Source organism: Suncus etruscus, chromosome 6 (assembly GCF_024139225.1).
Source record: "Suncus etruscus isolate mSunEtr1 chromosome 6, mSunEtr1.pri.cur, whole genome shotgun sequence".
NCBI classification, from domain to species: Eukaryota; Metazoa; Chordata; class Mammalia; order Eulipotyphla; family Soricidae; genus Suncus; species Suncus etruscus.
In genome coordinates, this window is record NC_064853.1 from 29580333 (window position 1) to 29652421 (window position 72089).

The 72089-nt window shown below is 37.0% G+C and overlaps 1 protein-coding gene and 1 non-coding gene across 2 annotated transcripts; both read right to left on the reverse strand.

Moving 5' to 3' along the window:
* Nucleotides 1–6416: 6416 nt before the first annotated feature.
* LOC126011670 (selection and upkeep of intraepithelial T-cells protein 1-like) lies at nt 6417–29040 on the reverse strand. The gene is made up of 5 exons (XM_049775484.1): nt 28965–29040; nt 26924–27271; nt 25689–25970; nt 19191–19277; nt 6417–6484 (listed from the first exon to the last, which is right to left on the reverse strand). Exons 1-5 carry the CDS (start codon nt 29038–29040, stop codon nt 6417–6419), a joined length of 861 nt encoding a protein of 286 aa, XP_049631441.1.
* Nucleotides 29041–63821: 34781 nt separating this feature from the next.
* Nucleotides 63822–63928, reverse strand: LOC126013050 (U6 spliceosomal RNA). Its single transcript, XR_007497386.1, has one exon. It is a non-coding gene; the product is annotated as a U6 spliceosomal RNA (small nuclear RNA).
* Nucleotides 63929–72089: the final 8161 nt, after the last annotated feature.

Here is a 72089-nt window from a genome sequence, read left to right on the forward strand (position 1 = left end):
CAAAGGTATCTTCTGGCAGTGCTAGAAGGAACGTATGTTGTGCCAGGGTCCCTTTCTCATCTTCTTCCTTCCCACTCTGATTTTTATTCTTCTCTGTCCTTCTCCTTCCTCGTTCAGTTATTCTATAAAGCACAAATCAGTGAGATCATCCTATGATTGTCTCTTCTTCTGGCTTACTTCACTCAATATATCTTCCAGCACCAAGCAAGTTGCAGCAAATTGAATAGTTTTATCATCATTCTTTAAAGTTACATAATATTCCATTGTTTATATATGCCATATTTTCATGATCCATTCATTTGTGTTTGAACACTTGGGTTGATTCCATATATTAGCTATTGTACTTAGTGCACATTTGAATGAATGTTTGTAGGCCCTGGAGGTAGATATCCAAAAGAGGAATTGCTAGATTATATGGCAGCTCAATTCTAAGTTTATTAAGTACTCTCCATATCATTTTTCACAAGGGTTGAAAAAATTCTGACCAGCAGCAGATAAAAGATCTTTTTTTTATCACATTCCTACTGGCACAGATTGTTCCTACTATTTTTTATTATGTGTCATTCTCACTAGTGTGAGATGACATTTCGTTGCTGTTGTAGGGTTCCAGAGTAGAAGGATGAGATCACCCAACTGGAATAAAGTTTAACTTCAATCCATCTGCCAACAAGATTCTCCAGCCTGGCTAGCCAGGGACCATCCCCAGAAGGAGATGAGCCCCACCCAAGGTCATGATGAGGATTATATAGGAAAGGGATATAGGGAGGTTCCAGCTTTCTGATGATCCTTAAAACGATTGGCTCTTGTCTAGGGGTATCTTCCTACTGCTCCCTTGTCCTTCCCTGATAGGCTACCAGATATAGCCAGGTAGACTGAGGCATGGTCTATGGAAATAGGCTTCTGAAGCCCAGCATGTAGCTCACACCATGTGGTCCTTACAAAATGGTGTTTCTCCCTGCTCAAAACCTAAGAAGCCTGCCATGTGGCTTTTACAAAATGGCGTCCCTCCTTATTCAGAATTCAGGTCCCAACACTGTCTTGAGTTAAATTTCCTTCATAAGTGATGCTGAGAACTTTTTCATGTGCTTACTAGCAATATGTTTGTCTTCCTCTGAGAAGTATCAATTTCCTCTCCTGTTTTGATAGTTTTTTAATGTTTTTAGATGATCTTTGTGAGTACTTTATAAATTCTCTATCTGATGTATTGAATGCAAACTTTTTTCTCATTCAGTAAGATGCTTTCTAGGTTGTCCAGCTTAAGAGCATAAAATTGTTCACAGAAACTTCTCATTAAAAATTAATTTACTTTATTTAAAAAGCATGTATCACATAGTTGACATTAGCTGATCATAATACATTTGTTTCCTAGTAAGTGGAAAGATATTATTAAGAAAGAAAAAAGAGGAAGAGATAAAGAGTATAGTAAAAAGCAAACTTATGAAAATAATTGTATCTCCAATGAAATAATTAAGTCATTGTCAGAAATTTTAGTAAGCTCTTGTTGCTAGTTAATCATTCATTTCTGAACATTAGGTGGCTTCAGATACACATTGGTGTATCTAAATTATTGTGTTCCCAAAAATACACTACAAAAATCCTTTCCTCACACCTATATTCATGTGCAATAGAGACGATTGTGTAGAGTATCTTCCACTATTATTGTTTCCTTCAGTGTGTTTCTATAGTTATGTTAGCCAAAGATTCATGAACTTTGTTGGTCCTCCATAAGTTCCATGGATGTTAATGATAGTAGTTCTTTGTCTAGTGTTCCCTTAACCTATAAACAGTAGCCATCACTGTCTCTAATTACCTTCTTTATATTGAATGCTACTTACAATTTCCAATTGTTTTTCATCTTTACTCTGAATCTGTATTATCTTGCAAATTTTCTGTAAGCATAAGAAACCTGAATTTTTTTCCCAACCCAGCACACTACTCTATATAATTTATAGAAGAATTTAGTCCATTGACATTGAGAGAGATTAATGACATTACTAAGTGGCCAATTTTGTGGGGGGGGGGATCTAGTTGATTTTACTAAGTGGCCAATTGTGTGTGTGTGTGTGTGTGTGTGTGTGTGTGTGTGTGTGTGTGTGTGATCCAGTTGATTTTGCAAGTCTGGTTTATAGGTGACCTTCCAGTAATTCTTGGAGGACTGGTTGAGTTGTTGCAAATGCTGCCCATTTTTGTTTGTTTGTTTCCCTCTCTCAAGACTAAATGATAGTTTTTCAGGGTAATGGAGTCTAAGTGGGAAGTGTTTTATTTAATACCTTGATATGCATTCCACTCTTAACTGACTTGCAAAATATCATATAGAAAGTCTGTTACTTTTATATTGTTTCCTTATGTTTGAGGGGTTTTTATTTTCCCTCTCTTGCTGCTTTAAATGGTTTGTCCTTATATTTTGATGTGTCTTGATTTTAATTAGTATGTGTCTGGTGTTGTTTTGTTTGAGACTGTTTTGTTTGCTACTCTTTGGGCTTCTTGATTCTGTAAAGGTGCCTCTCTCCAGATCAGGAAAGCTCTCGGTGATTATTTCTTCTTCTAGACGTTTTTTTTTTTCTTTTCCTTTTTCCTCTCCTGTTATTCCTATTACTATAAGATTATTCCACTTGCTATTATCTTCCACAAATCTTACATTCTCTTCCATTTCTTTTCTTTTTATCACTTCATTCTTGATGGCCAGAACTTTGGCTTCAATATCATTAATATAGCCCACCTCATATTAAATTTTGTTACTGTGTTTGCTATTACTTTAATTTTTAACTCCTTAAAGTTTTAACTCCTTTAATTCCATTTATATGGATTTATTGATATCCTGACTCCATTTATCTATCAGTTTGTTGAATTTTTCTTCAAAATGAGCATGCCTTATTTCTACTCCTATTTCATGGAGCATTGATTTAAGTTTCATAATCACTCCTTGAAAATGTTTTTCTGTCATTGATTTAAACTAAAGAATTCAAGTTAAGAAAATTTAAATTAAATTGATTTTTTTCTCATGACTTTTTTTCCTTTATTTAAACAACTTGATTACATATATGATTGTGATTAGGTTTCAGTCATGTAAAGAACACTCCCTTCACCAGAGCAGCATTCCCATCATCAATGTCCCAAATCTCCCTCCATCCCACCCTACCCCCACCTGTACTCCAGACAGGCTTTCCAGTTCCCTCATTCATTCACATGATTATGGTAGTTCTCTGTGTAGTTATTTCTATAACTGCACTCACTCTTTGTGGTGAGTTTCATGAAGTCAGCTGGAAGTTCCAGCCCTCCTCTCATTGTCTCTGAGGATTGTTGCAAAAATGACTTTTATTTTTCTTAAAACCCATAGATGAGTGAGACTATTCTGCGTCTCTCTCTCTCCCTCTCTGACTTATTTCACTCAGCATGATAAATGTCCTTAATACAACTACTTGGTTTTTTTGTAGATATTAATTAATAAAGTTCTGAGAAATTTTATTTCTTCACAGATTCCTTACAAGTTTAAGAAATAGAAGAAACGTCTAAGACTATTCTGGAATTCTGAACAAAAAGACAACACATATAACTATATGCTAAAACCTCAGAAGAAAAGGTTGTGGTCCCTCAACTTTATATGTAGATAATTTTTATGTAAAAAAATAACCAAAATATATTTTAACTTGCATGAATTTGTAGCTCTAATATTAATTCCAATAATTAAATATTATGCTTGTCAGTAATTAGTTTCAAAGAAAAAGTGATGCTAGGATCTATAATGTTTACAAGATGGTTGATTAAAGCATAATGTTAGAGAGACATTGAAAATACAGGTTGTGGGGTCATTGGTGGCAGGAACTGTGCACTGGTGAAAGGTGGTGTACATTTTATGACTTTGAGTCAACCATGAACAATTTTGTAACCACAGTGCTTAAATAAAGTAATTATATAAAAAATAAATAAAATGAAAATACAGGTTTGGAAATATCAAACCTATAAAATTTCTGCCCATAAAAGTAAAAAATATATTAACATTAGGCAAAATTAAATGTAAAATAAAAGGGTTAGAAAATTCAGCTCCTGAAGAATAATATTTTAAAATGTTCAAAATATTGATGCATATAGTACATATATACTAATAACAGTCTCTTGAATCAAAAAAGGAAACGTCTGAAGAAATACAAATAGGGACTGAAGATGGGCTGACTGGGTTAGATACTTGGCATTCCATAAGGTCCTCACAAACACTGCCAGGAGTGATAAAGTGCATAGTCAGGAGTAAACAATGAGCATTGCCAGATATGCTCCCCCCAAATAAAAATATAAATAAAATTTCTAATTGTATAAGATTTAGCATGCTTCATTGTGAAGGAGGTAGTCTGGGGGGTCCACCCCCATTGATGCTCTGCCTGATGCTCTGAGGGTCTAAGAGTTCAGTGCTGAGTGTTTAAGAGCAACCAGGGTAACACAAACAGATCTCTAGGACCATTAATTGCCAGGAATTGAACTCAGACACTCATTTCATTTATATTTGTATTATTTTTATTTTATTTTATTGTTATCTAATGCTTTAACTCACTACTCATAATTGGTTAAATTTAAAGCAATGAGACTTCATTTTATCACTATTAGAAGAGTTAATATTCAACAGTATGACATTTTGTGATTTTTTTGGGGGGAGATTTGTAGATTCATATGTCCCTAATTTAAAAATGAACTAGCGGGCCGGGCGGTGGCGCTAGAGGTAAGGTACCTGCCTTGCCTGCGCTAGCCTTCGATGGACCGCGGTTCGATCCCCCGGTTTCCCATATGGTCCCCCAAGCCAGGAACGACTTCTGAGCGCATAGCCAGAAGTAACCCCTGAGCATCACCGGGTGTGGCCCAAAACCAAAAAAAATAAATAAATAAAAATAAAAATGAACTGCAAATATAAGAAAAGAAACTCAATAATTAGTGAAGCTATTATACCATAATAAATAAATTTTTTAGCTTTTTATATAGACTAGGTGTTTATTGAGGTTCTGGAAAAAAGGGGAAAAGAGAATGATTTTCATGATGAAACTATAATGTAATAATGAAGTCATTTTCTTACATTTTCATGTTGACTTAGCCTACTCAGTTTGCTATAACAAAATTTCACTTATTGTGACTCATAAATAACAGATACTGGTTTCTCAGAGGTTGAAAGCTGGAAAGTTCAAAATCAAAACTCAACAAACTCGGTTACTTTTTTGGCTCATTTCGTGGTTCACAGATAGATGCCATTTTGCTGTGTACTCACATATGGAAGAAACAGAAAAGTTCTCTGGTGATTCTTTTAAAAAACACTGACATAATCATGTCTTCACCCTCATAACCTATCACTTTCTGAAAGTTCATTACTTTGAAGATGAATTTTGAGATGAATATGAACATTGTAAACTATAATAACAACAAATAATGTTGACTAACACAAATAATATCTTACAAAGTTTGATAACTGTGATGTGAATTTGAAAGAGTAGAAAACAATGAGATATGTAATGTACAAACATAAATATGCACACAATAATTTAAAAATACACACATCACATACAAAACTGCTATTAACTGTTATTGAGAGGAAATAAAAGGAGAAGATGTTAGATATTTGACTGTATTGACAAAATATTTGACACTATAATCAAAGAGAAATAAAGAAAATTATAACCTCTGCTTAATTTTGTTGTTTTACATTTTATACTGATAAAAGGAAACTTGCATAAAAATGAAAATAGAAGAAAATAGCTTCACATCATATATCTGAGAGTTAATATCCAAAATATGTAAAGAACTTATAAAATAAATCAATAAAATTCTGTTTGATTGAAAAAATGGGCAGATATCAATAGACATACATTTCAAATAAGACATTCAGGGGAGCTAAGATGTTTAGTGACTTTATTATTATTGAAATGCAATTCAAAACAATGAGATACTACCATTCACTTGTTAAGACGACTATCATCAAAAAGAAAAGAAACAACAGCATTTGTGAAGATGGAGAGAAAAGGGAGGGAAACTTGTAGATTTATTATGGGCATATAAAGTGGTTTAGTCTTGATGTAAAATAATGCGGAGTTAAAATATAGAAATGCCATATAAAAAAGATAAATATAAATATAAAAAGAAAGATAAATAAAATAAATAACTATGGAGTGATCATAACAGTATGGAGAAATGCAATGGTTTAAATGGGGTTGTCAAAATAAATAATTAAATAAATAAATGAGGGTGTCCCTCTTGGCCCCAGAATTTTGTGAGAAGGAAAGAAATTGAGTAGAGGAGGATAAAAACAAATATGAAATGCCACAAACTGCAGAGGCAACAGCTGGGTTCAGAGACCCCACATGCCAGAAGTTCTGTTCCTCTTGTACTGGTATGTTATGGGCACTGAGCTGGACAGCTAGCCAAAGACCCCCCGGACAGACCACTTAGTCCGGGGCACCAGATCCCCTCCACGCCAGAATGGCCTTCACGGCCAGACCTGGTAACCTGGGCCCTGGGGGAATGGGTGGGGAGGAAAACTCCACCCCTATGCATCCACAAACTGCAGAGGCGAGAGCTGGGCTCAGAGACTCCACATGCCAGGACAGCTAGCCAAAGGAAAAATCCCTTAATCATACCAGACCTCCTGCAGGAGTGTCTTTTCTTACTGATAACCATTTTCAAAAGCGCGTGGGCACAGACAAATACCCTTTTTAACATCATCCAAAAATATTCCAATTCTTGACTATTTATAGGAAAGCAAATGGAATGCCCTATGTATGGAGTAGCTCTCAAATAGATCTCTGAAATCAGTGTATAGGTCAATGTTACTTTCTAAACAGTGGTCCTCTCTGACTGCCAAGCCTTATCCATAAACAATTCATCTATACAATGTATATAGCCCCTCTTATATATTGCCCCTAACCCACCCAGAGATCCTTCTACTTCATCATCTCCCAACCCGGATTTGTTATCTTCCCCTTATTTAACCCTCTTTACCCTCAGTTCTTAACTCACTAGGAACCAAGACTGACCTCCTGCCCCAACAGACCAGCATCAGCTCCTTAATGAAAGAAATCCCTCGATCCCGCATCTTGTGTATCAGCAAGAATCCACAACCAATACACCTGCTGACTCAAGCTTTGTGGCCCCTCTCACCCCCATCAAATCGTGGACTGTTGCATGATAACGGAATCAGCTTCAGCAAAAACCCCAGCTCAATGACACTACAGGACTCCGAAATGCCGCAAATCATATCTCAAACTCTAGTCTAGACCAAGGTCTGTGATACGAAAAAGTGCCTTGGCTTTCACTCCCCATGAGAATATCTCAGAAGACCTAATTGGGAGGCCTATATTGCCTATGTAAGCTTAATACCTTTATAATAATGCATCTTAAGATATGTATTCCTAAACATACAGACAGCCTCTCCCATCACTTGTTTTCTTCAAATACCTTTTTTTTTCCTTTTTTTTAATTTACTTTTTTATTTCAGTTTTATCTATTTGTTCTATTTTTTATATATACATATTTTCTCTACCCTCACCAGTTTTGGTGCTGCTTGGTCCAATAACCAAGAAAACATCTTGCCTGGGATAAAAGCTCAGATCACACCACAGATACTGTGTGTGTAGCCTGTTGTCCTTACCCAGAATAGCACCAGCAATACAAAAGGACACCGTACTTTTTTGTATAGGCACAGTAAATTAGGGGAAACCATAGACACAGAAACAAGATCTTATCTTCTAAGGATAACTCACACTTTTTATACAAGGGTGCCTCCCATCCTGGACATGTGTCATGTGGATACAACTCAGTCTCCATGAGATTGGACAGTATTAGTTCATTCTCAAACCCCAGATCCCAGACGTAGAACTGAAACAACTCCCTGCAACAACACCAGAAACTAAGCTCCGTTGGAAGATTTACTTGTGCCAGTGTTAATATGACAACGAGGACAGCGAGGAAATGACAACTTGACATAAGACCAAGAGGTCCTATCACATCACCTAACAGTAAGTGGAAATCAGAAGATGTATCGTCCTTTGAACTATGAAAAATAAGAGCACTAACTACAAAAAACTGACTTTGACAACCATAACTGGGCAGAACTTACCTTGAGACCATTAAGGAAAACCCTACCCTAGGCTGTGGCCCAGGACTCTTACAAAAATCAAGATTTCTTAGTACAGAGGCCCAATTTTGACAACAGAGACTGAGCAGAACCTTTGGAACCATAATTTCCTAAACTTCGGCTTAGTGAACGAGCAAAAACATGAAGCACATGATACATGAACACATGAACACACAAACAATGATGGAACAGAACCTCTAGAACCGTAAAGACTCTATCCTAAGCCTTATCCTAGGACCTGCGCAAATACCAAGATTGCTAGCTACAGTGACCCGATTTTCTCATCCACAACAGAGAGGAAAGTTTCCTGACACCACAAAAAACACCCTGGGATATGGCAATGAGTATGTATGGAGCCAGTGGTTGTTCCCATGACAATATGCTTCAAGAGTGGAAAAACCCTGAATTTCTTAGGCCACGGGAATTTCCTTCCTTCCCCAATACTTAATGTGCCTAAAAAAAAAAAAAAAGTGGGGAAACACCAAACCCTGTCACTCCAGCATTCCTTTTTCTTGTTTTGTTTTGTTTTGTTTGTTTTTTTATATTATTTTCCTTCTCCTTTTTCTTCCACTTTCTTCTTTCTTTTTCACTGTTGTGGATATTATTTGGTGATTTTTTTTTTAGTAGTTGATATCAAATTTTTCTTCTCTTTTCCTTAACCTTTTTATCTTCAACAGAATTGCATAACTTGAATTATTCAGCCTCATAAATTGAGGGGGAAAATGATGATACTAGGACCAGTCATATGAACATGTAGTATAAATAAAAAATTACCATACTGGAACACCAAACCCAAAGTCATTGACAGAATAGATACCCAATCTACAACAAACTGTAAAGTAGAGACCAGTTACACTAGTATTCTGGGGGATAAAGGAGGGAGATATGGGAGACATGCTGGGAACAGGAGTGGAAGGAGGACAACATTGGTGGTGGGAATGCCCTTCATTCATTGTCACTATATACCGTAAATAATTCTGTGTAATGCACTTCAGTCACAATAATATATATATATATATATATATATATATATATATATATATATATATATAAAATGATGGGAGGCTGGAGACAAAGGGACTCAGGTGCATTGGTGAAGTTAAGAAAGGACAGATAGGGGCCAGAGCAGTGTCGCAAGTGGTTGGGTATTTGCCTTGAGTGTGCTGACCTAGGACAGATTGTGGTTCAATCCCCTGGCATCCTAGATGGTCCCCCAAGCCAGGAGCGATTTCTGACTGCATAGCCAGGATTAACTCCTGAGTGTCAATAGGTGTGGCCCAAAAACAAAAACAAAAGGACAGATATAAATATCCAAGCCACAGAGTCAACAACAATGAAATCATGAGACACAAACTTTTAACAACCAAAATTTAAAATGGGCTTTTTATGCTGGCAGGCTAGAGCATATGGTGGTAATATGGAATGGATTCTGAGAATATTAGTAGAAGGATGTTGACAACGGTAGTGGGATTAGTGCTGAAAATTATATGTCTAAAGCCCAAATATGAATAACTTTGTAAATCACAATAGCTTAAATAAAAAATTTTAAAAAGAAATACCATATAATGCAGTTCTTCCATTTCTGATTGCTTGTTTCTAGAATACTAGCAATGGGGCTGGAGCGATAGCACAACAGTAGGGCATTTACCTTGCATACAGCTGACCCAGGTAAGACCTAGGGTCGATCCCCAGCGTCCCATATAATCCCCTGAGCCAGGAGTGATTTCTGAGCACATAGCCAGGAGTAACCCCTGAGCGTCATTGGGTGTGGCCCAAAAAAACAAAACAAACAAAAAAGAATACAAACAATACTCAGTTGAAGTGATCTATGTATCCACGTATCTTTTATAGCACTATTCATGTAGCTTTGATTTTTATATGTCCATCAATAGACTATCTGATAAAGAAAGTGTGGTATTTCATTATATACACAATAAAATAGTCTAGTAATTTCTAATGTAATGAACTGAACCCTGGAACTGAAGTAATAGTACATCTTCCCTGCACATGGCTTTCCTGGGTTCAATCTTTGGCACCACATATAGGTCTCTGATTACTGTCAAGAGTGATTCCTGAGTATAGAATTCTGAGCATCATCATATGCTCTCCCAAAAATATGTACAGACCTAAAAGATATTGTCTTAAGTAAAAAATACAAGGACTATATAATATTGTTAATAGAAACAGTGTAAAAGAACAATAGCCACAAAAAGCAAAAACAAAATTATTCTTGGTCAATAACAAAATAATGATTACCAGAAAGAAAGAAATGGAATGGGTAAATTAGGGAATTGTGGGAATAGGTAATAGAAGCTAGACTTTCAGTGAGGAATATAATATAGTATATTGTGGTATGTATAGATGTTGATTTTTAATTAAATGTATTTGAAACTTCTGTAACATTATAAGAACACAAAACCTCTAACATCATAAGGAAACATTGTATTAATTAAAAATATCCCATCATCATGTAAATAAAACTCAATCATAAACAAATGTGTAGCTCTATCTCAAGGTGATTCAATACAAAACATTTATTAATTTGGGGCCAGACCAAGAGCAGAGCAGGTAGGGCATTTGCCTTGTACAGAACTGACTCAGATTCAATATCTGGCATACATTACATTTATTTTTATTTTTTGTTAATAACTCAAGAGTATTCTATTGTCTGTATATGCAATGTTTGTTTAATTCAACTGTTGATGAACTTTTGGGATTGTATATCATATTTTGCTCTTTTTATATACAATTCTCTGAACATTTGTGTACAAGTATTTGGAGGCTATATATATAGATATATAGATATATAGATATCTTTGATTCTATAGTTAAAAATGTAATGCCAAGTTGATATAAGGCTCCTGTGTTTGTTTATTTATTTAAGAAAAGACATATCATTTTTAAAAAGAGGTTATTTTGTTTGTTTTTTGTTTGTTTTTAAGTCGTACTTGGTGATGCTCAGGGGTTAATTCTGGCTCTGCATTCAGGGACCACCCCTGGTGGATTTCGAGGACTGAGAATCCCTGGTCAGCTGCCTGGAAGGTAAGCATCCTACCCAAGGTGCTGGCCCCATTAGTAACCTTAATTCTTTTATTTTTTAGCAATTTTTATTGTGACCAATGTGAATTACAAGTCTTTCACAGTTATATTTAAGGTACATAGTGACAGTGAATTAGGACCATTTCCACCACCAGTGGTATCCTCTCTCCACCCCTGTTCCCAGCATGCATCCTATACCTTCCCATTTTGCCCCCTAGACTGCTAGTGTAATAGGTCTCCTTTGTATAATAGCTTCTTATAGATTGGGTATCTTGATTCTGTTCTCATTGACTTTGGGTTTGGTATTTTTCTTGAATCTAAGCCCTCAAGTTCCCACCCTGAACACAGGGGAGACGGGTCTGAACCAGAAGGTGCTCTGCAAAACAAAAAACAATCACACACACTTAGTAGAAGAAAAGACTTCTAAAAATTCCCTACATTGAGGCCTAGACGATAGCACAGTGATAGGGCATTTGCCTTGTATGCGTCTGATCAGCGGTTCGATCCCCCAGCATCCCATATGGTCCCCCAAGCCAGGAATGATTTTTGAGCACATAGCCAGGAGTAATCCCTGAGCGTCACCGGGTATGCCCCCCAAAAAATATACTTCCCCACGTTACCCTAACTCCAATCTGCAGACCACCCTCCAAACTAGCCCCTCCATGAAGATCCAGGAATGAAAGCGACCTCTCCTCGTCCATCCTTGCCTTTTATCTATGGAAAAAGTCACACCTAGAAAGTGGGATCATCCGGTTTCACAAACTGTCAGAGATGCTGCATTCATAAAATAACATCCAATGAGCAACAATGTGGTGCTGATTGACATAGAGACAGGCAAATCTCGTAATCCCACAATTTAGATCTGATCATTCTTTATTTCCACTCAGTGTTTTTGCAACTGTTTTCTCCTGGTACAATCCACTTTTAGCCCCTCATTTTATGAGGCAGAACATGATGATTCAAGTTCTGTGGTTCTGTTGGGGGAAAAGAAAGGAAAAGGGAAAAGAAAAAAGAAAGCTGGGAGAAGAGCATCTAAAGCAATAAATATATATTTAAAAGAAGAAAGGAAATGAAAAAATCAAACCAAACAAGCAACAACAACAGAAAGAAAAAAGGGAGCGGGCTGGTGTGGCAAGGTTTTGTGTGTTTTGTTTTGTTTTGTTTTGTTTTGTTTTTCATAGGTACAGGGAGTATTGGGGAAATTAGAAAGGGAATTCCCTTGGCCTAAGAGATACAGAGTTTCTCCACCCTTGAAGTATACAGTCATGGGAACAACTACAGGCTCCGGACATGCTCATTATCTGACCTCAAGGTCTTTTTATGGTGCCAGGAAACGTTCTATTTAGTTGTGGTTGTTATAATCAGTCCTCTGTATTAGTAACCTTCATTCTTAAGAACTATAATAGTCAACACCTTTATTGTGCTTAAGCTTCATTTAACTTTAATTATAAAAGTAAATAATGCAGGGCCCAAGAGAGAATACAGAGGACATAATGATTCAGCCCTGGGCACCTGGTATGATCCCTAGAGCACCACCAGGTGAGATCCCTGAATGCAGAATCAGAAGTCCTAAGCAATCAGGGTTATAACTCCAAAACAAAAGTAATCAACTCATTTAATATTAATCACCAGCACAACTGTCGTGTTGGAATCTGGCTTCCTAATCTTGCTCTTTGGTAAATTTTCTAGGATAAACCATAGAAGTATTCATGCTTATATTGTTTAACAGTAACTTTATATCTATGCTCATATAGTGTAGCGTCCCGACCTGCGAGGGACACCATCCAATAAAGGTTATTTTCTCGGAGGGAGCATTCACACAGTACAAAGAACAGACACAGAGACAGACAAGAATGGGAGAAGGATTCCATTTATTGAAGTACAAGGCTCAGCTTAAATACCTTTTGTGGGCAGGATATGGCATAGATACATTGGACAGAAATACCTACATAACAGGGCCCATCATGTGTGGGTCGGAATGTACAGATAATGGGATCCATCTCGAACAGGCCGAAATGTACTGGCAAAGGGACCCAGTGTACTGGTAAAAGGACCCATCTCAGGCAGGCCGGAATGTACAGATTATTGATGGACTTCAGGTAAGTTAGACTCCGTTTCCCAGGGTTAAAATTCTATGTTCTCATTGTCTTTATTCAAGCCTTAAATGGTTACACTTAATTCTCAGGGCTCCCAGCTTTTCGCAAAGTTCTCTTCTTGTTATAAGGGCTTTTGGCAATATAGTTTGATATATATTCATATATATATACACTTAGATATTTTGAGAGTAACTTTAATGTCCAAAGTTACTTCTTTTTACAAATCATTTTTACATTGGTTTCCTTAGATATCTTTAGTATTTGTTAGTCTATATTCTTCAGATATAGGCTTTTACAATTGAAGTAGTTTAAGAAGATTTTAGTTTCCTTTTATGTAACTTGTTACTTTGGCTAGGTTTTCCTTGTGACTAGATATAGTTTCCCTAATTCTTTTTTTTTTTTTTTTTAGTTTCCATAGTTCTTAAAATTCACTTCATTGATTCATTATCCTGTCTGAGAGTAGTGATGAAATATAATTATGTAGTAGAATGGCATGCTTCAGAGGTGGAAGATAAAATTACAGAACTCAATAATGACCAAAGAGGAAATCAGACTCAAGAAAAGATCATTTTAATTAGCTTATCTTTTGGTCAGGAACATCGTTCAGTGGTCAAGCAATTTCCTCAAACTCCTGATGCTAATTTTTGTAACTGCTAAAAACACAACAACAACAACAACAACAAAATTCTCTATTTCTACACATCTTGTGCATAACAAACAAACTGCATCTAAGGTGAAGTTCTTTTCTCTAAGAAATAGTATCAATGCTTGCATAAAAATCTTAAATATTTCTATATCTGAACAAAGACACAGCAATAGACAGAAATTTCTCTAAGCTTTAAAATACATTTAACTTTTAATAGTTATTATATATATTATATCATTCTAAATATATACATACTAGTTTTTATCTTGTTATTTTATGTTCAAAAATCGAGTATAAATTAATATATAGACAGTAATTACTTCAGTCTCAAAGAAAAAGAAATACTAGATAATCACTCTTTAAAACCCTAGCATAGCATCCTTTGCAATTTACTCAAAATCTGGTTACAATTAAACAGAATAGTATAATGATAAAAATTCAGTAACATAACCAAGTTTTTCCAGATACCAGACATCCAAATAGTCACAGTCTTATATGATTTCCCAAAAGCCATAGAGACATATTGAATTCAATACTTTAGATTCTATAAAACATTTAAACTGTTTTTTAAAGTACTATATTAATGTGTTCCTAATTCTGGTTCAACCATGTAAATTTTATCAAGGAACTTTCAGTTCACCAATAACTTGGAAGAAAACAAGATGACTTAAAAACAAGTGATTTTTTCCAAAGATCACTTTCTTATTACAGTGAGGTATTCCCCAGTTTATTTTCTTTTCGTTTCAAAGTCCAAATGTTAGTTATCTTAAATTTTCTTTTTTATCCTATCTTAACATTTCAATTCAAACCCTTTTGAAAAATATTTCTTTGGGATGCTAGAACCACACCAAACCTTCTTCTCTGTTCAGGAATAGTTGTACTGTCTTCGCATATCCAAATACCTATATATTTCCTTGGACTGATTTTGCATTGATATATTCAACTGCATTATGTCTAAATGTGTTTCTTTCCTCCTATTCTTTACTAAGTTATTAGTATAGCCATCAAAAATAAATAGAGTCAGTAATAGCACTGTATGTCAACATGGTATATTCAAAATACATGACTATAGACTGGTGCATTATCACATAGGTAGGGTGTTTGCCTTACACGCACCGACTTGGGTTTGATTCCCAGCATCACATCTCTGAGCACAGAGCCAGGTGTGGCCCAACATCCAAAACAAACAAACAAACAAACAAAAACATAATGAACATTTAATGTTCATTTTCAGAACAACAATCATTTTAGATTCTGGTTTCCTAAATTTGCTCTTTGGTAAATTTTCTGAAATAGAAAATTATATATATATATATATTTCTGTTATATATTTCTGACAATGTATTCCAAAATAACACTATTTACTAAAATATAAGGTATGTCTATTATTTTTATATAGAGGATCTCTTAATAGCAAGTGTATTTTCTATATAATTAACACAGATATATGGTCATTATTTTCTAGATTTTTAAAATCTTTTTACTGAAACTTATTTTTTATCAAGTTTTTTATGTTTATATTAGAGTTCTTCAGAAAATTAATAGCATATAGATAAACATCTAGATTTATAGGTATAATGGATATGTGTATAATTGGATGCTTATATACTAAACCCATCCCCTTATATGTTTGTTCACATATCCACAGATGATATAAATTAGTTGGTTCATATAGTTATAGAGACTATTAAACCCCACAGTCTGTTATGTACAGGTTGATGATATAATTCCATCCAGAGCTGAAAGTCTAAAAACCAGAAAAGTGAAAAATATGCGAACAATTCAAAGTGAATGCTTGATTATCAAGATCCATAGTGTAAGACTCAGAAATCAAAGACCTAAGAAGCAGGAACTTTGATTTTTGAGGTCAGAAAGATATGAGAAGGGAGCTCAAGAGAAAGAACTAATTCAATCTTAGGACCTTTGCATTTTATCTGAGCCCTTAATTCAATCTTAAGACCTGTGTGTTTTATCTGAGCCCTTCATGAACTGAATAATGTCCTCCCACATTGGTGAGAATCATATACTTTACTTATTCTATTGTTCAAGAGTTAATCTCTTCTCTTGAACCTGAAATACTTTTTTTTTTACCATTTAGACATCCCTTAACCCAGACAAGTTGATACCTAAACCTAATCATCAGAACAGATGCTCCACAAACAAACGCTCTTACTTTGTAATTTCAGTATATTTAATCTCAGTTTGAAAATTCAAGAATTTAGTCCACATACATTTCTAATCACAGTAGAATTTTATTATCTTAGAAATGCTTTAAGTTTGTTTTACAATATGATTATAAGAAAAACGTTTTTAAATTGTTTCTTAGCTTATCCATTTTTACATATTATTTATTTTTCTAGCTTGATAGCCTCATTCTTATGCAATTATACTTGACTTTGTAATTTCTCATGTAGGACTGCAAAAAAAGTTACATATTAATGTATTTGAGAAAGTTTTGAATGCCTATTAATATTTTACTTTGCTCTCAAACATTGGAAATTATTTGACTATGCACAGTGATAAAGGCACTTGTTCCAACGCGCATTTTTCTTAGTTTTATGCCACTACCTCTTCATCAAGGTCCTCATGTTCTCTTTGATTCAAATAAAAAGTCTGATGGGTGTCATTATGTAAAAAACCTGTTAAAAAAATATGTGTGTTACTGAAGACATGATAAACTTAAGATGTGGGAGATATATATATATATATATATATATCAGAGATCAAGTTGTACTTACTGGTAATTCATAAAACAAGCAAGATTGAGATAAAAATACACATTTAATCAAATCAAAATGGATTAAAGACCTTGATATCGGACCTGAAACCATAAAGTACATAAAGGAAAATGTAGGCAGAACACTTCATGATATAATGCTAAAGGCATTTTCAAAAATGAAACATGGACCAAGTAATGATAAACATATAGGGCTACATTAAATTAAAAAGTTTCTTGGGAATTGGAGAGCTAGCACAGCAGTAAGGCATTTGCCTTGCATACGACCAACCCAGGACAAACTCAATTCAATTCCCGGAATCCCACATGGTTCCCCGAGCTTGCCAGGAGCGATTTCTGAGCACAGGGTCAGGAGTAACTCCTGAGCATGCATCAATCAATCAATAAACAAACAAATTGCTTTAAAAACAAAGAAGTTTCTGAACCTCAAAGGACATGAAGATCAGAATAAAAATACTTCCTAAGGAATGGGAGAAACTATTTGCACAATAAACATCTGATAAGAGACTAATATCTTAGATATATAAGACACCAGTAGAGCTTAACAAGAAAGAAAAAAATACATCTAAACTCCTCAAAAAAATGGGGAGAAAGAATGAAGAGAAATTTCCTCAGAAAGGAATACAGATGACTAAAAGATACATAAAATAATTCTCCACATCATTAATTATTGGGGAGATACAAATTAAAGCAATGCGATATCATCTCATATGACAGAGATTGGCATACAACACAAAGAACAAGAACCAGTGCTGGCATAGATGCAGAGTCAAAGGGATTCTCATTAACCACTGGTGGAAATGTAGGCTGGTTCAGCCTTTTGGTTAAACAACATGGACATTACTCAAAAACTAGAACTTGAGCTCCCATATGACCCAGCAATACCATTCTTGGGGATATATACCTTATAGGCCCAAAAAACACAATGCAGAAAAGGCATCTACATTCCTATGTTCATTATAACACTGTTCACAATATCCAAGTTCTGAAACAACCCAAGTGCCTGAGAACAGATTAGTGGATAAACAAAGAGTAGAACAACTACACAGTGGAAATAAAATCCTGAAATTTATTTACATGCATGAATCAATATGGAAAGAATTATGCTGAGCAAAATGAGTCAGAGAGCAAGGGATAGGCAAAGAATGATCTCATTCATTTATGAAAATATATAAAAAGATAACTTGCTAATAATACCCAAAGACAATATAAACAAGGACCAGGAGGAATAGTTCATGATAGGAAGCTTGCCACAAATAGTAGAGGTGTACAGCTAGGGCAGAAAAGGAACCACTATGACAATGATAGTTGGAAATAATCACTCTGGGTAAGAACTGGGTGCTGAATGTAGGTAAAGTGATATGCATGATACCCTTTCACTAATAATATTGCAAACCATAGTGTCTAAAAGAAAAAAGGAAGAGAGAAAAATAATGCCTGCCATGGAGGCATGCAGGCGGGATAGCAGTGTAGAGGGTGGGAGGGAAATTGGAGACATGGATGACAGGAAATGTGCATTGGTGAAGGGTAGGGTGTTGGACATTGTATGACTGAATGCAATCATGAACATCTGTAAATGTGTATCTCACAGTGATTTAATTAAAATAATTAAATACAAATGAAAATGTACATTTTAACTGAAAAAGGAAATTTCTAAAATTGTAAAATGATCAATTCTTTGAAATAAAGTTTTAGAGTTGAATTCTAAAAATGACCAACAGTATCAGCAATCATTTTTGTGTAATAGCAAATGGCTATGTTAGGGCTGAGGTCTTCCTCCTGTTTCACTGAAATCTCTAAGATAAATGATAAAATAGTATCCCTATTATTATAGTTACATATTCTTTTATTAGTGAGAGAATTTGGGAATTTTGTGATAGATACATAGCATGCTCAAAGGGGTAAATCCTAAAATTACTCTATTCTGAAAGCTACTTCAGGAGAAATTCAGAAGCTATAGAAAAAATTACATACTCAGGGTTTCCACCCTTAATGTTTAACTCACCTCTCAGAGAGTAAAGTAGAAAGAAAATGATCATGGTGAAAAATATCATCAGTATAGTCAGTACCCAACATATATCATTCATCCAAGAATTGTGCAACAGGTACAGGCTATCTGAGCCAGAGACTGAGAAGAAAGATTGTAGAGATGAGAAACATGAAATACTGTACATATTTAACATACATTAAGTATTTTTTAAATGAAACAGATCAGATCAATGCATAAACAGAGAAAACACATAATTAGTAGCACTGGTAGAGGAAAACTTGTTTAATATACACTAGATTGCTTTTTTCAAAGCCTATTTCGGCATCATAACTTTGAACTTTAAAACTAGATATGATGGTTTGGATATGTAATAGAGTACAAACTTTTGGTCTGAGCCATAAATGAAAACATTTTATATACAATTAATTTATTACTTACCAGAATTGGATTTGGGTCTCCTGATCACCTGAATTTAAGCCATCATTATCCAACCCATCTTTATCCAATGGCCCTTGGTAAAGAGGGAAATAACTAAAGAAAAAATCAGCTGAGAAACTCTATTTTCTAGTCCCATTTACCTTCATTTTTGAATTTCAAGTACGTAGGAAAGATGCCATTAAGCAGTAGGAAAGGTAGACTCTCAAAAATAATGTAGTACCATGAACCTGAAAAAGAGTTAAAGAGAAAGAGAATTAATCATCTATGTTTTTAGGAAGACATGAGCATAGCAAGAAGCAAACTAGATACTGGAATATCCTGTCTAACCGCCTGTTTAAATTTATTCAGCCTGTATCAGAGCTCAAACCTGAGGGCAAGAGTATGAAAGAAGTTGAAGTCAGGAATCAGAACTATGGCTCATGTGGGCTGAGGACAACACAGGGTTAAGAAAAACACTCTATCCCAACTTTTTCCCACTAAAGAGCATGTGCTGTATAGAAATAAATACTCTATAACCTGTGAGTGATTTAGAATCTAAAACTTACAGAACAAAGTCTAGTACTGGGAAACTGAATTAGCTGAAAGAACAAAAAAGTGCCTTGGAAGTCAAAAATGTCACGGAAACAAAAATCTTAAGCCAGAATGCAAGACTATCTCCTACAGCATCCCTGTTATTTACTGAAGATAAATAATTTCAAAACTGGATAATTCATCTTGTAAATCTATAATGTCCTGTATTAAACTATATAGAGATGATGCACAAACTTATTAATAACATTTCTGAAAAAAAGTCAAATTTATTCAATTCAAAGACAGCATGCTAGGAACTAGTAACAATGAATACAGAGTAGAGAAATCCAGAGAAATTCACAGAGTTTTTGTTTGTTTGCTTTATTTACCTTTTAGATCATAATTATCCATTAACAAGAAAACTCAAAATAAACTATTTTCTTCGAACTTACATTAGAAGTTACCTCTACAGGAGTAAAAATTTTTATCAACACTCCACACACGGGCCCGGAAAGATAGCACAGCGGCGTTTGCCTTGCAAGCAGCCGATCCATGACCAAACGTGGTTGGTTCGAATCCCATTGTCCCATATGCCTGCCAGGAGCTATTTCTGAGCAGACAGCCAGGAGTAACCCCTGAGCAACGCCGGGTGTGGCCCAAAAACCAAAAAAAAAAAAAAAAACCAAAAAAAAAAAAAAACAGAAAAAAAAAACACTCCACACACACAATTTATTGTCAATATCTTGAAGAGTATCTAGTGTCTAGGAAATATTCAACATATACTTGTTGGAAGTAAATAAACAAGCCAACTATACTAATGAGTCAATGCTTTCTACATAGTTCAAAGTGTATAAGCAAATTGCTGGCACCATATTACCTAAAGAAGGAAGTGATGGATATAACATTGTGTTTAGTATTTAAAATCCAGTTCTAATTCAGGATCCACATTTAGATATTGAGTTTAAACAATGTATCTAAACTATCTTTTCCTTAATTTTATTATCTAAAAATCTGACAATTAATAAAGCCTATCTCATAACAGTTTTGGATAAATTAATAATATGTTTTCTATAAAGGATTTATTCCATATTCTGGCACATGAGAAATACTTTCTGTGAACTGAGTAGAAGAGAGAGCTGGGAAAATTGAATTTTATCTTTTTTCCTATTTTGTGAATCATAGATTCCTATGATTATGATAGCTCTTAAAAGATATCTGGTTTTGAGAACTATTTGTAATTCTAGACTAATTATTTTTCCAAAGTCCACCCACTGCAGTTCATTGATTTCTCGATCTGGAATAAGCTAGAATACATGACGGTTTCTGTCAGGAAATGTGAAGCACTTGAATTATTACCTGCCATGTCTATTATTTATCTTGCAACTTTGGAATTACTAAATGTTTGCTTAAGAAAGTCTCTCACATGTATCTAATACCTTACCTGGTCTCTGTTATGAGATCCCTGAAATTCAGACTGTTTTCTACCTCTACGGGATATAAAGTGTTTTATCAGGCTAACTTCATAGACAGAACAAAACAGAAGTTGATAATAAAAGGACACCAAGAATCTGGTTATTGATCCCTATATTTATTCTTTTTTTTTTGTCTTTAAGGTTAAATAGTCTGAACAACAGTAAAGTATGTCTAAAGACTCATGGCTATGTCACAAAACAGTTATTTCTTATTCTAATCATCAAATATTTATTATTATCACCATTATTATTCATAATATACCACAAAATGACCCCCAGGGTTTTCTGAAAGTTTCAGTAGAGTTTATTGATAATACATAGACAACAGCAGCAATGTCATAGCTTTGGAGACCAACATAAGGAGAAAGGAAGAATGACAATTTAGCCTAAGGCAAAACTCAGAACTTGGAGACCTTTGGCAGATATAAAAGTGGGATGCATACAATATAAATTATACAGTTTGTATGCCCCTCCTCTGAGCATTAGATATAAGATTTAAAAAAAGAATGGTTTCATAGTTTTTTTACCTATCCAGGATGAACTGCGCATCAATTGGAAAATTAGAAGAGAGTGCACAATGATCAAATATATCAAGGGATATTGAATTTTATTTGACATCATAGACATATACTCTGATTTGAATAGGACATCTGAAAGAGAGAACAGAAAGACTTCTTAAGTATGGCAATAAATTCATGAGTGTTATTCCAAATGAAACGTTATTGCTAAGGAGACAGCACTCATTTATACTCTTAACTGGATAAGACCAGGCTCAGGTGGACCAGGATCACTTGTCCATGAACTAGAATATATACCAGGGTTGGGAAATTATAAGACCAAATATAAAATGGAATTAAATGGAATTAAAAAATTGCTAATAATTTTCATAGTATTTTTTTCCTTTTTGGGCCATACCTAGGGTGCTCAAGGCTTACTCCTTACTCTCTGCACTCCACAATTCCTCGTGGTTGTGCTCAAGGAATAATATGGAATGCCAGAGATTAAACCCCACAGTTGCTTGCATGCAAAACAAATAACCTGCCCCTTAAACTCTCACTCCAGTACATCATTTTCTTATATATTAGGGTTCAAATCTGTGAGATGGAACTACAAGCATCACAGTAGGTGTAGCATGCAGGGAAACTATTGGCTGTAGGACTGTATCAGAAATATCCCTGGTAAAGTTTTATGAATTTAAGAAAAATGTAGGTCTTCTAAAATTTCAGAAATAAATCTGATAAGTCCTTCTGACAGTGTTTTAATTTCCTAGATAGGACCAATCTGACAGGAAATAATCCTCCTAAGAGAGAATTCATTTTAAAAAATTAAAATCCTAAGTAAAGGGTTTTAAAAAGTAATGAGTTGATGATTGATGAAAAAGCAAAACACCCATAAAATCTTCTCCAAGTTTACAAAATAAAGTTCTGGTGAGGGCTCAGTGGTCATAGCACTTTTTGCAATTTCATCCCTGGCACTATCTGCATGCAACAAATATGATCATAGAAGCTCTACTGTCTGTGTTCTCCGGTGCTTAAACCTATATCCAGAAGCACTATCTCATGAGAGTTACAACTTGCAACAAAAACAAGTAGTACCCTGGAGAAAACAGCAGCTTAAAAAATATTGTGCGGGTCGGAGCGGTGGAGCAGAGCGGTAAGGAATCTACCTTGCGGACACTAGCCTAGGACGGTCCTTGGTTTGACCCTCCAGCGTCCCATATGGTTCCCCCAAGCCAGGAGCGATTTCTGAGAGCATAACCAGGAGTAATCCCTAAGCATCACCGGGTGTGACCCAAAAAACTAAAAAAAAATGTGCAAAAACAAACAAAAGCTCTAACAAAATAAAGACACCCTATTAATTAAAATTAAATTAATTAATCAATTTAATTAATTAAATTTAATTAAAATTCAACAGTAAAACAGCCTCATTTAAAAATAAGGGTAATTCTGGGCCCGGAGAGATAGCACAGTGGTTTTTGCCTTGCAAGCAGCCGATCCAGGACCAAAGGTGAATGAGTGAATGGATCCAGAAGTGCTATAGAGAAACATTGAAATATTTCCTATACTATAAAGAAAGGACAAAATCATGCAATTTGCCATTATATGGATGGAGCTAGAGAATATCATGAGAAGTAAAGTCAGTTAGAAGGAAAAGGATACAGAAAGATCTCTCTCACGTGTGAAATTTAAAAATACACAATAAAGGAGCAACAAGTGGCCAAGAGTATGAAAAATAAAGAGTTGATAATAAGGAGAGGTCATTGTGACCTTGGTAGAGGAGAGGGAGCACATCAGTGCTGGGGACAGTGTTGAGATAATATCTGCATGAAACTATCCTTAATATTTTTGTAAATTACAGAATCTCAATAATTTTATTTTTTAAAAGGATATGCAAACAACACAGTCAGGAGTCAGATGCCTTGGTGAACACAATAAAGAATTTGCACAGTGTAGCACAATTAAAGAGTGCAAAGACTGGTGAACACATGTGCAAGAACCACAACTAAAATGGTGATCATGTGGCTGAGTGTTATTGTATGAGCACCACCAAATGTGTGAACCCCCAGTTAGCATACAGTCTAATCAAATGTATCTTCTACTCCTCTTTCCTTTCCTCTCATTCCACCCTGGTATCTATGTAACAGCACCATTGCACCAGGTGGAGTATAAAGGATAATATTTTCAGTGTTTCCCAATAATCTTGCTAATCAAGGAGCTAGGAATATCACTTCCTGTTCACTAGATCTTTAGTATCCAACTTCTCTAAAGGTTTATTTCATCATATGAAACCATGGTTCACTCTGAAACCCATAACTTTAAAATAAGCCCTAACTGTGCATATTAAGTTGTTTCTAATAGTTATTTCTCTTATATTAATTGTTAATTTAAACTATCATTTCTAACTGATAAAAAACAATGATTCTGAAGGTTAAGTGACTGCAAAGATAGCAAAGCTAGAAATAATGCATCTAACACTTAAATGGCAATACTTGTGTAGCCTTCACATATTAAATAAGAGATTCTAATCATTTTAATATATTATTTTTAAAAAAGTGTTAGCATCATTCCACTCCTAGGGATATACCCTAGGAACACAATAATACAATACAATAATCCCTTTTTCACACCTATATTTATTGCAGCACTATTCACAATAGCCTGGCTCTGGAAACAACCAAGATGCCCTTCAACAGATGAATGGTTAAAGAAACTGTGGTACATATACACAATGTAATATTATGCAGCCATCAGGAGAGATGAGTCATGAAATTTTCCTATACATGGATATACATGGAATCTATCATGCTGAATGAAATAAGTCAGAGGGAGAGAGAGAGAGAGAGAGAGAGAGAGAGAGAGAGAGAGAGAGAGAGAGAGAGAGACAGAATAGTCTCACTCATCTATGGGTTTTAAGAAAAATAGAAATCATTTTTGCAACAATCCTCAGAGACAATGAGAGGAGGGCTGTGGCACTTCCAGCTCACTTCATGAAGCTCACCACAAAGAGTGGTGAGTGCAGTTAGAGAAATAACTACACTGAGAACTACCATAACCATGTGAATGAATGAGGGAACTAGAAAGCCTGTCTAGAGTACAAGTGGGGGTGGGGTGGGATGGAGGGAGATTTGGGACATTGGTGGTGGGAATGTTGCACTGATGAAGGGGGGTGTTCTTTACATGACTAAAACCTAATCACAATCATATGTGTAATCAAGATGCTTAAATAAAGATATTATAAAAAATTTTTTTAAAATGTTAGCATCTACTATTTCTCCAATTACCAGCAATTTAGTAAGACTGAAGCATTACATTTATACAGCCAGCTGTTCATACTTTATAAAGTTATTTAAGAATAGGAACTTGTAGGATATGGCCTCACACTGGTTTTTCATTATTTAGCTGATATCCTGCAATGGATCCCAGGACATAATCAGACACCTATACTTCACAGTTTGACTAACACAGATTCCTACAACAAAATTTCGTGGTGTGGGTTTTCGCCTGTCAATACCACAGGAATTGAAGGATTGCATGCAGTGACAATCACACACTAATCTGTCCCACTGAAAAATACTACTTTTTCACATTATATCTTTTTTTGGGGGGGAGGGCACACCGGTGATGTTCAGGGGTTACTCCTGGCTATGCACTCAACAATCACTCCTGGCTTAAAGGATCATATGGGATGGCAGGGGATCGAACCAAGATCCCTCTTGAGTCACTCTACCACTGCGCCATTGCTCCGGCCCCTTTTTCTCATTATATCTTAAATATAATATATTTACATGGCAGATGGCATGTTAAAACTGTTATGGCAATCCCAAGATAGTTTTATAAATATCTAAAAGGAATAAAGACCATGTTCTTAGAGATCACTTCTTAATTCTTCAGATAAGTAATAAATGATTTGCTTTGCATAAAATAAAAATATGATAATCAAACAATGAGACTACATTGCTCTTTTGTCTGAATCAAAGCCCCTTTCAGCACATTCTCCTCTTGCATTACATAGTCTCTGCAATTTTCTTTCCTAAGGGAACATAAGGGCATCCAATCATTGTAAAACTTTAAATTTTATTATTTCTATTAATTTTATCTTTGGTTTGTTTTATTTTGATGGCCACAATTCTTACATATTAGTAAGGATATAACTTACCTGATAAGAAAATACTTGCATTTTTCTCTTGGCCAGTAAGTGAGTTATAAAAGCAGCAAATTATATGACTCTGGGTGCTGTTTTTGAGTAAAATACTCATCTTTGAGTGAAATAATCCACTTTTATCCTCTGAGTAGATCTTCGATGGATGTGGAATTATCTGCCTCCTGCTGTCTCTCAACTGCATTGTAGGCTGTGGAAACCACCCTCCTGAGGCACACTCCAACAGAAATCCATTTGTATCTGAAACCTGGACACTAATTTGTATTTCTAAACCTACAGCTTGATAAAGAGAAACAATATTAATTATTGGTGCTGACATCAGAATTTAGAAATCAGTGTTCCCCTTTATTCTCTATTCTTTATTCTATTCTTTATATAATGGTCATAACTTTAATTGCAATGACCACTCTGAGAGCCAGGATAAAAGTACAATCCGATTCCAATCTAGAAAGAAAGTTAAGGCATAACCTTAGAGGAAAGCAAACAAAAATTTAGTATTAATACAAAGAACCAAAATTTAAAAGCATGATAATATTAAGTATTAAAATAGAGAAGGCATTTATATGTTTCAAAGTCAATATAAATTGGTCTATTTTATGGGTAATCACAAAATTAATGTAAAAATATTTATATGAAATTACTTAGCAACTTAGCTTCTACTTATTATTCTAATAAATTGCTCATAAGTAAATTGTATACTAATTCATAGGAACAGAAACCTTAATAGTACATTAATATTTCTTGATTATAAAATATATAAATCAATAGTCACTTTATGGGATGAAGAACTATCAATTGTTATTAAAAAGGAGAAACTGAAACTTCTTGAGAAACAGGATAATATTAAAAATACTATAGTTATATTACATTAAAATATGTACAATTACATTATTTGAAATGTAAAGACACACTAAACACTATTACTTTAATCAATGCCTGCACATAAACCAAAAGGGTTTAGTGATAACTCCTTGGAAAGGAGGAAAGTGAGTGGCACCTTGGAGGAACACAGGGAACTTTAAATATGATCTGATATAAATGTTGACAAACTGTTAACCCAGTGTATGGGTTTTAATATTATGCTATACATTTTTCTATAAATTATTTTCTCGGGCGTTATTTTTAAATGCCCTTGTCATAATTTCCTTAATACTGCCTTTTACAAAATAAGAGTTATAGATCCGGTAAAAAACGACCCCAAAAAACATATAGTTAAGATCATCTGTCCTTACCTGCCACCCTCAAATCTGTACTTGCCTCTTCATAGGTATCACCATCTTTAAAGAAACAGTAGTACTTTCCCCCATCAAAAACAGTGATATTGTGAATTTGGAGGATCATTTTGCCTGTTCCTAGGTCATCTTTCAGGAGCACTGTGCGATCCTTAGAGTTCTGAATGTTTTTTTCAGTAATTTCCTTCCCATCTTTATGCGTGTGAATCATTTGGGTGTAGTGATCCCGAAACCAGCCAACATCCATGTGGTTTGCATTTTGGGGTGGGGAAATCTGGCAGCTGAGCTCAGCCTGTCCTCCTACGGTGACCACTTGATGACTCCAAGAGCTACTCACAGTGAATTGCTCTGTCAAAGAAGCCCAAGAACAAAGAGTTAGCTTGAAGGCACTGAAAGAATATTACTCCCAGATCCCTCTTCTCTGGACACATTGATCTTGCTCTTTCTTTCTGACTTTAGAACTATTCTCTCAGATATCTGAACTCTGACAGAATCTTCTTCCCTCTGACACATTTACAGCTGGTTTCTTGTTATTTTTGCCCTTATAAAAATAAGAAGAATTTTAAAATTTATTTTTTTTAATTTGCAGTTATTGGGGGTGTTGGGCCATACCCAGGAATCTGAGGTATGATCAGGGTTTACTCCTGGCTCTGCATTTAAGGGTCACTGCTGGAAAGCTCTGGGAACCATATGAAATACCAGGGGATTAAACCTGGGTCTGCTGCTTGCAAAGCAACTCTCCTACCTGCTGTACTATTTCTCTGGCCCCAAACTTTTAGTGAAGTATTATGGTTTAAAATAGTATTATGAGGGAGGATGCTTTCAAAATTATGTTTTTTGTGTAGCCATTTTATGACTTACTATTCAACATTTCCTGATTATATCTAAACTTTTACTCATAGCACATTATACTGCAGGATATTTTTATTTCTTTCATGAAACAATATACAAATCATGCAATAAGATGTTTCTTTTTTATTCTTTCCTAATCTTTCTCAGTCCTCTTTATTTTTCTTCTTTAATTCTCTTCAATAAATAAAACATTTTATTAACATGATAGGCACTCTGTAAATATTAAATTAAGGATATTCCCATATTTGAGAGATTGGATATATGTCATTATTGTAAAAAGTAGCCTTTTTATCAAATATATCAGTAGCTGTTTTTGTTTTGTATTAAAGGTGACTTCAGAGGGGCTGTAGAGATAGTTTAATGCATTAGCCTGGTTCATGCTCTGTGTGCAGGAGACATAGATTCTATCACAAGCACCTATGACCTTTTAACTATCCCCCCAGGTGAAGGCCCAAATGCCTTTAAGCATCACCAAGGTCACTCTAGAGTTCCCAGTAGCAGAGTTCAAGTAGCCCCTTGAACTAGCCTGGCTTGCAGAATATTGCCCAGAATAGCTCCCAACCCCTGAGCACTTGGGAGGCTTCTTAACTCAAGGAGAATCTGAATTATCAGACTTAAGAAAAAAAAATGTATATAGCTCCAAAATCATAGCAACTTTTCTTAATTTGATGTCTTATAAAATTTGTAATCCATGCCATTTTGTAAATTTTGTAGTTTGTTCAGAGTTACTAGAAATAAATTATGATTTGAAAGTATTTGAGTTCCTTAGGGACATTTGACAGCAGTTAAACATGTATCTGTCTTTTCTCCTTGGATTATTCTTTATTTGATTTATCAATGCAATCCTATAGCACCAAGCCAGCACAAATAAGTAGAGTAATTGCATTTCTTTTGGGTGATGAAGTATCTCCCATGAAGTGCTCAGGGTACCATGTGATGCTGGGGAGAGAATTTGGACGTTTAATTATGTAAGACCTGTTCCCATAAACTGAACTGTCTCTAAGCCCCCTAACTAACATTTCTTACACACAAGTTGTGGCATTCACTTTTATCCTTAGAACTACAAGAAAAGGCTACTTAGTCTGAGTAAATGCAGTGAGTGAACTTTCCCATTTCTTTCTGTGTTTTCATTCTTGTTACCTTTTTTCATAAATGGGGTACACCATGAAAAAGAAAGAAAAGATTTTACCTGAATAGAGTCCTCTTATCTGTAAAATAGCAAGTGCCATAAAGTATTTATAAACAGGGGGAAATTCAGGCTCCATCATATCTGAAAAATAAATTGTAATTGTAATGTCAGATTAGAAGAATCACATGAATGTTATGAATGATAATAAAAAGTCAGAAAGAAAAATGATTTAACAGACGTGTTAAGTAAAATAAGTGTGAAAATCCCTGAATTAAATTATATCTAGACTTTTTATAAGACTACAGCAATTAAAAAAGGTTGTGGAGGGGCCAGAGGGTGGTGCAGCGGTAGGTCATTTGCCTTGCACTCGCTAACCTAGGATGGACTGCAGTTCGATCCCTGAAATCCTATATGGTCCCCCAAGCCAGGAGTGATTTCTGAGCTCATAGATGAGTAACCCCTGAGCATCACTGAGTGTGGCCCAAAAACAAAAAAAAGAAAAAGAAAAAGGTGTGGTATTGTGTATATATAGACAAATAAATAAATCAGCCAAAATGGAGATCTCTACAGTATATCAGAACACATATGCAAACTCAAAATGCAAATCAATTAAGAAAAAAAATTTTCTATGAGGAATGAATAAGGAGACAACTTTACAGAAAAAAAGTACAGACAAAGAAGTTTTATCTCACATCATACAAATGTATTTCATAAGTATCAATAGAGAGCTTAAGGTTTCTGCCTTGTACACAGCTGACTCCAGCTTCTTCCTGAAATCATATACAATTCTCTGAGTACCACCAGGGTAATCCTTGAACACAAAGACAGAACTAAGCTCTGAGCACCACCAAGTGTGTCCCAAACACACACACCCAAATTCCAAATGATTTTTAAAATAATGACCTTTATGAAGTTGGGGATTTAATTTCTTAAATTAATAAAACGATAATGGAATATATTAAATTTAATTTAAATAGGTTTTTCTTAAAACATTATCAAGAAAGGCAGGAGCAATAGCACACAGGTACAGTTTTTGCTTTGCACACTGCTGACCAGGGTTAGATCCCCAGCATCCCATATGCTCCCCTGAGCCTGCCAGGGTGATTTCTGAGCACAGAGCCAGGAGTAAATCCTAAGTACTGATGGGTGTGGTTTTAAAACAACAACAATGACAATAATAATTATCTTTATGTATCTATCTTCACCTTTAAAAATGTCTTAAAGAAGATAAAATTGTAAAGGCAAGCATTCAAGACTAATTCTTAAAATTATTAAAGATACAGGTTTCTTTCATATATTTCTGATATTCACTAACCCTCCTCCAAAAATAAATCTCCAAATTTATTTAGAGTCACTGATATTATGCTTTATATCTTATTAAATATATATATTAAAAAGTGGCTTGCTCTTCAAAACTATGTTATTTCTTTTTTTTTGTTTGTTTTGTTTTGTTTTGTTTTGTTTTTGGGCCACACCCTGTGACGCTCAGGGATTACTCCTGGCTATGCGCTCAGAAGTTGCTCCTGGCTTCTTGGGGAACCATATGGGACGCCGGGGGATCGAACCGCAGTCCATCCTAGGCTAGCGCAGGCAAGGCAGGCACCTTACCTCCAGCGCCACCACCCGCCCCACCTATGTTATTTCTTTTTTTTTTTTATTTAAACACCTTGATTACATACATGATTGTGTTTGGGTTTCAATCATGTAAAGAACGCCACCCATCACCAGTGCAACATTCCCATCACCAATGTCCCAAGTATCCCTTCTCCCCACCTGACCCCTGCCTGTACTCTAAACAGGCTCTCCATTTCCCTCATACATTCTCATTATTAGGAAAGTTCAAAATTAGTTATTTCTCTTATTAAACTCATCACTCTTTGTGCTTAGCTTCCTGTGGTGAGCTGGAACTTCCAGCTCTTTTCTCTTTTGTGTCTAAAAATTATAATTGCAAGAATGTCTTTCATTTTTCTTCAAACCCATAGATGAGTGAGACCATTCTGCGTTTTTCTCTCTCTCTCTGGCATATTTCACTCAGCATAATAGATTCCGTGTACATCCATGTATAGGAAAATTTCATGACTTCATCTCTCCTGACAGCTGCATAATATTCCATTGTGTATATGTACCACAGTTTCTTTAGCCATTCGTCTGTTGAAGGGCATCTTGGTTGTTTCCAGAGTCTTGCTATGGTAAATAGTGCTTCAATGAATATAGGTGTAAGGAAGGGGTTTTTGTACTGTATTTTTGTGTTCTTAGGGTATATTCCTAGGAGTGGTATAGCTGGATCATATTGGAGCTCGATTTCAAGTTTTTGGAGGAATCTCCATATCGCTTTCCATAAAGGTTGAACTAGACGGCATTCCCACCAGCAGTGGATAAGAGTTCCTTTCTCTCCACATCCCCGCCAACACTGTTTATTCTCATTCTTTGTGATGTGTGCCATTCTCTGGGGTGTGAGGTGGTATCTCATCGTTGTTTTGATTTGCATCTCCCTGATGATTAGTGATGTGGAGCACTTTTTCATGTGTCTTTTGGTCATTTGTATTTCTTCTTTGTGAAAGTGTCTGTTCATTTCTTCTCCCCATTTTTTGATGGGATTAGATGTTTTTTTCTTGTAAAGTTCTGTCAGTGCCTTGTATATTTTGGAGATTAGCCCCTTATCTGATGGGTATTGGGTGAATAGTTTCTCCCACTCAGTGGGTGGCTCTTGTATCCTGGGCACTATTTCCTTTGAGGTGCAGAAGCTTCTCAGCTTAATATATTCCCATCTGTTAATCTCTGCTTTCACTTGCTGGGAGAGTGCAGTTTCCTCCTTGAAGATGCCTGTAATGTCCTGGAGTGTCTTGCCTATGTGCTGTTCTATATATCTTATGGTTTGGGGGCTGATATCGAGGTCTTTAATCCATTTGGATTTTATCTTCGTACATGATGATAGCTGGGGGTCTAAGTTCAATTTTTTGCAAGCAGCTATCCAATTGTGCCAACACCACTTGTTGAAGAGGCTTTCCCTGCTCCATTTAGGGTTTCCTGCTCCTTTATCAAAAATTAGTTGATTGTATGTATGGGGAAAATTTTCTGAGGATTCAAGCCTATTCCACTGATCTGAGGGCCTGTCCTAATTCCAATATCATGCTGTTTTGATAACTATTGCTTTGTAGTACAGTTTAAAGTTGGGGAAAGTAATTCCTCCCATATTCTTTTTCCCAATGATTGCTTTAGCTATTCAAGGGTGTTTATTGATCCAAATGAATTTCAAAAGTGCCTGATCCACTTCTTTGAAGACTGTCATGGGTATCTTTAGAGGGATAGCATTAAATCTGTACAATGCGTTGGGGAGTATTGCCATTTTGATGATGTTAATCCTGCCAATCCACGAGCAGGGTATGCATTTCCATTTCCGCGTGTCCTCTTATTTCTTGCAGCAGAGTTTTATAGTTTTCTCTGTATAGGTCCTTCACATTTTTAGTCAAGTTGATTCCAAGATATTTGAGTTTGTATGGCACTATTGTGAATGGGGTTGTTTTCTTAATGTCCATTTCTTCCTTATTACTATTGGTGTATAGAAAGGCCATTGATTTTTGTGTGTTAATTTTGTAGCCTGCCACCTTGCTATATGAGTCTGTTGTTTCTAGAAGCTTTTTGGTAGAGTCTTTAGGGTTTTCTAAGTAGAGTATCATGTCATCTACAAACAGTGAGAGCTTGACTTCTTCCTTTCCTATCTGGATTCCCTTGATATCTTTTTCCTGCCTAATCGCTATAGCAAGTACTTCTAGTGCTATGTTGAATAGGAGTGGTGAGAGAGGACAGCCTTGTCTTGTACCAGAATTTAGAGGGAAGGCTTTTAGTTTTTCTCCGTTGAGGATAATATTTGCCGTTGGCTTGTGGTAGATGGCTTCAACTAGATTGAGAAAGGTTCCTTCCATTCCCATCTTGCTGAGAGTTTTGATCAAGAATGGGTGTTGGAACTTATCAAATGCTTTCTCTGCATCTATTGATATGATCATGTGGTTTTTATTTTTCTTGTTATTGATGTTGTATATGATGTTGATAGATTTATGGATGTTAAACCAGCCTTGCATTCCTGGGATGAAACCTACTTGATCGTAGTGGATGATCTTCTTAATGAGGCATTGAATCCTATTTGCCAGGATTTTTTGAAGATCTTTGCATCTGCATTCATCAGCGATATTGGTCTGTAATTATCTTTTTTTGTAGCATCTCTGTCTGGTTTAGGTATCAAGGTGATGTTGGCTTCATAAAAGCTATTTGGAAGTGTTTCCGTTTGTTCAATTTCATGAAAGAGTCTTGCCAGGATTGGTAGTAGTTCCTCTTGGAAAGTTTGAAAGAATTCATTAGTGAATCCATCTGGGCCTGGGCTTTTGTTTTTCGGCAGGCCTTTGATTACCGTTTTAATTTCATCAATGGTGATGGGGGTGTTTAGATATGCTACATCCTCTTCCTTCAACCGTGGAAGATTATAAGAGTCCAAGAATTTATCCATTTCTTCCAGGTTCTCATTTTTAGTGGCGTAGAGTTTCTCAAAGTAGTTTCTGATTACCCTTTGAATCTCTCTCATATCAGTAGTGATCTCTCCTTTTTCATTCCTGATACGAGTTATCAAGTTACTCTCTCTCTCTTTCTTTGTTAGGTTTGCCAGTGGTCTATCAATCTTGTCTATTTTTTCAAAGAACCAACTTCTGCTTTCATTGATCTTTCGGATTGTTTTTTGGGATTCCACTTCATTGATTTCTGCTCTCAGCTTTGTTATTTCCTTCTGTCTTCCTATTTTTGGGTCCTTTTGTTGAGCACTTTCTAGTTCTATTAGCTGTGTCATTAGGCTACTCAGGTAAGCTCCTTCTTCCTTCCTGATGTGTGCTTGCAAAGCTATAAATTTTCCTCTCAGTACTGCTTTTGCTGTGTCCCATAAGTTCTGATAGTTTGTGTCTTTATTGTCATTTGTTTCCAGGAACCTTTTGATTTCCTCCTTGATTTCATCTCGGACCCACTGGTTATTTAGTATGATGCTGTTTAACTTCCAGGTGTTAAGGTTTTTCTTCTGAGTCCCTTTGGAATTCACAAATAATTTCAGAGCCTTGGGGTCAGCGAAGGTAGTCTGAAAAATTTCTATCCTCTTGATATTATGGAGGTATGTTTATGTGCCAGCATGTAGTCTATCCTGGAGAATGTCCCATGTACATTGGAGAAGAATGTGTATCCAGGTTTCTGGGGGTGGAGTGTCCTATATATATCCACTAGGCCTCTTTCTTCCATTTCTCTCCTCAGGTCTAGTATATTCTTGTTGGGTTTCAGTCTGGTTGACCTATCCAGTGTTGACAAAGCCGTGTTAAGGTCCCTCACAATTATTGTGTTGTTATTGATATTATTTTTCAGATTTGTCAACAGTTGTATTAAATATTTTGCTGGCCCCTCATTCGGTGCATATATGTTTAGGAGAGTTATTTCTTCCTGCTCTACATACCCCTTGATTAATATAAAATGTCCATCTTTGTCCCTTACAACCTTCCTGAGTATAAAGTTTGCATTATCTGATATTAGTATGGCCACTCCAGCTTTTTTATGGGTGTTGTTTGCTTGGATAATTTTTCTCCAGCCTTTTATTTTGAGTCTATGTTTGTTCTGACTATTCAGGTGCGTTTCTTGTAGGCAGCAGAAGGTTGGATTGAGTTTTTTGATCCATTTAGCCACTCTGTGTCTCTTAACTGGTGCATTTAGTCCATTGACGTTGAGAGAAAGAATTGTCCTGGGATTTAATTCCATCTTTATATCGAAAGTTGGTGTGTCTTTTGGTTAGTCTTGTCTTAAATTAGGTCTTTCAGTTTTTCTCTTAAGACTGGTTTGGAGTCTGTAAAGTTTCTGAGCTGCTTTTTGTTTGTGAAACCATGTATTCTTCCGTCAAATCGGAAAGTGAGTTTTGCTGGGTATAGTATTCTGGATGAAGCATTCATTTCATTCAGTCTTGTCACAATATCCCACCACTGCTTTCTGGCATTGAGTGTTTCTGGTGACAGGTCTGCTGTAAATCTCAAGGATGCTTGCTTGAACGTAATTTCCCCTTTTGATCTTGCTGTTTTCAGAATTCTGTCTCTATCTGTGGGATTTGTCATTGTGACTAGGATGTGTCTTGGGGTGTTTTTTCTGGGGTCTCTTTTGGTTGGTACTCTTCGAGCATGCAGGATTTGATCACCTATATTCTTTAGCTCTGGAAGTTTCTCTTTAATGATGTTCTTGACCATTGATTCTTCCTGGGAATTTTCTTCCTGGGTCTCTGGGACTCCAATGATTCTTAAGTTGTTTCTGTTGATCTTATCATAGACTTCTATTTTCATCTGTTCCCATTCTTTGACTAATTTTTCCATTGTCTGCTCATTTGCTTTAAGTTTTTTTTTGTCCAATCTCTCCTGCTGTAATGGAATTGTTATGTATCTCATCTTCCACAGCACCAAGTCTAGTCTCAGCTTCTGATACCCTGTCCCAGAGCTTATCCATTTTGTCATTCACTTCATTTACTGACTTTCTCAGGCCTGTTAGTTGACATGTTATTTCAGTTTGGAGTTTTGTGATTTCTGTCTTCATATTTTCTTGGTTCTTATTAGTGTTCTGTTCAACTCTATCCATGGTTTCTTTGAGTTCTTTGAACATATTCCATATTGCTAGTGTAAAGTCCTTATCTGAGAGGTTGATTAGTTGGTTGGTCATTATCTGGTCATCAGAATTGTCCTCTTCATTCTCTATGTCTGATGCTGGCCTGCGTTGTTTCCCCATTGTCACACTTGTATTTTGGGTTTTTCTACGTGTTGTGGTGGTATTCATTGGCTATATGACGTAGGCAGCACACCTCTCTGGCTCCGCCCTTTCTGGATGGGCTGACTTGCCTCTAAGGGAGGGGAGTCCTCCGTGGGTGAAGCCTCACACTGGATCAAATCTTAGGCCCGAGCATTCAACTGAGAAGACAGTCCGAAGAGGAATGCTTGCTTCTGTGTTATAGCACAGTTCTTAGTGTGATTTTTTTCTTTTTTTTTTTTTTTTTTTTTTAGCCCCAAATAACTTTTTTTTATTATTATTATTATTTTTTTTTCTTTTTTTTTTTTTTTTTTTTAAATGCATAATTTTTTTTTATTTAAACACCTTGATTACATACATGATTGTGTTTGGGTTTCAGTCATAAAAGGAACACCACCCATCACCAGTGCAACATTCCCATCACCCAAGTCCCAAATCTCCCTCCTCCCCACCCAAACCCCGCCTGTACCCTAAACAGGCTCTACATTTCCCTCATACATTCTCAATATTAGGACAGTTCAAAATGTAGTTATTTCTCTAACTAAACTCATCACTCTTTGTGGTAAGCTTCCTGAGGTGAGCTGGAACTTCCAGCTCTTTTCTCTTTTGTGTCTGAAAATTATTATTACAAGGGTGTCTTTCATTTTTCTTAAAACCCATAGATGAGTGAGACCATTCTGCGTTTTTCTCTCTCTCTCTGACTTATTTCACTCAGCATAATAGATTCCATGTACATCCATGTATAGGAAAATTTCATGACTTCATCTCTCCTGACAGCTGCATAATATTCCATTGTGTATATGTACCACAGTTTCTTTAGCCATTCGTCTGTTGAAGGGCATCTTGGTTGTTTCCAGAGTCTTGCTATGGTAAATAGAGCTGCAATGAATATAGGTGTAAGGAAGGGGTTTTTGTATTGTATTTTTGTGTTCCTAGGGTATATTCCTAGGAGTGGTATAGCTGGATCGTATGGGAGCTCGATTTCCAGTTTTTGGAGGAATCTCCATATCGCTTTCCATAAAGGTTGAACTAGACAGCATTCCCACCAGCAGTGGATAAGAGTTCCTTTCTCTCCACATCCCCGCCAACACTGTTTATTCTCATTCTTTGTGATGTGTGCCATTCTCTGGGGTGTGAGGTGGTATCTCATCGTTGTTTTGATTTGCATCTCCCTGATGATTAGTGATGTGGAACATTTTTTCATGTGTCTTTTGGCCATGCGTATTTCTTCTTTGTCAAAGTGTCTGTTCATTTCTTCTCCCCATTTTTTGATGGGGTTAGATGTTTTTTTCTTGTAAATTTCTGTCAGTGCCTTGTATATTTTGGAGATTAGCCCCTTATCTGATGTGTTTTGGGTGAATAGTTTCTCCCACTCAGTGGGTGGCTCTTGTATCCTGGGCACTATTTCCTTTGAGGTGCAGAAGCTTCTCAGCTTAATATATTCCCATCTGTTAATCTCTGCTTTCACTTGCTTGGAGAGTGCAGTTTCCTCCTTGAAGATGCCTGTAATGTCCTGTAGTGTTTTGCCTATGTGCTGTTCTATATATCTTATGGTTTTGGGGCTGATATCGAGGTCTTTAATCCATTTGGATTTTACCTTTGTACATGATGTTAGCTGGGGGTCTAAGTTTAATTTTTTGCAAGTGGCTATCCAATTGTGCCAACACCACTTGTTGAAGAGGCTTTCCCTGCTCCATTTAGGATTTCCTGCTCCTTTATCAAAAATTAGATGGTTGTATGTCTGGGGAACATTTTCTGAGTATTCAAGCCTATTCCACTGATCTGAGGACCTATCCTTATTCCAATACCATGCTGTTTTGATAACTGTTGCTTTGTAGTACAGTTTAAAGTTGGGAAAAGTAATTCCTCCCATATTCTTTTTCCCAATGATTGCTTTAGCTATTCGAGGGTGTTTATTGTTCCAAATGAATTTCAAGAGTGTCTGATCCACTTCTTTGAAGAATGTCATGGGTATCTTTAGAGGGATGGCATTAAATCTGTATAATGCCTTGGGGAGTATTGACATTTTGATGATGTTAATCCTGCCAATCCATGAGCAGGGTATGTGTTTCCATTTCCATGTGTCCTCTCTTATTTCTTGGAGCAGAGTTTTATAGTTTTCTTTGTATAGGTCCTTCACATATTTAGTCAAGTTGATTCCAAGATATTTGAGTTTGTGTGGTACTATTGTGAATGGGGTTGTTTTCTTAATGTCCATTTCATCCTTATTACTATTGGTATATAGAAAGGCCATTGATTTTTGTGTGTTAATTTTGTAGCCTGCCACCTTGCTATATGAGTCTATTGTTTCTAGAAGCTTTTTGATAGAGTCTTTAGGGTTTTCTAAGTAGAGTATCATGTCATCTGCAAACAGTGAGAGCTTGACTTCTTCCTTTCCTATCTGGATTCCCTTGATATCCTTTTCTTGCCTAATCGCTATAGCAAGTACTTCCAGTGCTATGTTGAATAGGAGTGGTGAGAGAGGACAGCCTTGTCTTGTGCCAGAATTTAGAGGGAAGGCTTTCAGTTTTTCTCCATTGAGGATAATATTTGCCACTGGCTTGTGGTAGATGGCCTTCACTATATTGAGAAAGGTTCCCTCCATTCCCATCTTGCTGAGAGTTTTGATCAAGAATGGGTGTTGGACCTTATCAAATGCTTTCTCTGCATCTATTGATATGATCATGTGGTTTTTATTTTTCTTGTTATTGATGTTGTGTATTATGTTGATAGATTTACGGATGTTAAACCAGCCTTGCATTCCTGGGATGAAACCTACTTGATCGTAGTGGATGATCTTCTTAACGAGGCATTGAATCCTATTTGCCAGGATTTTGTTGAGGATCTTTGCATCTGCATTCATCAGTGATATTGGTCTGTAATTTTCTTTTTTGGTAGCGTCTCTGTCTGGTTTAGGTATCAAGGTGATGTTGGCTTCATAAAAGCTATTTGGAAGTGTTTCTGTTTGTTCAATTTCATGAAAGAGTCTTGCCAAGATTGGCAGTAGTTCCTCTTGGAAAGTTTGATAGAATTCATTAGTGAATCCATCTGGACCTGGGCTTTTGTTTTTCGGCAGACATTTGATTACTGTTTTAATTTCATCAATGGTGATGGGGGTGTTTAGATATGCTACATCCTCTTCCTTCAACCGTGGAAGATTATAAGAGTCCAAGAATTTATCCATTTCTTCCAGGTTCTCATTTTTAGTGGCGTAGAGTTTTTCAAAGTAGTTTCTGATTACCCTTTGAATCTCTGTCATATCAGTAGTGATCTCTCCTTTTTCATTCCTGATACGAGTTATCAAGTTTCTCTCTCTCTCTTTCTTTGTTAGGTTTGCCAGTGGTCTATCAATCTTGTTTATTTTTTCAAAGAACCAACTTCTGCTTTCGTTGATCTTTCGGATTGTTTTTTGAGTTTCCACTTCGTTGATTTCTGCTCTCAACTTTGTTATTTCCTTCTGTCTTCCTATTCTTGGGTCCTTTTGTTGAGCATTTTCTAGTTCTATTAGCTGTGTCATTAAGCTACTCAGGTAAGCTCCTTCTTCCTTCCTGATGTGTGCTTGCAAAGCTATAAATTTTCCTCTCAGTACTGCTTTTGCTGTGTCCCATAAGTTCTGAGAGTTTGTGTCTTTATTATCATTTGTTTCCAGGAACCTTTTTATTTCCTCCTTGATTTCATCTCGGACCCACTGGTTATTGAGCATGAGGCTGTTTAACTTCCAGGTGTTAAAGTGTTTCTTCTGAGTCCCTTTGGAGTTCACAAATAATTTCAGAGCCTTGTGGTCAGCGAAGGTAGTCTGCAAAATTTCTATCCTCTTGATCTTATGGAGGTATGTTTTATGTGCCAGCATGTAGTCTATCCTGGAGAATGTCCCATGTACATTGGAGAAGAATGTGTATCCGGGTTTCTGGGGATGGAGTGTCCTATATATATCCACTAGGCCTCTTTCTTCCATTTCTCTCCTCAGGTCTAGTATATTCTTGTTGGGTTTCAGTCTGGTTGACCTGTCCAGTGTTGACAAAGCCGTGTTAAGGTCCCCCACAATTATTGTGTTGTTGTTGATATTATTTTTCAGATTTGTCAACAGTTGTATTAAATATTTTGCTGGCCCCTCATTCGGTGCATATATGTTTAGGAGAGTGAATTCTTCCTGCTCTACGTACCCCTTGATTAATATAAAATGTCCGTCTTTGTCCCTTACAACCTTCCTGAGTATAAAGTTTGCATTATCTGATATTAGTATGGCCACTCCAGCTTTTTTATGGGTGTTGTTTGCTTGGATAACTTTTCTCCAGCCTTTTATTTTGAGTCTATGTTTGTTCTGACTATTCAGGTGCGTTTCTTGTAGGCAGCAGAAGGTTGGATTGAGTTTTTTGATCCATTTAGCCACTCTGTGTCTCTTAACTGGTGCATTTAGTCCATTGACGTTGAGAGAAAGAATTGTCCTGGGATTTAACGCCATCTTTATTTCAAAATTTGGTGTGTCTTTTGTGTAGTCTTGTCTTAGATTAGGTCTTTCAGTTTTTCTCTTAAGACTGGTTTTGTGTCTGTGAAGTTTCTGAGCTGTTTTTTGTCTGTGAAACCATGTATTCTTCCATCAAACCGGAAAGTGAGTTTTGCTGGGTATAGTATTCTGGGTGAAGCATTCATTTCATTCAGTCTTGTCACAATATCCCACCATTGCTTTCTGGCATTGAGCGTTTCTGGTGACAGGTCTGCTGTAAATCTCAGGGAAGCTTGCTTGAACATGATTTCCCCTTTTGATCTTGCTGTTTTCAGAATTCTGTCTCTATCTGTGGGATTTGTCATTGTGACTAGGATGTGTCTTGGGGTGGTTTTTCTGGGGTCTCTTTTGGTTGGTACTCTTCGGGCATGCAGGATTTGATCACATATATTCTTTAGCTCTGGAAGTTTCTCTTTAATGATGTTCTTGACCATTGATTCTTCCTGGAAATTTTCTTCCTGGGTCTCTGGGACTCCAATGATTCTTAAGTTGTTTCTGTTGATCTTATCATAGACTTCTATTTTCGTCTGTTCCCATTCTTTGACTAATTTTTCCATTGTCTGCTCATTTGCTTTGAGTTTTTTGTCCAATCTCTCCTGCTGTATGGAATTGTTATGTATCTCATCTTCCACAGCACCAAGTCTATTCTCAGCTTCTGATACCCTGTCCCAGAGCTTATCCATTTTGTCATTCACTTCGTTTACTGACTTTTTCAGTCCTGTTAGTTGACATGTTATTTCAGTTTGGAGTTTTGTCATTTCTGCCTTCATATTTTCTTGGTTCTTATTAGTGTTCTGTTCAACTCGATCCATGGTTTCTTGGAGTCTGTTGAGCACCTTCCATATTGCTAGTCTAAAGTCCTTATCGGAGAGGTTGATTAGTTGTTCAGTCATTATCTGGTCCTCAGAATTGTCATCTTCATTCTCTATGTCTGATGTTGGCCTGCGTTGTTTTCCCATTGTCACACTTGTATTGTGGGTTTTTCTACGTGTTGTGGTGGTATTCATTGTCTATATGATGTAGGCAGCACACTCCTCTGGCTCCTCCCTTTCTGGATGGGCTGACTTGCCTCTAAGGGAGGGGAGTCCTCCGTGGATGAAGCCTCACACTGGGTCAAATCTTAGGCCCGAGCATGCAACAGAGAAGACAGTCCAGAGAGAAATGTTTGCTTCTGTGATATAGCGCCGTTCTTAGTGTGATTTTTCCTTCTTGTTGCAATGGAGTTCTTTCCTTAGAAAGAGTGCACGGCCGCGTAGCGAAGCGGAGCGGCCGTGCTCCTCTGAGCCTCTTTTTGCCCCACTCGCAAGAGTTTCACGCAAAAGGACAGTAGACAGACATAGACAGGTCACACTCACAGTCTTTCACAGCTGAGCCCCACTGGGCCGGTGTACTTTCGCGGATTTTCCCCGCCTGGTGTCACACACAGGGAGCCAGCTTTTGCAAAGGATAGCCGGTTTTTATGCTCTGAAGTCCCTCCCTGAAAATGGCGTCTGGGCGAGCGAGGTTTCTGGAGGCTCTTTTTGCCCCACTCGCAAGAGTTTCACGCAAGAGGACAGTAGACAGACATAGACAGGTCACACTCACAGTCTTTCACAGCTGAGCCCCACTGGGCCGGTGTACTTTCGCGGATTTTCCCCGCCTGGTGTCACACACAGGGAGCCAGCTTTTGCAAAGGATAGCCGGTTTTTATGCTCTCTAGTGTGATTTTTTCTTCTTGTTGCGATGGTGTTCTTTTCTTAGAAAGAGCGCACGGCCGCGTAGTGAAGCGGAGCGGCCGTGCTCTGCTGGAGCCTCTTTTGCCCCACTCCCACGAGTTTCACGCAAGAGGAAAGTAGACAAAAATTTACAGGTACCACTCACAGTTGGGCTCCACTGGGCGGGCGTAGATTCGTGGCTTTTCCCCGCCTGATGTCCCAAACAGGGGAGCTGGCTTCTGCAAAAGCCTGCCGGTTTTCACGTTCTGGAGACCCTATGTTATTTCTTAACACATATCTCACTTGCCTGGCTCTATGTCTCTTAGCTTGCTTGCTTTTTCAACTTCATTTTCTTTCTTGTACGATACTTCCCCTGTCTGCTCCCCCTACTTCTATCTTTTCTAAGTGAGCTTCAATAGAAGTTATCTTGCTTCATAAATATATATATATATATACACATACATGTAAGAATCAACCCAAGGCCAAATGATAGCTCAATGGGTAGAACACATGCCATGTACATGCAAAGTCATGAGTTTGATACCCAGCGCCTTTGAGTATACCCCTAGTGGGCCACACAGCCACACCAGAGCGGCACACCACTAGGTCAAAATCAGTGAGGTTGATCTCAGGCTTTGGAACATTGCCTATGCTATAAAAATATATATGAAAAACTCTTTAAGTGTTTATTTAAATTCTTAGAGAGCTATTAAAGTTATATATTCATAATGTTGGCTTCTACTCAATATTATGGAATATGAATCAGGCTACCTTAAACAGAGACAATATTCTTTATTATTAATGAGGTGGGCATCGAGTGTAATGGGTGGTGCATATATGCTGACATGACACATAATACAATAACTTATATGTGATAGCTTCTTTTTTATGAAAGTTGAAAATTTTAATATTTGAAGTAAGGACCAACAGTGCATGCATATTCTTTCTCTTGAGAGCTAATTTGGGATTTCTAGGTGGTAAGCACAGCTACTCATATAGCTTCACATATAAAGTCTCTACTCAGTGATGGCTGTCCTCTTCAAGAGCCTGGGGGGAGATGATCATGGAGCTGTGAGGGAGGAGGTACACCTACCTAGATAGCCAAATCTGTCAATTTAATGCAGGTAATTAGATGAACATTCTGGTAGAATGTGGGGTATTGGAACATTGAAAACATGAAATTCTGTCAGTAATAGTATTGTAAATCATAGTATCTAAATAAAAATTGGAAAAATAAGAACAGGAATATGGAATATGAGGATAATTTGGTGGCAACATCTGTCAAATTAAACTTAAGCAAATTGAGATAATGTGAAAATTCTTTAATTTTTTTAATATTCTCATTAGAATATTTATTTATTCAATATTTATTTTAGAGAAATTCTTTAATTTTTTAAAGTCTGTTTTATGTTACATGGTCAGCTATACAAGTGTTAGTGGATAAAAAACTATTTTATTTTATTTTTGTTTCTTTTGGGGCCATATCAAGGAGTACATAGGAATCTTTCTTGATGTATTCAGGGAATTGTATAGTGATAGGGATCAAAACCAAGTTAACCAAAGGATGCACACCAAATTTAACACTTAAACACTCCAGTTACCTTCATATTAATGTATAGAATCATTGACATTCTAATGCAATTATAGGAAAAAATTAGATACATAGAATAACTTTAAAAACATGTGAATGATATTTATCAATAAATAAGACATAAACAATAGACCAAAAGTTTCTTGATTTATTCTACAAAATATTTTCACATGTAATAAAAAACATAGTAAAATAAAAGCCCACAAAACACAAAGTGCATTGATTCAATAAATGTAAATGCAATTAGGATAGATTCAAGCAGTGGTCCTCAAACTATGGCCCGCAGGCCACATATTGTATTTGTATCTGTTTTGTTTCTTCATTGCAAAATAAGATATATGCAGTGTGCATAAGAATTCGTTCATAAGTTTTGTTTTTACTATAGTCAGACCCTCCAATGGTCTGAGGGACAGTGAACTGGCCCCCTGTTTAAAAAGTTTGAGGGCCCCTGGATTAGAGAGTCAAGAAAACTAAATGTGGCATTTATATAAATATGATCTTTATTTGTCTCTAAGTAAAATCTATTCTCATCTAATTTTCCTCTTACCCTGAGGCTTTCAGAAATATCTTCTTGGATTCTATCATCTGGAGTCCTTTTCTTCCTCACTTATAGAAGACATCTTTGGAAGATTGTAGGGAAAAACAAAAGTATTCCTTTTTTTCATCGCCTTCCTACTCCAGGCTACACTTTCATCTATAGGTTCATTCCCTTTCAACTGCAACTTTTGTTTTTAATTCATTATCTATGTGTGACTCTAAATCTCCCAGACTCTGACAACATTCTTGTACTCTTCATTATTAATGTTAATGAGTGATAGCTTTCCACAGTAGACAAATATTATGGATCTTGATGACTCACATGATTCCCTTCACTCTTGAATAAACATTGTATTGATATGATTATCTGCCACAGACCTAACTAAAACATGCAAAATTGCATAGCAAAGAAATATTAGTTCCTGAAGAAAACAGTGTTGTTCAATGTAAAAAGAAAATAATTATATGTACAAAACAAAATAGGTCTTTGTACATTAGAGGTAGAAACAATTCCTACTATGGTTGCAAAATACAAATTATATTATACAAATCATTTTGACAACTTTATATACCTATCTTATATTTAGGGAATTACAGACTGAGTTAGTAGTTAGTATAAAATTGTAGAAAGTATTTTGAAAGCTAAACACTAAGAAATCATCATCTGCAAAACAGAGTAAATTCCTATAAATCAGGTAGGAAAAATCCAGGGTGAATGAATAGACTGTTAATTTGTTAAAATCTCTTCGGAATCCATCAAAGGGTAGAACTGAATGTTTATACCTCTATGAAGTTCATAAAATTTCTATTAGTCTGAAAAGTGAACATATAACAAAAAGGAAATATAATTTTTATCCCTAAGTGAGCAAAATATTGTGTGATACTGAATGTTATGAAAACTGAGATATTGAGAAATCTATACATCTTCTGTAACTAGTAGTAAAATAAACCATAAACCCCAGAAGACAATCTCCTAATATTCCAGTAATTTAAGAATTTATGTATTATAGTATATTAATAACCTACATCATATATGGACACATATGTTAAGGTTTTTTTTCTTTCAAAAAAATTCCAAATAGTCAGAAAAAAAATATTCTCATGGCTAACTTGTGAAAAAAGGCTTCAGGCAATTTAGGTAATAATTATTTAAACATAAAAAAATATAAGGTAATTGACAACTCTGGATGAAAGAGAAAGAGAACCATCTAATTGCACATTATTAATCATCGGGGAGATGAAAATCAAAATCACATGAGAATGTATGAGGGAAATGGAGAGCCTGTTTAGAGTACAGGCGGGGGTCGGGTGGGGAGGAGGGAGACTTGGGACATTGGTGATGGGAATGTTGCACTGGTGATGGGTGGTGTTCTTTACATGACTGAAACCCAAACACAGTCATGTATGTAATCAAGGTGTTTAAATAAAAGAAAAAAAGAAAAGAAAATCAAAATAACAATCAGGTATCATCTCACACTACAAAGACTGGCATACATCACAAAGAACAAGAACAACCAGTGTTGACACGGATAGGTGGAGAAAAGGACTCTTATTCACTATTGGTGGGAATATAAACTGTTTAGCTATTTTGGAAAGCAACATAGATATTCCTCAAAAAAAAAAACGCCCTAAATTGAGCTTCCATATGTTTTATCAATACCACTCCTAAGAATATTCCCTAGGAGGCCCCAAAAAGCCCTTGGTATTTCCTTATGTGAACACTATGAACAGTATTGTGAATAGTGTTCATTATAGCACTATCCACAATAGCCAGAATCTGGGGAAAAAAAAAAAAAAAAACAAGTGCCAAGAACAGATGAGTGTATAAACAGTAGTACATCTAGATCACAATGGAATGCTCCTTAGCTGTTAGGGAAAATAACCTCAAGAAATTTGTTTATACATGAATGGAGATGGAGCATATTATGCTGAGCTAAATGAGGAGGGTGAGGGCATTGATACCCTAACCCTAACCCTAAATTTTTTGGGAAAAAAAAAGAGCTTTTATTTAAAAACGTGAAACTCACTGGCTCTTTGTAATTGCCCACAGTTCCACATCAAACTATTAAGAAATGGGTGGTGGACTATGTGCACAACTGTCTCAGTCCTAACAAGGGTGATGTATAGATATAGAATAAATTCACTCATTTGTGAAATATTTAAAAAAAAGTATGGTAATAATATACAGAGACAACAGAGACATGAGTCAGGAGGACCAGTCCATGGTAGAAATCTTGCCAAAAATAGCAGGGGAATGGAGTTAGGAGAACAGACCATTATGATGGTGGGAAATGATCATTGTGGTTAAGAACTGGTTGCTGAAAAAAGATAAAATGATAGGCATGATACCCCTTCAGTTGCAATATTGAAAACCACTGTGTCTAAAGGTAAAAAAAAGAGAGATAAGAAGATAAAGAGAGAGAAATATCTTCCCCAGGAGAAGGCAGGGAGGAGAGTGGGAGGAAAACAGGACATTGGTAATGGAAAATGTATACTGATGAAGTTTGTTGTATATTATATGATTGAAACTCAATCATGAACAACTTTGTAACTGTGGAAATAAAACCAACTGTATTATGAACAACCTTGTAACCAGGGCATTTAAATAATGTAATTTAAAAAAATTAATTTAATAAATTTAAAATGTTTAAATAAATACATACCATGTAAAATAAATTAATTTTACTGATAAAATTTAACTGGTAAAAAGGAGTCATAGATATCAAACATCCAGGGACAAGCAATAATATTCATTATTGATTTCTTAGTAGACTCAAAGTAACCCAGAATAAAATAGCTAGGTAGTTAAAAGCATGTAAGAGAGAATATTAGCAATCTTATCTATTGTATATGATGTTAAAGTATGAATAAAATCAAGGAAAGATGCAGAAATATTCAAGAAAATAAAACAGAGATATTTTGATATAATTTTAATCTATGAATTAATTAATTGATTAATCTATAATTAAATGAATTAATTGATATATTAATTATAAATTATAATCTATATTTTTTCTTCTCAGAATGGAATAAAAAACAAGAGTTCCTGTTTTTGTAATATGTGTCAGACTCTGAGGTGTGAGATGATATTTCATTGTTATTTTGATTTGCAAATACCTGATGATTAGTAATATGGAATATTTGTTTATGTACCTTTTAGTCATCTACATTAAACTAAGAAACTTCCACACCTCAAAAAAATGGTGACTAGAATACAAAGACTATCTACAAAATGGGAGAAACTATTCACTCAATATCTGTCTGATAAAAGGTTAATATGCAAGATATGAGCAATTTTTATCAACTTTTGATAGATTAAAACAGTGAAAAAAAACAGAGAGCTACTTGTGAAAAATAGACATTTTGACCAAACTTAACTTGACAAACAAAACTTAACCAAATTATGAACAATTTTATCAAAATAAGATTTACCATAGGCATTAAATGGACATGTTCCAAAATGGTAACAAACACACTAAAATAAAAAAAAAAAAAGAATGACCTGCAGTTTTTAGAGCAAATTAAAATATTTTACATATAAAATTTAGAGCCCTCATAACTTAAACATGTGAAACATTTAAGAATAAAATAATTAAATTAGGGGCTAGAGGTAAGGTGCCTGCCTTGCCAGCGCTAGCCTAGGACGAACTGCGGTTCGATCCCCCGGTGTCCCATATGATCCCCCAAACCAGGAGCGACTTCTGAGCGCATAGCCAGGAGTAACCCCTGAGCGTCACCAGGTGTGGCCCAAAAACCAAAAAAAAAAAAAAGTAAAAGTAAAATAATTAAATTAAACACAGTGATAATCTTGATAGGGCCAGAGTGATATTAGAGTGGGTAGGATGCTTGCCTTGTATAAGACCAACCTGGGTTTGATGCCCAACTCTCTATCTGGTACCCTAAGCCCAGTCAGGAGTGATTCTAGAGTATAAATTCATGAATAAGCCCTGAACACTGTTGGATTTGTTTAAAAAAATACCCACTCCTTAAAAATAATTTATTAGGTCATCATTACTTGTACTAAAATTAAATAAAAGTTTTTATCAACAAGTAATGGGAACCAGACTTTTTAAAATATGAGAAAGGAGTAAAATATGAAAAAATAGCTAGAATAAGTTTTATGGTATTGAATTGTGGTTAGAATTATTAGTAAATTCCTTGTAAGATATAGAAATTGACATCATGTTCCACTATGAATAATACAATGAAAATAACATTACACAATTTCCAGCCTCAAATAATTAGCCTGAAAAATTAGAAGAAAGATTACACAAACAATACCTATATGTGCTCTACAGTCTTATGATTATCATAAATTGAGAGAGATCATTTAAGTGAGGGAAAAGAGAAATTTTTCCAGATTTAAGAAAACTAGAGAGACCAGAAAACTAGGTCTGTGTAATCCTGGATTGGATTCTTTTGAAGAACATTACTGGGACAAGCAGTGGAATTTTATGGAGACTCTAGCCATATTTTATTGTTATTTTGTCTTATTCTTGGAACCTCAATAATAGCTTGAAATTGTTTCAAAGGTTAAGTATTTTTTCAAGTTATTTTTTTATTGCGGAACATAGTTTAGAAGAATTTTCACATTATTTTACTTGCAGTGCTACATTCACCATCACAGACAGAGTCATAAACCCTCTACCACTGTCCAAGGTTCATTGTCTCCCACCTACCACCCATCCAGTTCACTATTCTGCCCATAACTTAGGTTTGTTTCCTGGGAGTTTTCTATACTTTTTCTTTGCTTCTTTACACTCCATATATGAGAGAGATTTTTTTTTTTTTTGGTTTTTGGGCCACACCTGGCAGTGCTCAGGGGTTACTCCTGGCTGTCTGCTCAAAAATAGCTCCTGGCAGGCACGGGGGACCATATGGGACACCGGGATTCCAACCAACCACCTTAGGTCTTGGATCGGCTGCTTGCAAGGCAAACACCACTGTGCTGTCTCTCCGGGCCCAAGAGAGATAATTTAATACTTTTCTTTTCCTTGTGATTCACTTATTTTGCTTGATACATCCAGTTCTATTCAAGATGCTTTAAACTGCAAATTTTCATTTTTATGTATCTGAATTTTATTCCATCCACTTTATTGTTGAGTTGTTTCAGATCTTGGTTATTATAAAAATTATTGTGATGAACATAGATGTGCATTTATATTTCAAATTAATGTTAGCGTTCTTTGGGTAGATACTCAGGAGAATAATTATTAAGTCAAATGAAAATTATATTCTTAATACGTCATACTTCTATTTTAGAGGTATTTACATCATTTTTCCATAAAGTTTGAATTAGACAATAATCTCACCTACAATGAATAAGATTTATTTTTTCAATTAAATCTTAGAACACTATATATATACATACATATATACATATATATACATATAAAGGTCAGTTTTGTGATGTGAGGCAATATTTTATTACCAGGGAAATGCAAACCATAGTTTATAAATTAAGAGATTGCTACTTCTCATGGAGGTAAAGCTTTTGCCTTGCATACAGAAGGTCGGTGGTTCGAATCCCGGCATCTCATATGGTCCCCCAAGCCTGCCAGGAGCGATTTCTGAGCAGAGAACCAGAAGTAACCCCTGAGCGCTGCCACGTGTGACCCAAAAAACAAAACAAAAAAAAAAAAAAAGAGAGAGAGAGAGAGAGAGAGATTGCTATTTCTATCCTAAAACTGAGAAAGTTTATTGGCTATAGAAAACAGTTTTTTAGGGCCCGGAGAGATAGCACAGCGGTGTTTGCCTTGCAAGCAGCCGATCCAGGACCAAAGGTGGTTGGTTCGAATCCCGGTGTCCCATATGGTCCCCCGTGCCTGCCAGGAGCTAGTTCTGAGCAGAGAACCAGGAGTAACCCCTGAGCACCGCCGGGTGTGGCCCAAAAAAACAAAAAAAAAAAAAAAAAAAAAAAAAAGAAAACAGTTTTTTAAAGTCCATGAGAGAGTGATAAACACAAAGAAGCCTAATTAACTAAATTCCAGAAAATAAAGAAAACTTCCCAAGTAAGAAGATACCTACAGCTATGTTTACTTTTAATAGAATTTTCAGAGGATGAGAAATATACCACAGATAGGATTAAGGTAAAATAAGCTAATTTTTTTTATTTTATTTATTTATTTATTTTGGTTTTTGGGTCACACGGCATCGCTCAGGGATTACTACTGGCTCTGCACTCAGAAATCGCTCCTGGCAGGCTCGGGGGACCATATGGGATACCAGGATTCGAACCACTGTCCTTCTGCATGCAACACAAATGCCTTAAACTCCATGCTATCTCTCCGGCCCCAAATAAGCTAAATTTTTTTCTGACGCCCCGCCCCCCAAATAAGCTAAATTTTTTAACAGTCATATGTGGACTGGACTAATAAAAAAAAGGAGATAGTCTACATACAGCACCATTCTTTCCCATGGGAATTCAATCACTACATTGTTGTTTTTTGTTTGTTTGTTTGTTTGTTTGTTTGTTTGCTTTTTGGGTCACACCCAATGGCACTCAGGGGTTACTCCTGGCTATGCACTCAGAAATCGCTCCTGACCTGGGGGACCATATGGAAGCTGGGGGGGGAGGTCGAACTGGGGTCAGTCCTAGGTTACTGCTTGCAAGGCAAACATCCTACCACTTGAGCCAAGCTCCAGTCCCTACATTACTGAATATTAAGTAAATGTCAGAGAAGTGAGATAAACTATTCTTCAAGATAACTTAATAGATTGACCAGCCCATGATATGAAGTTTACCACAAAGAATGGTAAGTGCAGTTGTATAAATAACTACACTAACAACTATCACAATAATGATAGAGAGAAAAATACAATGCCTGTCAGGAAGACAGGCAGTGGATGGGAGAGGAAAAATAAATGGAGGACATTGGTGGAGGAAAAGTTTCACTGGTGAAGGGGGTTGAGCATTTTATGGCTGAAATCCAATTACAAACATGTTTGTAACCATGATGCCTAAAGTAATTATTTTAAAAAATTGTAATAAATTGAATTGTATTATAGGTTTTCTAAAGCTGTAGACAGGGAATGAAAGCAGAGAAAGTTCTATGAAACAAAACAGTTAAATTATTATGAAAGAAAAATGAATTTTCCAGTGAACCAAAAATTTGGCAATAGGACTGTAAGCAAATATTCCTCAAAGGTCAGGAATATGACAACTTTGAAAAACATATGCAACTTGTTATGTTCAGTTTTCAAGTTCTATTTAAGGAAAAGACCTCATCCCATGCAGAAAGCACTTGAAGAAACTCATACAAATTAATCCAGCTGTAACTGAATCTTCTCAGACACAGCTCACAGGCAAGTAAGATTAATTTATAGTCCTCAAGAGCAACCTGAATAAAGGAGATTAGCATTTTATAAATAGAATTAGTATTCAATACTTAGATCTAACACTTTATGTGCAATATAAAAAGTTTATAAAACCCAAAGAAGCAGTACAAATTGACACATTATTAAGAGAGAAAGAGTCTATAAAGCAAATTCAGAAATGCCTAAAATATTTAATTTGTAACTCAAGAAATTGAAATTTTGATAAACACAATAAAAACTTTGATTAGAAAATTAAAACTAAGGGGCCGGAGAGATAGCATGGAGGTAAGGCATTTACCTTTCATGCAGAAGGTCATCAGTTCGAATCCCGGCGTCCCATATGGTCCCCTGTGCATGCCAGGAGCAATTTCTGAGCACGGAGCCAGGAAAAACCCCTGAGCACTGCCGGGTGTGACCCAAAAACCACAAAAAAAAAAAAAAAAAGAAAAAAAAATTAAAACTAAGACTGAACAGAAAAAAATGTCTTCAGAACTCCAGAGGAAAAGAAACAGGGAACTGAGAGATCAACAGAAGTTCTTCAAACTTGAAAGAAAAGAAAAATTTTAAAAATATTAAGAATTTGGGGGGCCGGTGAGGTGGCGCTAGAGGTAAGGTGTCTGCCTTGCAAGCCAAGGAAGGACCACGGTTCAATCCCCCAGCGTCCCATATGGTCCCCCCAAGCCAGGGGCAATTTCTGAGTGCTTAGCCAGAAGTAACCCCTGAGCATCAAACGGGTGTGGCCCGAAAAAGAAAAAAAAATTGTGGGCTGGAAAGATAGCATGGAAGTAAGGCGTTTGCCTTGCATGCAGAAGGACGGTGGTTCAAATCCCAACATTCATATGGTCCCCCGAGCCTGCGGGGGGCAATTTCTGAGCATAGAGCCAAAGACCAAAAAAATTAAAATTAAAATGTTACAAATTTGGCATTTGTGACATTACATATAAAAAATAAAATAACATGGGGCCGGTGAGATGGCGCTACAGGTAAGGTGTCTGCCTTGCAAGCGCTAGCCAAGGAAAGACTGTGGTTTGATCCCCCAGCATCCCATATGATCCCCTCAAGCCAGGGGCGATTTCTGAGTGATTAGCCAGGAGTAACCCCTGAGCATCAAATGGATGTGCCCCCCCCCAAATAAAATGAAATAATTAAAAGTTTTAAATTTTCTTTTTTGGTTTTTGGGTCACACCCGGCAGTGCTCAGGGGTTACTCCTGGTTCCATGCTCAGAAATCGCTCCTGGCAGGCTCGGGGGACCATATGGGATGCCGGGATTTGACACCGTCCTCCGGATGCAAGGCAAACGCCTTACCTCCATGCTAGTTCTCCAGACCAGAACCATTCAAATATTAATAAAAAAGACTAATTTTTAAAGTGTATATATGCAAAACATTCAGCAGAATTTATATATAGTGGTACTTACTTTTCTGTTACTATTGAAGATTACAGCAAGAGTGTCTGATCTTATTACTTATGTTAAGCAATGCATATTTTATGTTCAAGATAAGAAAAAAGTATATAAATACAATTTATTTAATAAAGAAAGAAGCAACACTGATTCTATTCAAAATTACATGAGTGAAAGCATAGAAAAAGAGAGAACATTTAAAAACTGATATATAAGTTGATACATGATTTAATAAGTTACAGGAACTAATCTCAATAAGCAAAATGGATTTTTTCCATATTATTTAACTGCAATAAAAATTCATTTCAAATTAACATTTAAAATTTAGTTAAGTATACTTCAAATATTAAATGTAAAGGCAGGGGGCATCTATAAGAAATTAAGCACTTTCCTTGCATATAACCAGCCCCTATTCTATATCCAGCACTAATATGCTTTCCCAAGCACCACCAGAAGTGGACCTTGAATACAGAACCAGGAGTAATTTTGAGCACTGCCAGGTGTGACTCAAACATCAAATTTTTAAAAATTAACATAAAAATAAGTATAATTAAATAGGAAGAATTTTAAGAACAAAACTATCAAAGCACCACAGAGAAAAATTTTAAATCCCTGGGTATAGAAAGATGTCACATTCATAGATTTGAAAGACTAAGTTTTATTTACAAATCCATGCTTTCTAATTTTATAGACTAAATTTTATATCAAAATTCAAGAAAAAATTTTAAGAAATTCACATAGTATATATAAAATCATATAAAAAATTTAGAATAAAGAATAGCCAATGGATCTGGAGTGATAGCATAGTGAGTAAGGCATTTGCCTTGCATGCAGTCAACCCAACCTAGGACAAACCTGGGTTCAATCCCTGGCATCTGATATGGTTCCCCCACCCCCTCAGCCTGCCAATAGTAATTTCTGAGTGCAGAGCCATGAGTAACCCCTGAGCACCATCAGGTATGGTCATTCCCAAAAATAGCCAAGCAGGTTTTTTATGTTTTGTTTTGTTTATTTGGATTTTTTTTGTTTGGGGGTCACACCCAGCATTGCTCAGGAGTTACTCCTGGCTCTGTACTCAGAAATCTCTCCTGACAGGTTCAGGGGAGCATGTGGGATGCAGGGAATCGAACTGGGGTCTGTAGTTCTGTACTAGGTTGGCTGCATATAAGGCAAATACCCTACCACTGTGCTATCGTTCTGGCCCAGCCAAGCATTTTTTTTAAGAACAAAGTTGAAGACCTAACACTATTCAAGCTCAAGATGTACTATAAAACTATAATAACTAAAACAGTGCTAGATTACCAGAAGAATAGATGCTTAAACTTATTAACTAAATTTTTATCAATATTCAAAATTGTCATGCCATTCTATATTTCTAGAGAACTGACAGAAGACCCACTAAGATGCCCTATTCTTAGTGCGAATTGCTGTTTAGAATACTCCCAAGGAATTTCACCAGAAGGCCCACTAGGGAGCTTCCCCACTGCATGGATAACAGGACAATTCCTAGAAACAGTTTTGAAATTTCTGTTATCGTACTGACATTATGCTTCCTTCACATCTAATTGGCCGATAATTGATCCTCCCTTCTTCTCTGTGTATTACAGGCAAATCTAACTTTGATTAAATTTCTCTTTACCTTGAAAATTTTAGCACCAAATTAAAGACACTTAGAAATAATTTTTTCCTCTCTGTCACCTCAGAATTTACATGAAAAGGTTTGGCCAGGATGTAGATTTACACTGTTGAACTTTTACCAGAAAAGGAATTAAATCTTTTTTAGTTATAGTTTGTCTCCTTCATTTAGACCTTTAAGCAATGAAACTTCTCCCCTTAGAAACAGGAACTTGATAGAGAAATCGAACTTCTCAGTAGTCCCCTATTTTACATCTGAGGCTCGCATGCCAGGAACTGCTTTGAGACGTTTAAATTAACCTTCTCCTTAAGACCTTTACTTACTATTAGGTTATTCAAGTCTGTGTACCCCCCCTAGCCAGATGCATTGTTTTATTGTTAATCTGTGTTTTGCAATTGTGAGCATCCTTTTGATACCTGTGACTGGCAAGAAATACCTTAAATACCCCTTGTCCCTCACATTAAATACTTAGAATGCTATGTTTCTCCCACATAGATTTATGTGGCCTCTCATTTCTTCACATTTCACCATTCGTGAAGTGGGTGAATTTCATTCACTCTCCTCGAGGGAACTCAAAGAAGTTCTCTAAATACAACTGGACCCAAAATCTAGCCCACAGCACAAAATTTAGAAAATTTGAAGTTTACTAAAACTTCTTTCTTAGATGCTTAGGTCTATTTGTGTCTCTACAACAGCATTGTACAATATCACAATGTTTTAGTGTCTTTTATATTTAACTCTGAAAACAGATTCTCTAAATGAGCTGTTTTTCAAGAATCATCATGTAAATATGAATGAATTTAGATAAAGGGCACACTATCTTCTACAAACAACTGTTTTTATTTTAAGTGCTGATTTCTGGCTTTTTCCTTGCTCTAAAACGAAATACCTGATAATTACACCAGGTGACCATAAAGTTCTACTGGGTCATTAACACCAGCTGTTAGTTTGTAATACAGTACTCATTTTGAAAAGAGCCAAATTGGACAAATTTGTGACAATTCATCTGAACACAACTCTCACAATTAACACAAAGTATGGGCTTATTTGTGAATGATTTTTCACTGCCAACCAAGTCTGCCTACCATAGAAGATTGCAATAATTAGGTGAACACGGTATTGCATCATGTAGCTGTCAGTCTTTTTGTATGCATGGGGAAAACACTGGTGCTTATGTAATGGATCCATATACAAAATAGCCTTGATTGTGGGATGTAGGTTATACTCGTGCTCTTAGATGGAATTCCCCGTTTCTGTCTACTGAAACCACTGATATCCCAACATCAATGGTATAGATTAAATACTATGCTCAATCATTACAATTATTTGCCTGAATGAACAATAGCATTCTTCACTGATAGATTATATTGGACCTTGACTATCACAGATAATGGTAATTTGTTCTCATCAAACTGGATACCATCTTTGTGTTTATCTTATTGTCCTCAAGGTGTTCAAAATAATTTCTCATGAAAAGACTAATTTTACCATAAAAGTTAAGAATAAAACGTCACTTTTAAGTTAATTGCTCTTACCATATACTCTCCTACACAGGAGTTTATTTAATATCATTGTATATACCTATTGAAGAATTCATTACAATGCTAGTTAGAAAGTACCATCTACAACACTGTAACCCTACATTTATTAGAGTGCAGTTCTTTCTTTGAATCAATGACTCACAGATGGTGCACTAAAAATAAATAGACTCAATAATAGAGAGAAATGAAGTCCAGGAAAATCATTCTAGGGTAGGAAGATCACCACAAGTAGTGGAGGAGTGCAGTTAGGGTACAGAAGGGACTACTAAGATGACAGTTAGAAATGATTACTCTGGACAAGAGCTGGGTCTTAGGGAATAGAGTTATGTGCATAGCACCCCTTAATTAATAATAGTGCAAACCCCAGTGGAAGGGGAAGGGGGGTAAAAATGGCTGCCTAGAGTCAGGTAGAAGGGAGGGTGGGAGGAAAACTAGGGACACTGATGGTTTGAAATTTGCATGGATGAAGGGCGGTGTATATTGTAAGAGAAAAAGTTGTCCCATAGGCAGGCAGGGAGGGTGGGTGAGAAGAAAACAGGGCACATTTCTGGTACTGTGCACTGTAATGTGCACTGTACTGCAAATCAAGTGTCTAAAAAGGGGGGAGGAAGAGAGAGAAGAAGGCAAAAAGAGAGAAAAAACATGCCCCAGAGACAGAAAGGGGAGAGGACATTGGGGAGGGTGAGAGAGAAACTGGGAACATTGGTGGTGGGTAATGTACACTGGGGAAGATAGTTGTATACTGTATGACTGTAACTCAATCATTAACAACTTCATCTGTAGAAAAAGAAAACAGCTGTATTCTGAACAACCTTGTAACCATGGTGTTTAAATAAAACAAAAAAAATATGCAGACGCCATTTTCAGGGAGGGACTACAGAGCATGAAAACCGGCTAAGCTTTGCAAAAGACGGCTCCCTGTGTGTGACACCAGGCGGGGAAAATCCGTGAAAGTACACCGGCCCAGTGGGGCCCAACTGTGAAAAACTTTGAGTGTGACCTGTCTATGTCTGTCTACTGTCCTCTTGCGTGAAACTCTTGCGAGTGGGGCAAAAAGAGGCTCCAGAAACCTCGCTCGCCCAGACGCCATTTTCAGGGAGGGACTACAGAGCATGAAAACCAGCTAAGCCTTGCAAAAGCGGGCACCCTGTGTGTGACACCAGGCGGGGAAAATCCGCGAAAGTACACCAGCCCAGTGGGGCCCAACTGTGAAAAACTGTGAGTGTGACCTGTCTATGTCTGTCTACTGTCCTCTTGCGTGAAACTCTTGCGAGTGGGGCAAAAAGAGGCTCCAGCAGAGCACGGCCGCTCCGCATCGCTACGCGGCCGTGCACTTTTTCTAAGGAAAGAACACCATTGCAACAAGAAGGAAAAATTACACTAAGAACGGTGCTATATCACAGAAGCAAACATTTCTCTCTGGACTGTCTTCTCTGTTGCATGCTCGGGCCTAAGATTTGATCCAGTGTGAGGCTTCATCCACGGAGAACTCCACTCCCTTAGAGGCAAGTCAGCCCATCCAGAAAGGGAGGAGCCAGAGGAGTGTGCTGCCTGCATCATATAGACAATGAATACCACCACAACACGTAGAAAAACCCACAATACAAGTGTGACAATGAGGAAACAACGCAGGCCAGCATCAGACATAGAGAATGAAGATGACAATTCTGAGGACCAGATAATGGCCAACCAACTAATCAACCTCTCAGATAAGGACTTTAGACTAGCAATATGGAAGATGCTCAACGGACTCCAAGAAACCATGGATCGAGTTGAACAGAACACTAATAAGAACCAAGAAAATATGAAGACAGAAATCACAAAACTCCAAACTGAAATAACATGTCAACTAACAGGACTGAAAAAGTCAATAAACGAAGTGAATGACAAAATGGATAAGCTCTGGGACAGGGTATCAGAAGCTGAGAATAGACTTGGTGCTGTGGAAGATGAGATACATAACAATTCCATACAGCAGGAGAGATTGGACAAAAAACTTAAAGCAAATGAGCAGACAATGGAAAAATTAGTCAAAGAATGGGAACAGATGAAAATAGAAGTCTATGATAAGATCAACAGAAACAACTTAAGAATCATTGGAGTCCCAGAGACCCAGGAAGAAAATTTCCAGGAAGAATCAATGGTCAAGAACATCATTAAAGAGAAACTTCCAGAGCTAAAGAATATATGTGATCAAATCCTGCATGCTCGAAGAGTACCAACCAAAAGTGACCCCAGAAAAACCACCCCAAGACACATCCTAGTCACAATGACAAATTCCACAGATAGAGACAGAATTCTGAAAACAGCAAGATGAAAAGGGGAAATCACGTTCAAGCAAGCTTCCCTGAGATTTACAGCAGACCTGTCACCAGAAACACTCAATGCCAGAAAGCAGTGGTGGGATATTGTGACAAGACTGAATGAAATGAATGCTTCACCCAGAATACTATACCCAGCAAAACTCACTTTCCGGTTTGATGGAAGAATACATGGTTTCACAGACAAAAAACAGCTCAGAAACTTCACAGACACAAAACCAGTCTTAAGAGAAAAACTGAAAGACCTAATCTAAGACAAGACTACCCAAAAGACACACCAAATTTTGAAATAAAGATGGCGTTAAATCCCAGGACAATTCTTTCTCTCAACGTCAATGGACTAAATGCACCAGTTAAGAGACACAGAGTGGCTAAATGGATCAAAAAACTCAATCCAACCTTCTGCTGCCTACAAGAAACGCACCTGAATAGTCAGAACAAACATAGACTCAAAATAAAAGGCTGGAGAAAAATTATCCAAGCAAACAACACCCATAAAAAAGCTGGAGTGGCCATACTAATATCAGATAATGCAAACTTTATACTCAGGAAGGTTGTAAGGGACAAAGATGGACATTTTATATTAATCAAGTGGTACGTACAGCAGGAAGAATTCACTCTCCTAAACATATATGCACCGAATGAGAGGCCAGCAAAATATTTAATACAACTGTTGACAAATCTGAAAAATAATATCAACAACACAATAATTGTGGGGGACCTTAACACTGCTTTGTAAACACTGGATAGGTCATCCAGACTGAAACCCAACAAGAATATACTAGACCTGAGGAGAGAAATGGAAGAAAGAGGCCTAGTGGATATATATAGGACACTCCATCCCCAGAAACCTGGATACACATTCTTCTCCAATGTACATGGGACATTCTCCAGGATAGACTACATGCTGACACATAAAACATACCTCCATTAGATCAAGAGGATAGAAATTTTTCAGACTACCTTCGCTGACCACAAGGCTCTGAAATTATTTGTGAACTCCAAAGGGACTCAGAAGAAACACTTTAACACCTGGAAGTTAAACAGCCTCATGCTCAATAACCAGTGGGTCCGTGATGAAATCAAGGAGGAAATCAAAAGGTTCCTGGAAACAAATGACAATAAAGACACAAACTATCAGAACTTATGGGACACAGCAAAAGCAGTACTGAGAGGAAAATTTATAGCTTTGCAAGCACACATCAGGAAGGAAGAAGGAGCTTACCTGAGTAGCTTAATGACACAGCTAATAGAACTAGAAAATGCTCAACAAAAGGACCCAAGAATAGGAAGACAGAAAAAAATAACAAAGCTGAGAGCAGAAATCAACGAAGTGGAAACCCAAAAAACAATCCGAAAGATCAACGAAAGCAGAAGTTGGTTCTTTGAAAAAATAGACAAGATTGATAGACCACTGGCAAACCTAACAAAGAAAGGGAGAGAGAGAAACTTGATAACTCGTATCAGGAATGAAAAAGGAGAGATCACTACTGATATGACAGAGATTCAAAGGGTAATCAGAAACTACTTTGAAAAACTCTACACCACTAAAAATGAGAACCTGGAAGAAATGGATAAATTCTTGGACTCTTATAATCTTCCACGGTTGAAGGAAGAGGATGTAGCATATCTAAACACCCCCATCACCATTGATGAAATTAAAACAGTAATCAAAGGCCTGCCGAAAAACAAAAGCCCAGGTCCAGATGGATTCACTAATGAATTCTATCAAACTTTCCAAGAGGAACTACTGCCAATCTTGGCAAGACTCTTTCATGAAATTGAACAAACAGAAACACTTCCAAATAGCTTTTATGAAGCCAACATCACCTTGATACCTAAACCAGACAGAGATGCTACCAAAAAAGAGAATTACAGACCAATATCACTGATGAATGCAGATGGAAAGATCCTCAACAAAATCCTGGCAAATAGGATTCAATGCCTCGTTAAAAAGATCATCCACTACGATCAAGTAGGTTTCATCCCAGGAATGCAAGGCTGGTTTAACATCCGTAAATCTATCAACATAATACACAACATCAATAACAAGAAAAATAAAAACCACATGATCATAGCAATAGATGCAGAGAAAGCATTTGATAAGGTCCAACACCCATTCTTGATCAAAACTCTCAGCAAGATGGGAATGGAGGGAACCTTTCTCAATATAGTTAAGGCCATCTACCACAAGCCAGTGGCAAATATTATCCTCAATGGAGAAAAACTGAAAGCCTTCCCTCTAAATTCTGGCACAAGATAAGGCTGTCCTCTCTCACCACTCCTATTCAACATAGCACTGGAAGTACTTGCTATAGCGATTAGGCAAGAAAAGGATATCAAGGGAATCCAGATAGGAAAGGAAGAAGTCAAGCTCTCACTGTTTGCAGATGACATGATACTCTACTTAGAAAACCCTAAAGACTCTATCAAAAAGCTTCTAGAAACAATAGACTCATATAGCAAGGTGGCAGGCTACAAAATTAACACACAAAAATCAATGGCCTTTCTATACACCAATAGTAATAAGGATGAAATGGACATTAAGAAAACAACCCCATTCACAATAGTGCCACACAAACTCAAATATCTTGGAATTAACTTGACTAAATATGTGAAGGACCTATACAAAGAAAACTATAAAACTCTGCTCCAAGAAATAAGAGAGGACACACGGAAATGGAAACGCATACCCTGCTCATGGATTGGCAGGATTAACATCATCAAAATGTCAATACTCCCCAAGGCATTATACAGATTTAATGCCATCCCTCTAAAGATACCCATGACATTCTTCAAAGAAGTGGATCAGACACTTTTGAAATTCATTTGGAACAATAAACACCCTCGAATAGCTAAAGCAATCATTGGGGAAAAAGAATATGGGAGGAATTACTTTCCCCAACTTTAAACTGTACTACAAAGCAACAGTTATCAAAACAGCATGGTATTGGAATAAGGATAGGTCCTCAGATCAGTGGAATAGGCTTGAATACTCAGAAAATGTTCCACAGACATACAACCACCGAATTTTTGATAAAGGAGCAGGAAATCCTAAATGGAGCAAGGAAAGCCTCTTCAACAAGTGGTGTTGGCACAATTGGATAGCCACTTGCAAAAAATTGGACTTAGACCCCCAGCTAACATCATGTATGAAGGTAAAATCCAAATGGATTAAAGACCTCGATATCAGCCCTCAAACCATAAGATATATAGAACAGCACATAGGCAAAACACTCTAGGACATTACAAGCATCTTCAAGGAGGAAACTGCACTCTCCCAGCAAGTGAAAGCAGAGATTAACAGATGGGAATATATTAAGCTGAGAAGCTTCTGCACCTCAAAGGAAATAGTGCCCAGGATACAAGAGCCACCCACTGAGTGGGAGAAACTATTCACCCAATACCCATCAGATAAGGGGCTAATCTCCAAAATATACAAGGCACTGACAGAACTTTACAAGAAAGAAACATCTAACCCCATCAAAAAATGGGGAGAAGAAATGAACAGACACTTTGACAAAGAAGAAATACATATGGCCAAAAGACACATGAAAAAATGTTCCACATCACTAATCATCAGGGAGATGCAAATCAAAACAACGATGAGATACCACCTCACACCCCAGAGAATGGCACACATCACAAAGAATGAGAATAAACAGTGTTGGCGGGGATGTGGAGAGAAAGGAACTCTTATCCACTGCTGGTGGGAATGCCGTCTAGTTCAACCTTTATGGAAAGCAATATGGAGATTCCTCCAAAAACTGGAAATCGAGCTCCCATACGATCCAGCTATACCACTCCTAGGAATATACCCTAGGAACACAAATATACAATACAAAAACCCCTTCCTTACACCTATATTCATTGCAGCACTATTTACCATAGCAAGACTCTGGAAACAACCAAGATGCCCTTCAACAGACGAATGGCTAAAGAAACTGTGGTACATATACACAATGGAATATTATGCAGCTGTCAGGAGAGATGAAGTCATGAAATTTTCCTATACATGGATGTACACGGAATCTATTATGCTGAGTGAAATAAGTCAGAGAGAGAGAAAAACGCAGAATGGTCTCACTCATCTATGGGTTTTAAGAAAAATGAAAGACACCCTTGTAATAATAATTTTCAGACACAAAAGAGAAAAGAGCTGGAAGTTCCAGCTCACCTCAGGAAGCTCACCACAAAGAGTGATGAGTTTAGTTAGGGAAATAACTACATTTTGAACTGTCCTAATAATGAGAATGTATGAGGAAAATGGAGAGCCTGTCTAGAGTACAGGCGGGGGTCGGGTGGGGCGAAGGGAGACTTGGGACATTGGTGATGGGAATGTTGCACTGGTGATGGGTGGTGTTCTTTACATGACTGAAACCCAAACACAATCATGTATGTAATTAAGGTGTTTAAATAAATTAAAAAAAATAAATGGACATTAAAAAAAATATTTTAAATAAAATAAAAATAGCACAAGCCACTGTGTCTAAAGGGGAATCAAAAAGAGAGAGAGAGAAAGAGAGAGGGAGAGAGAGAGAAAGAGAGAGAGAGAGAGAGAGAGAGAGAAGAGTAAAATGCCTGCCCCAAAGGAAGACAGGGAGAAGGGTGAAAGGAAAACTAGGGACACTAATGATAAGAAATGTGCATGGGTAAAGGGTAGAGTATATTGTAAGATTGAAACCCAATATGAACAACTTTGTAACTATAGTGTTTAAATAAAGGGGGTAAAAAGAATAATGCTAGCTCTAACACCTAAAAAAAAACCAACAACCCAGAGTTTCTTACATGAATATAATGAGCTGCCTTAAAAACAGAGATATGGCAGGGGATAAGGCATGGCCTTGCATGCCAACCTCCTTTGCTTCATATGGTTTCCTGAGTAAGGCTAGGAGTAGACCCTGAGCATAGCCGGGTGTGACTCAACAAATAAGAACAATATCACAAGTCAATAAAGAATAGTTTGTGGGGCCGGGCGGTGGCGCTGGAGGTAAGGTGCCTGCCTTACCTGCGCTAGCCTAGGAGACGGACCGCGGTTCGATCCCCCGGCGTCCCATATGGTCCCCCAAGCCAGGAGCGACTTCTGAGCGCATAGCCAGGAGTAACCCCTGAGCGTTACCGGGTGTGGCCCAAAAACCAAAAAAAAAAAAAAAAAAAAAAAAAAAGAATAGTTTGTACATAAGACATTATTTTAAAAATTAGTTTTAGATCATCCTTGACCTCAGAACTTAAGAGAAGGAAAGTAATCAAAGCAGAAGAAAGAATCTGAGAAAGTGATGTAATGGAGGAACAAAGGTTGGGGCTTTGTTTATACTAGTGATGTGGGAGACTTGTATAGCTGTATATCCAAAGAATAGGCTCAACCACTCTGAAAACTTGAGATCTAAGTTGCAACCGTCAAACTTTGTAATTTGCCTATAAAGATAGCAGGTGGAGAAATTAAGAAGGGGGACTTATAGATTATGGAATATGGAAACACTAGTGGAAGAAGTTGACACTGGTGATGGAAACAGTGAGTGGTCGTATTGAAATGTACCTAAAAGTCAACTATTACTAACTTTTTAAATATCTTAAAAATATGGAACGCTTCACGAATTTGTGCGTCATCTCTATGCAGGGGCCATGCTAATCTTCTCTGTATAATTCCAATTTTAATATATGTGCTGTTGAAAGGAGCACTATTACTAACTTTTAATTTGTAGCTCTTTAATTAAATAACAACATATTTTTAAAAAGAAATTTAGCTAATTTTAGGGAAAACATAGATTCAGATTGTAATCATAATTACAAACTAAAATGCATTTAATTTCATTGGAAATTATATCATAAAATAAAATTGTTTGGCTAGAAAAAAAGAACAGAGATAAAAATGAGAAAGATATATCTTTCTACCATATCTAGTCCTATATTTATTTAATTCTTCTCATTTATGTAATTTTAAATGCTGTCCTTGTCAAGGTCATCCCAAGGGAGGAACAGGAACCCAAAAGTAAATAGCATTTGTCCTGATAATACAGAAGTTAACATCACCTGACACTTTGATTTTCCACTGAATCAAAGAGAAAAGAAAAATAAGTTGAAATCCAGCTATCAAAAGAAGATAGATAGCAGCACAGGGCCCAGTCCTGCACCTGTCCACAGAGGGTGGGCTCCAGCCGCACCTCTGCCTGCCATGCTGCCCCTGTAGATGCCCGCAGAAGAGAGATTTCAGCCCTTAAGCATGACTGCAGGGCACAGTAATGCCTGTCTTCAGGCCCTGTGACTACTTAGGATGGAGCCCTGGTACCTGTTTCAAAAGTCGTCTCAGTGGGCTGAGAACCCAGCTTTGGTTTCTACAAACAGTACATCGGGAAAGTGAACTTCAGCTGCTGAGAACAAATGGAGGCATTTGATCCAAAGAGAGAAGTTGATGAAAAATTGTATTATGAAACCCAAATTTTGGCCTGTTTTCACATTTCAGTGTGTCAGAACACAGTGTAATAAATGGTGAACAAGAAATAAAAATAATAAGATAGATAACATCAACTAAAGAAAGATTTATGTCAGGAATTTGTGAGGGTTTCTCCTGAACAATATACTTCAAGATCAGTAGTATATACTTATTAAATGTTACAGCAATGAAATAAAGATAATACCACTAAACTGGAGCTGGAGTGATAGCACAGCAGTAGTACATTTGCCTTTCACATGGTCGACCTGGGAAGATCCGGGTTAGATTCCCAGCATCCCATATGTCCCCCGAACCTGCCAGGAGTGATTTTTGAGCATAGAGCAAGGAGTAACCCCTGAGTACTGCTGGGTGACCCCAAAAGATAATACCACTAAAGAGCAGGCCATTTTGGGAATGAAGATGCTAGTATCCCTACCAAGTAAAGAACCCTAAGCATTGATGAGAGATAAAAGAAATTTCATTAGGACGTTTTTAAATTACAATTATTAGTTATAGCTGCATAACTAGCTATTTAAATAAGGACTGCAACAGGTGATAATAAATAAAACTATTTATATTTTCCCTTGTTGGGGTAAAACTTTTTTTTCTGAGCACTAAATGGCTTTTTTAAAAAATAAAAATATATATCTTGCATTTTTATACAGAACAACCTGAAATGTGCTTTGTGACAGTTATCCAAGGGTTTTATATATAATATGTACATCACAACATCATGGTCCTAGAGACTTGGGGACCCACAAACATAGGCAAGGTTGTGAGGAAGAAAGGGGCACAGCTGGAGTGTATTTTAATTCTTCTTAAAGAAAAGGCAGCAGAGCAATCTGAGTCACTGGCAACCTTTGCAAAAGGGGCTTCTAAAACAGACACTGTACTGTTATGTCTATGGGTGAGGGTCAGGACCAGGACCTTGATAAGTAAAGGGATTTTTCTTGTGATGAGAGATGAGAAGATGGGCTAATTATTTTAATGTCCTCAGCCTGACATCTTGATTCAAAGACCATGTCCAATTTTAAACTATTTCTCTTTTCCAGAAGGTGTGTAGCTTCTCCTAAGACTCCTAGGGGTTGGAGTGGTATCATAGCAGTAGGGCATTTGACTTGCACACAGATGTCCCAGGATGTACACAGGTTAGATCCCCTGCATCCAATATGGTGCCCACAGCCAGGAGCGATTTCTGAGCACAAAGCCAGGAGTAACTCTTGAGCTCCGCTGGGTATGGCCCAAAACCAAAATAAAGGGGGGGGGGGTCCCAGAGAGATAGTGGTAGGTCGTTTGCTTTGCATGCAGCTAACCCCAGATGTACCCCCAGGACTAGATCATAAAGAAATGTCTAAGGATATGCAGGATATTTCCAAGAAAAGAGAAAAGAAAGTCAGTTATTGGATAAAGGTGTGTGCTCTGTGGAAGTAAAAAACTTAAGTGATATATATTATGTTTATTTATAATTATGTAATTAGAATTAGAAAATTATATATTATTATAGTAAATATATATAAATTAGTATATATATATTTATACAGACTAGTATATATCATTTTATTTTATACGTCACAAATTTTATATGCTACATATATATTAATAAAGCATGAATATAACCTATGTAAATTAAATGTCTCTAAATTTCCACACTGTGGCACACTGATACCTGATCTTTTAAGTTTCTGAAGATGACAGCATCTTAAATCTGAGAGAGACCAATGTAAATGATAATGATCATAAGGGAAAATCAGAGTAATTCATCATTTTAAAGTAGAATGTGTCTCCATTGCTGTTATTCTATAAACCTGGACATAATTCCTCTGAATTTTCTATTTCTACTAGTGTCTATCACCAATCTGGCAAAAAAGGACACAACTTTGTTCTATGAAACTACTTCTCCCCCCAAAACCTATTTGCTGCTGACATCATCATGAGAGTCAAATTACTTATCTTTGTAAAAATTCCCTGTATGGATCAAATGGCTCTTCTTAGAGCAGATCAAGTATGAACACAATCAGGGGGAAAAAGGTGTTTTTTATTAATTGATAACTGAAATCTGAGATTGGCCATTGCTAGATTGGAAGAGGAGGAATAGAATAGAATGCTCACCTGTAAATGACAATTCATACACAATTTTGAGACTTCTTTGTTCTTTGTTCTTCTATGTTTCCAGGAATACCACCTTGTTAACTGTTGTTGTGAGGTGGTGAAAAGAGAGCTCGCCAGACCGCACTAGCAAACAACTCACTCAGGGCAAGATTCAAATGAGCGGCCTAAAGTCAAGCAGAGACAAGTCACCACCAGCAATAAAACTACAGAAGTACATCTTGAGTATCAGTGCAACTCTTCGATAGAGAAAAATCCCCTGATAAAAGATCACCCTGACCTTATGACTAATGTGGGAGAGGGAGAAAAGTAATTAGCAGAACAATTAATGACAACCACAAAATGAATGTGATTTTCATGAAGCTGATATGAACTTTCTCTAAAGGAGTTTTTTCGTCGAGGTCCTCTGGAGAGAACCAAATCCATTTGACTTGTATATCCTATAAACACTTATCCTATTAACTCATGTGTGGTTATTATTTAATAATATGATGTGATTATGGAGGCCAGCGAGCCTGAAATCCACTGGACACTGGGAATATGGAAATCCAAGAAAGAGTTAAGCTGCAGTCTCCAATCCAAGGCAAAGTTCCTATCCTAGGAATTCAAGTCTTTTCTATAAGGCATTGATCTGAGTGGATGAGGTCCAGAGACATGACTGAGGAGAATCTGCTATGCTCAAATCTACTGATTCGGAGCTCAAGATAGTACAGCAGATATGGTGCTTTCCTTGGGTGAGGCCAGCCAAGGTTTAATCCCCAGCATCTCATCTAGTCCCCCAAGCCTGCCAGTGTGATTCTTGAGTGCAGAGCCAGAAGGAACCCCTGAGCATTACCAGGTATGGGCCCAAAACAAAACAAACAAAATAAATCTACTGATTTAACTGTTAATCTATCTAAAAAAAGTATCTTTTAGTTTGTTTGGGGGTCACACCCTTCTGTGCCCCAAGGCTCCAGCTCTATTTTAGAGATTGTTCCCAGCAGTGTTTGGGAATAATGCAGTACCAGGGCCAAACCCAGGTTGCAACATACAGGCACTCAGCCTGCTTATCATTATTTTTCCTAGGCCTTAAAAAAAGAGCTTTATAACAACATTTAAGTTTGTGAACTAAAAACATCCCCTGCACAAGTCGACATATAAAATCCACTATCACGGGGAGGAAAACAGGAGAAGTTTGAACAAGTTAGGTGAAGACACAGGTGTCCTCACACACCCATGTGTTTTTATCAGTACATTTTGTTGATAATTCCAGGAGCCAGCAGGCTGGGTGTATCTTCCCTGAAATGAAGGCAGCTGGAACATTGAGGTGAAAAGGAGGACATGGGGAAAGAACAGTAGTGGCCTAACAATCTATTGCCCCCCAGAACCAGTCTTGGATATAGCCACCTACCCTGAGCATGCCACCCCCTCTCAGCTGGCTTTTCCTTCTTTTACCCAATTCCTTCCCTCCTTTCCTTGTCCAACAGAGACACATGGGCACACACACTACATACATGCGTGAGCTTCCCCGTATGCATACATATGCAATGCATACACGTACATGTACATGCACAGCACGCATACCATATCACACACTTCTGATATGCCAAGCAGAGGCAGAACCTCAGTAGTAAGAAACTAAGTAGACAGACATTTGGAGCAGAAGGACCTGTGTCTAGCCCCTCCCACACAAGGCTGCCCTTGTTCCCATAGGGGCCCAGATACCATCTTCCCCCTTTCCTCCTCTGATGCCTGGGTTCAGTTCTGCCTCCTCTCCATCTCTGAGTTCTACTGCTGAGTCCTCAACACAGAAAGAAGTGGCAACAGCAAACTGTTAGGAAAGGTCAGACTCCTGCCCTTCTGCCCTCTTTAAAGTTCGGTGAAGGAGCCCTCTCCTTCACTAAGGAACTTAAGAAACCAGACAAAATGCTTTCTCTGCTGTCTCCCCAGACCAGCCTCGGTTCTCTGTCCTCAGTAAGGTTCCTCCTACCAGAACACCAGCTTCCCACTAAGCTGACAATCAATGAATAGAATTGCCTGTGCCCCCACCAAACCAAACCAGGCCTACAGAATAGATTGCAAAGGCTCTGAGTGAAAGACTCAGCGTGCTTCTGCCTCTTATGTCCTGCCCTATACCTGTCAAAACCTCCCAGGCTCCAAATGGCCAGCAATCCTCCTCTCACTGGACCAGACCGGGATGGGGGTGGGGGCCAGAAGTGTGGAACTCTCAAGTCCTGTAGATCTGAAATCAAAAGTTAAATCAACTTTAAATTACCTGGCATCCAAAAATTAAACCTGAGAATACTCTTTTATTTCTAAACTTGGAGACAGACTGATGTGAAAACCCTCCCAAAGGTGCCCACGTAGGGTCTTGGAAACTGGGAGAGAGTCTCAGAGATCCACTTTCTCCCCTAACATCAATGGCCTATTGTTCCCCTTTTACTGGTCCTACTAATGCACTGTCTACACAGCCTCCAGGGAAGAAAGTTATTTTATTTGTGTTACTACTTTACCTACTCAACTATCTTCTTGTTCCACTGAGGATGGGGGGAAAAATACTCTTGAACATTGCAGGAGAAAAGAGGGAAAGATGAGAGACAAGTGGCTTCTTTCCCACTGTCTCCGCACATCAAACGTAGTAGACATCAATGACATGACTGAATAGAAGTAGAAATAGCAGAAGTTAATGTTTTACATAAATCCCACATCCCACAGATGTATGTGAAATTGTGTTATTTAGGTCTTTTTTCTATATGAAACATTTTATAGGAAATAGGTACAGAGTTTTAAAAAGAATGGCAAAAACTTTTACCGGACCAGAATTTTCAGTTTCCATTTCTGTCTTGATTCTGTCGGGATTTTATTTTCTTTAAAATAGTTCATAATTTCCCCTCATAGGAAATGAAGTACAGAAAGGGGAATGGAATGACCAAAACAAAATAAAGTCTGTCTTCATGCAATTTTCCATCCAAATTAAATACTGTCTTCTCTCAGGAAAAAAAATACATTTTGCATTTACTTACTTTTCACCCTTTTCCTTAGGAAAAAACAGTAACATTTTCCCAAAATACATTTAGAAGGCAAGTATGAGAGACTATTGCGTGAAATAAAACAAAGATTAATGTTTATCAAGACTTTCAAATTAGAAAGACTAAATCTCAGGGGAAAGTATTAGAATGAAGAGGAGATACTAGAACAGTGGTAGAACCCTCTGGAGGAGGGTTTGGTGAGGGAATTATCTGTTTTGTTTAATTTAGACAAAGCACCCCCCCTTGTGGACTATAATAGCTGTGGATCATCCACCAGAAGTGAGGCTAGCTCTAGGATGGGTTTTGAATTTAGCTGAAGAATTGCCCTGATCTTCAAGTGCTAGCTGAAAAAAAAAAAAAAAAAAAAAAAACATTTTGTTTTTCTTTCCTTCCTTCATTTTTTTTTTTTGGTTCACACCCAGCGGTGCTCAAGGGTTACTCCTGGCTGTCTGCTCAGAAACAGCTCCTGGCAGGTACGGGGGACCATATGAGACACCGGGATTCGAAACAACCACCTTAGGTCCTGGATGGGCTCCTTGCAAGGCAAATGCCACTGTGCTATCTCTCCGGGCCCTCCTTCCTTCATTTTTATACTGCCACTTTATGTTCTGTTTTCCTTGGCTTAGAACCTTCTGAGGAAGGCTGGAAGCAGTTGCTAACACCTTAGAAGAATGATAATACATCATGTATATCTAGTTCATGAACATCTGCTCTCTGAAATATTTAGCTCAAGTGTGCTATTCAGCATCACTTTCCCCACTTTAGAAAACTGCCTTATGAAATAAAGTGCAAAGGGTAACCAATTCAAATTAGGGTCTTGAATATCTATATATTTTATTTGGGACATGGTACAAGCACTGTCTTGATGCTAACCAAGTCTTTGATATTTATATATCTCATACTTGGAAGCCGAAAGTAGACCTGGAATCCTAGCCAACTAGAACTTCTGCTTACCTGAACCTACAAAAATTGATCAATATAATAATGGATAGGCTCAGTGCTTGAATACTTTTTTGTAGGTATAAGGCTCTGGCTTGACTCTCTGGAATCTGCTGGAAAGAAAAAATGACCAATAATAGCAATACATGTGCAGTTTCCTACAGAAGCCTGAGCCTGAACTGAACTCGCAGCATCAATCCACCAAAATAGCATGCATATGTCCATTTATATATCTTTCTTGCAAAAAAAGTAGACTGTCTGAACACCTGGCAACATACACAGACTAATAAAAAGGAAATAAATGGGTTTTGTGCAATGAAGAATCTAAGTCCTAAAAAAAATACTTAAATAGCAGAATAGTGGTATAATAATAACAGAAACAGGTATGCTCAACACTATTGCCCTAACACATTCTTTTTCTTAAATTTTTTATAAGAAAAAATTTTATAACTCCTAGTATTTTAGGAAGACTATATAAATTGCCTATTCTAAGACCTTTCTTGGGGCCAAAGGAATAGTACAGGGGGTAGGGCATTTGACTTGCACCTGGCTAATTTTAGTATTTTATATGATCCTGAGCACTGCAGGAGTAGTTCCTGAGTACAGAGATAATACTTCTGAATATCACCAGGTTTAGCCCAAAAACAAACAAAAAAAGACCCAGTTACTGATTATATGGACTGGAGAGTGACCCTGTTCAGTGTGGTGCTCAAGAAATGAGCAGCAATAACGTGAAAACCGGCTATAAGAAGTACTTTGCAGAAGTCAGGTCCCCTATTTGTGATGTCAGGCTGGGAAAATCTACAAAACTATGCCTTACAGTGGGGCCCGACCGTGAGAAATTGTGAGTGCTGCCTGTGTGTGTCTGTCTCCTGTCCTGTTGCCTGAACCTCTTGGGAGTGGGTTGAAAAGAGGCTCCAGAAGAGCACGGCAGCTCCGCTATGCGGCCGTGTGCTCTTTCTAAGGAAAGAACACCATTGCAACAAGAAGAAAAAAAATCACACTAAGAACTGTGCTTGATTACTGAAGCCCAGCATTTCTCCCCAGACTGTCTTCTCTGCTGCATGCTCGGCCTAAGATTTAATCCTGTGTGAGGCTTCATCCACGGAGGACACCCCTTCCTTGGAGGCAAGTCAACCCACCCATAAAGGGCAGAGCCAGAGGAGTGTGTCTGTGTACATCATTTAGCCAATGAATACCACCACAACACGTAGAAAAATCCACAATACAAGTGTGACAATGGGGAAGCAACGCAGGTCAACATCAGACATAGAGAATGAAATTTGAAGATGACAATTCTGATGACCAGAAAACAACCAACCAACTAATCAACCATTCAGATAAGGAGTTTAGACAA

What these genes read in the sequence shown, in the direction of transcription:
- LOC126011670 (XM_049775484.1), bottom strand. Translation starts at nt 29,040, where the DNA reads ATGGAGCCTGAATTTCCCCCTGTTTATAAATACTTTATGGCACTTGCT. An exon ending in GATAAGAGGACTCTATTCAG is followed by an intron (nt 27,272 to 28,964) that starts GTAAAATCTTTT and finishes CTTCTTTGACAG; the next exon opens with AGCAATTCACTGTGAGTAGC. An exon ending in TACAGATTTGAGGGTGGCAG is followed by an intron (nt 25,971 to 26,923) that starts GTAAGGACAGAT and finishes CTCTTTATCAAG; the next exon opens with CTGTAGGTTTAGAAATACAA.